Source organism: Coregonus clupeaformis, chromosome 30 (assembly GCF_020615455.1).
Source record: "Coregonus clupeaformis isolate EN_2021a chromosome 30, ASM2061545v1, whole genome shotgun sequence".
NCBI lineage: Eukaryota > Metazoa > Chordata > Actinopteri > Salmoniformes > Salmonidae > Coregonus > Coregonus clupeaformis.
The window spans coordinates 12,346,339-12,418,427 of NC_059221.1; the positions used below are offsets into that span (position 1 = coordinate 12,346,339).

The following is a 72,089-nucleotide window of genomic DNA, read 5'->3' on the forward strand; positions in this document are numbered from 1 at the left end:
CTACAGTACATTTTCCAGATGATTTTCTGTCAATATTTATAGATTTCGTGCACCTTGTTATTACTGAGGAAGAACTGAGAATGAATATGAATTATACAATACAAGTAAGTGATGATACAGTGCATACATCATGTAATTAATTGGCTAACCAAGTCATCAGTTCATTTTCTCTTCAGAATGAGATGTGAAAAGCTTGAGTGACTGACTATGATCCTGCAAAGCCCTTCTACTTGTAAAATAAATATGTCCTTCTACTAAATATGATATGTCATGCACATACATTTGATTAAATAACTGTGGTAGTAATTCATGTAATTCATATACAGTTTTGTAATGCTATAGCAATAATTATCAATTAATGGCATGTGAGTGTTTTTCTATAGTGAGATGCACCCTGCTCTGTGCTTTAAGGTCTTGTTTGCTCGGGAAAGCTTCAGGTATGCATTACTACAATGTGAAACATTTACATGTAGCTCCTGTAAGGGTTGGAAGCTTATAAAAATAGTTTTTGATCTACATATTGGTAACATATCATCATTATCCTTGTCCTCAAGCAGAGCGCTATCACTAGCGAATAGACCTCTTTTATTCAGATACATGAGTTGACATTTGGCGATGGTTTTACATTGGATGACATTCAGTAACATGTCACTTCAGGTGTCATGACACAAGCCCAACACTAGAGGTCCCTCGCTCCCAACAAAAGAAAAACAGGAAGTGTTATGGACAAGTTTTGATAACAGTGGAATAGGTGAATAGGTAGATTTACGTCATAATTCATGAGAACTGAATTATTGTGGAAGCATAGGCTTTATAGGCTAGTCATCATTGAAGCACTGGGACTTTAACTTAACTTTTTTTTATCAGAACTTAAACTGAACTTGTTATCAGAACATAAACGGAACTTGTTATCAGAAGTGCTAATCAACAATATATATATATATATAGAGTGTAATGTAGTGTCTGAGGAGACAGAGCAGGTTGGATCCTGACAAGTTGAACAGTGGGAGGAAAGGTACAGTAAAGTCCTATAATGTGGACTGTACAGTGATAAGGCATGCAATAATACATTCAGGAGAAACTGGAATTGGTTTTGGGGAGGGTTTTTCTGTGTTGACTAAATGTTTGGAATTTACAAATGGTTAATGTATCTCCTAATGTACTGATGATGTTTTTGGTCATAAAAATAAATAAAAATAACAAGCAAACCTGTGTGTGGTCTGACTCCTCCTATCTGGGTCCCTGTCTGCGATCTGATTGGTGGATTTAATGACAAGCTACTCTGACCTTCTGTTGATACATTCTGTTGAAACATGATAAAGATACACAAGAGTTGTAGATGGCAATGTGCAAGTCTGTGCTTTGATAATGTGCTTTGATGTGCTTTGATTCATGCATGCTTTATTCCTCTGTGTCACTATATAAGGCCTACAAATACCAGTCTGTTATGGGAACACAATACAAAACAGGCCAGGAAAAAAACACGCTATCAAGCAAGAGAAAGCAAGCAATAAAGAAGGAGAACGGTAAGATCATTACATACGGTACTGACCAGGTTCCTGAACACGACTGAACACAGTGGTGCACTCTGCTACTGCCCAGTGTGCCCTAATTACAGCAAATCATTTGGTCAAATCTTTAAATCGCGACTCACAGACATTTGCGGTGGCGGAAGACATACAGAAATGGTCTGTAATATGGGAGATATGTCAGTGTCTTTCATTGCCATGTTCCTCAGTACATCTTTAGAAAGCTTAAGAAACCTTAGAGCTTTAAAGAGAGTAGTTGTTGATTGTGGGGGGCTACTGTACTGTACTGTACTGTACGCACATTCATAAATTCAGATTGGACAGTGATTTTGGGAGAGACGTATGCCACGCTATGCAACAGTCTAAGCATTATTAAGCATTAGATTACACTTGTTGTTTCAGCATGTGAACTGTCTATGACCAGACCAGAGCTGGACCAACCCATCTGTGTCTGGAAAGGCCTGCCCTTAGCGGAAACACATGGGCTGGTTCAGTGGTAAAAGTTTGGGTTGTACATAACTGTTTGGGTTGTATCGCTAAGTTGTTTTGAGTGCTAATAGTGGGGAGGGTTAGGCTCGGGGCGAAGAGTGAGGTTTGGGGATGTAAGGGGTGAGAGGGTTTGGTCTGGGTTTGGTCTGGTCGCTGCGCTGGTTTGTGTTCCCGTTGCGTGCTGTTGCAGTGCGTGGCCCTGAGAAGCATCATGTGGCTGTGGGAGCAGTCAGGAGCCTCTGGGAGGACTCTCCAGCAGGGGGCAGCGTGGAGGTGGGGGTCCGTCTTTATCGGGGGGTGTTCTCCTCTTCTTCTTCCTCCTTGTCATGCTCCTCTTACTGCTCCTCAAACTCCTTCTCCGCTGTCTCTCTTAGATGCAAGCTGCCCTGTCCCCCTGTCATCATCCTCCTTCCACCTCTCCAGGATAGAGAGGGGCAGGCCTGTGGAGATGGTGCCTATCCAGAAGGAAGGAAAGCTGCCGACCCCTGGTCCCCCCGTGACACCCCGGTGACCTCGGACTTCTGACCCCTTACCTCTGAACCACAGCAGTGGCTGCTCCTTATAGAATAAAACAGAATAAAATAGAGTAGAATAGAATAAAGAAAAATTGTACACTCTTCGAAAAAAAGGTTCCAAAAGGGTTCTTCGGCTGTCTCCATAGGAGAACCCTTTTTGGTTCCAAGTATAACACTTTTTGGTTCCAGGTAGAACCCTTTTGGATTCCATGTAGAACCCTCTGTGGAAAGGGTTCTACATGGAACCCAAAAGAGTTCTACCTGGAACCAAAAAGGGTTATTCAAAGGGTTTTCCTATGGGGACAGCCGAAGAACCCTTTTAGGTTGAAGATAGCAGCTTTTTTTCGAAGAGTGTAGGGAGGGTTAGTGACTGGAGGGTCCTACTCACCCAGGTCCGTGTCTGTGGTAGCTAGGTAGTGATCATTCTATTAACTCTTGAGTCTCTGAGAACTGAAAACACAGAAAGACAAGGATGAATGAGAGAATAGCAAGCAGCAGAATGACCACAGATCCAGGGCCAGATTATTTGGTGGCATTCAAAGTCATATTGTTTTTACAGTCGCGCTGCACAATTGAGCATCTCAGGAACCGCATTAATAAGATGCACAGCACAATTGCAAAAAAGACATGCATGGAACCTATTGGTCATCACACACCATGCCGAGAGGAGCTCACCTGTTGGCTGGAGTTAGCAGAGGGCGGGGTGACCACGCTCTGGTCCAATAGGGGGTTGAGGGGGGTGGAGCAGGGCAGGTGAGTGGCACGCCAGTAGATGTCCAGGTACTCTGCCAGGTGTTCACATGCATCCTCCAGCTGGTTTTCATCCAGGATCACATCAAACATCTCCTAAGAGATGAGATAGATGGCAACTCAAATTAACACTATATCTAAACGGTAAACGTCAAGGGAATACTACTAACACCCCTAACTGGTGAGTGTACGTATTCCATTAGAGTGGATAGACAGAGTAACGTACACTTTGTGATTGTTGTACAATGGAAATAAATATATAAGTATTATTTTCATTACATACGGGTGGACACTGTGCTAGTTTGTCTCCTGCCATCATCTGTACATTGAGGTGTTTACTTTGAGATTTCCCTCGAGATTTGATGAGCCTCTGAAGAACCTGGGAGAAGGGAAAAAAAGATTAACTGACTGGCTGGCTGACTGGCTGGCAGACTGTCAGGCTATCTAGCTGGCTGGCTGACTAGCTGGCTGGCTGGCTAACTGGCTGACTGACTGTCTGGCAGACTGGTTGACTGACTAGCTGACTAGCTGGCTGGCTGGCTGGCTGGCTGGCTAACTGGCTGACTGACTGTCTGGCAGACTGGCTGACTGGCTAGCTGACTAGCTGGCTGGCTGGCAGACTGGCTGACTGGCTAGCTGACTAGCTGGCTGGCTGGCAGACTGGCTGACTGGCTGTCTTGCTGACTAACTGACTGACAGTGTGCTGGTAGTGGATCAGTCCTTACCTTTGGAGAGGACACCTTAACATAAACGATGATAGGAGCCAGGGATGTTTTGAGGAGCTGTGTTGGGTGGTTGATGGTGTCTGCATCCAGAACTACAAGCTGCAGGGTCTTAGCCAGCTCAAAGATCCTCTCAATCTCACTCTGGACCTCAGCTACCACCCCAACACACAGAGAGAATTACAGTCAGGTAGGACAGACCAACAGAACAACAGAAGGCACAGTAAGTACAGAGAAGAGAGAAGAGAAAGTGTAATATCGGTCCTGAGTGATGTCGGTCCAACCATCAACACAACTGTCTAAACGATGTACTCAGGACTGACTGAGGGTTATTCCAGACCCAAAATGAAGATGAACATTTGAAAGCTCCAGAATTTCACTAATTAAAGCTGATGAGGGATGCAGGACAAGTCCTCCTCTACTCACCTAGACTGGAGCGTGCATTGGACCTTTCCATGATGGCCTTCTTGTTCAGTACAGACCTTTTAGCCAATGACAGATCAGCAGTCACCCGCGTGATAGAGATTCTGAAAATATTGATACATGTAAATGGATAGATTCTATTTAATTTGACTATTTAAGAATACAATTCCAGCCACACAAGCAGATACACTGCATTCAAAATCACCAAGGATTTTCACAAAACAATTTGACAACTTATTCCGTAGTGGTTCTGGCTGTACCCACCTCCCATCAAACCTGTGTTTCAGGAAGTCAAACAGGGCCTTCTGCATCATGTCCGTTACCTGGGAGACAGAGGCGAGGATGATAATTGGTTAGGAACGTAGAGCGCACTGAACCCTGAATGGTCATGGCCAGAGTCATTGAGGTTTTAGAATGGACGTCCTGTTAGCGCCCTTATTCTTGACATTTTGGTGATATAACAATACAAGAGCGCCTCTGACAATTTAGCTAACATTCAAAATCAAATAGCTAAATGATCCATGCTATGACCATCTTAAAACAATTCCATATGTCAGCTTAGTACCCCCCCCCCACCCCTTTCCAAATTATCCTAACCTGCTACGTTAATTATCCTAACCTGCTGCGTAAGTTCTCCTAACCTGCCATGAAAAGTCAATTCTGGTCAATTCTGACATAAACTGTATACTATCTAGTCAAAACTACCAGTCGCCACAACACGCTCCATGGACAGAAGCTTCCTACACATAGTCTTCCAGAGCACGTTATCGGTGACATCACAGACACTGGTCTACAGGCCTTCAAATGCTGAGTGCATGGACACTTCCTGAACACATCACCCTCCTGACCACACCAACGCACTTACCACCCCCCACTGACTGCAGAGCTGCAGTGAACCATATGATTGGTCAACTGGATGTGTTTTTTATTAACCCATCCGCCACACATATTTAAATAAAACGTTTTAACAGCTTTTCTGCTACATACAGTATACATTCATTTTACATACATGGTACTTTTAAATACAGCAATCACATAACAATAATACATTACCGAACATAAACTCTTTAATCCCACCCCTCAGCCACTCTCAGCCCATCCCACCTATCACCATAGACCACCCTCGTTTGGTTTCCATGTGCCATATATTTGTCAATTGTGCTGTGATGTTTTACATTAATTTTGAACCTTTCTAATTGCATAGTATCCACAGATTGTGAGCTAAAGATGAAAACCTTTCCGACGAGTATTATTATATTATTGATATTTCTGTCCTTAATATTTTGTTTTTGTTTATTTTGTTCCCTTTTTTCTATTTTATTATTATTTTTGACCTTTATTTAACTAGGCAAGTCAGTTAAGAACAAATTCTTATTTACAATGACGGCCTACACCGGCCAAACCCGGACGACGCTGGGCCAATTGTGCGCCGCCCTATGGGACTCCCAATCACGGCCGTTTGTGATACAGCCTGGAATCGAACCAGGGGGTCTGTAGTGACGCCTCAAGCACTGAGATGCAGTGCCTTAGACCGCTGCGCCACTCGGGAGATTGATTGAATATGGCTTTCAAAATCACCTAAAACTGCTTTTTGTAAGGTTAATTTTATGTAAATGTTGTGTTTTTTTAACCATTCCTAAACCTGTGACCAGAAACAAGCTACATAGGGGCAATACCAGAATAAATGATCTAGTGAATATGTCTCTTCGCAGCAAAATCTACAGAGCTGAGATTGTTGTATGCCCCATATACACAGTACCAGTTAAAAGTTTGGACACACCTACTCATCCAATGGTTTTTCTTTATTTTGACTATTTTCTACATTGTAGAATAATAGTAAAGACATCAAAACTATGAAATAACACATATGGAATCATGTAGTAAAAAAAAACTGTTAAACAAATCAACATATATTTTATATTTGAGATTCTTAAAATAGCCACCCTTTGCCTTGATGACAGCTTTGCACACTCTTGGCATTCTCTCAACCAGCTTCACCTGGAATGCTTTTCCAACAGTCTTGAAGGAGTTCCCACATATGCTGAGCACTTGTTGGCAGCTTTTCCTTCACTCTGCGGTCTGACTCATCCCAAACCATCTCAATTTGGTTGAGATCGGGGGATTATGGAGGCCAGGTCATCTGATGCAGCACTCCATCACTCTCCTTCTTGGTCAAATAGCCCTTACACAGCCTGGAGGTGTGTTGGGTCATTGTCCTGTTGAAAAACAAATGATAGTCCCACCAAGCCCAAACCAGATGGGATGGCGTATCGCTGTAGAATGCCGTGGTAGCCATGCTGGTTCAGTGTGCCTTGAATTCTAAATAAATCACTGACAGTGTCACCAGCAAAGCACCCCCACACCATCACACCTGCTCCTCCATGCTTTACGGTGGGAAATACACATGCGGAGATCATCCGTTCACCCACACGTGTCTCACAAAGACACGGTGGTTGGAACCAAAAATCTCAAATTTGGACTCCAGACCAAAGGACACATTTCCACAGGTCTAATGTCCATTGCTCGTGTTTCTTGGCCCAAGCAAGTCTCTTCTTCTTATTTGTCCTTTAGTGGTGGTTTCTTTGCAGCAATTCGACCATGAAGGCCTGATTCACACAGTCTCCTCTGAACAGTTGATGTTGAGATGTGTCTGTTACTTGAACTCTGTGAAGCATTTATTTGGGCTGCAATTTCTGAGGCTGGTAACTCTAATGATCTTATCCTCTGCAGCAGAGGTAACTCTGGGTCTTCCATTCCTGTGGTGGTCCTCATGAGAGCCAGTTTCATCATAGCGCTTGATGGTTTTTGCGACTGCACTTGAAGAAACTTTCAAAGTTCTTGAAATTTTCCGTATTGACTGACCTTCATATCTTAAAGTATTTATGGACTGTCATTTGTCTTTTCTTATTTGAGCTGTTATTGCCATAATATGGACTTGGTATTTTACAAAAATAGGGCTATCTTCTGTTTACTCTCCCCTACAGTGCCTTGCAAAAGTATTCATCCCCTTTGGCATTTTTCCTATTATGTTGCATTACAACCTGTAATTGAAATGGATAAAAATAAATAACGGAAAAGTGGTGTGTGCATATGTATTCACCCCCTTTGCTATGAAGCCCCTGAATAAGATTTGGTGCAACCAATTACCTTCAGAAGTCACATAATTAGTTAAATAAAGTCCACCTGTGTGAAATCTAAGTGTCACATGATCTGTCACATGATCTCAGTATATATACACCTGTTCTGAAAGGCCCCATAGTCTGCAACACCACTAAGCAAGGGGCACCACCAAGCAAGCAGCACCATGAAGACCAAGGAGCTCTCCAAACAGGTCAGGGACAACGTTGTGGAGAAGTACAGACCAGGGTTGGAAACTTTGAACATCCCACGGAGCACCATTAAATCCATTATTCAAAAAATGGAAAGAATATGGCACCACAACAAACCTGCCATGAGAGGGCCGCCCACCAAAACTCACAGACCAGGCAAGGAGGGCATTAATCAGAGAGGCAACAAAGAGACCAAAGATAAGGAGCTGCAAAGCTCCACAGCGGAGATTGGAGTATCTGTCCATAGGACCACTTTAAGCCTTACACTCCACAGAGCTGGGCTTTACGGAAGAGTGGCCAGGAAATAGCCATTGCTTAAAGAAAAAAATAAGCAAACACGTTCGGTGTTTGCCAAAAGGCATGTGGGAGACTCCCAAAACATATGGAAGAAGGTACTCTGGCCAGATAAGTCAAAAATTGAGCTTTTTGGCCATCAAGGAAAACGCTATGTCTGGCACAAACCCAACACCTCTCATCACCCCGAGAACACCAGTGAAGCATGGTGAAGCATGGTGGTGGCAGCATCATGCTGTGGGGATGTTTTTCATCGGCAGGGACTGGGAAACTGGTCAGAATTGAAGGAATCATGGATGGCACTAAATACAGGGAAATTATTGAGGGAAAACTGTTTCAGTCTTCCAGAGATTTGAGACTGGGACGGAGGTTCACCTTCCAGCAGGACAATGACCCTAAGCATACTGCTAAAGCAACACTTGAGTGGTTTAAGGGGAAACATTTAAATGTCTTGGAATGGCCTAGTCAAAGCCCAGACCTCAATCCAATTGAGAATCTGTGGTATGACTTAAAGATTGCTGTATACCAGCGGAACCCATCCAACTTTAAAGAGCTGGAGCAGTTTTGCCTTGAAGAATGGGCAAAAATCCCAGTGGCTAGATGTGCCAACCTTATAGAGACATACCCCAAGAGACTTGCAGCTGTAATTGCTGCAAAAGGTGGCTCTACAAATTATTGACTTTGGGGGAGGTGAATAGTTATGCACGCTCAAGTTTTAGTTTTTTTGTCTTAGTCTTGTTTGTTTCACAACAAAATATATTTTGCATCTTCAGTGGTAGGCATGTTGTGTAAATCAAATGATACAAACCCCCCAAAAATCAATTTTAATTCCAGGTTCCTCTATTTCCATTATTAGTCTAATCTCTTTTGACCTAAACTGATTTTGTTTTAATGATGAGTATTGTATTTAATGGCCTCTAAAAGTACATGTAAAAGTGTCCCATACAATAAGGGGATCTGCTGTACCTATGTTGTGTAGAAAAAAAGTCAATTATTAATGATTTTGTCTTAGTTAAGAACAAATTGTCATCCAATAGGCTTTGTTTACATTTCCAATATCCCCGTCCATGTGGAAATTCTGTAAGCGTTTTATTAAGGCCAATTAAATGGTGGTCCGATTTTATTTTGATGTCCATAATAAATAACTATGGAGATGGTCAACTGGATGTCACTTTATATCTGATTCTCTCTCTCTCCTCTCTCTTCTCTCTCTCTCTCTCTCTCTCTCTCTCTCTCTCTCTCTCTCTCTCTCTCTCTCTCTCAAATAAGGACAGAACTATGTGTGTGGTCTGTTTGTGTAACTATAGGACGTAGACAACATGGGTCTGACTGTTCCTTTCTTTCCATCTCACTGAAGACGTGTTAGTCTGACTGTGGCAGTGGGGCTTAGAAAGTGATCATCTCTGCCCAGGAGCAGAGAGAGAAACCTTTGCCTAGCCCAGCCTGTGTGAGTGTGTGTGTGTGTGTGTGTGTGTGTGTGTGTGTGTGTGGCGAGGCAGTCTATAAAAATAAAATATATGTCTTCTGAAATAGGGGATAAAACCAAGAACTCATACTGCTGCAACTTCCCTGCTGTCTCGGAGAGGGAGAGAGTGAAAGAGAGGGAGAGAGAGAGGGGATAGAGAGAGAGTAGAGAGGGAGGGAGAGAAGGAAAGAGGGAGAGAGAGAGAGAGAGAGAGAGAGAGAGAGAGAGAGAGAGAGAGAGAGAGAGAGAGAGAGAGAGAGAGAGAGAGAGAGAGAGAGAGAGAGAGAGAGAGAGAGAGAGAGAGAGAGAGAGAGAGAGAGGGAGAGGGAGGGAGAGAGAAATGGCTGACGTATGCCTCCGGAGCATCCCCAAAGCACATCACAAGAGAAATGCATAAATATTTCACAGACACACAAAACAAACAGCTCTCAGCCGCCGCAGTCACACATGAGAGAGAGAGGGTGGCAGAGAGGCAGAGTGAAAATGTTAAAGCAGAGAGAGATTTAATCTAATGATATGCCTTATTGTTGAGCAGACTCGTTTGTTAGGCTCAAACTAAGTCAAGCTCATTACAGTCAAATAACATGCAGTATCATTACAGTCAAATAACATGCATTATATCCCTTACACAGCCTACACATCATATTTTATATTCTGTATTGGGCATGTACAGTATAAGTGTAGCGGGTGATTTGGACGGAGTCAGGCGCAGGAGGGGGTAATCACAGAATAAATGGTTTATTCGGCAAATACAGCGGTACGCAGCAAATGCGTAAAACACTACAGTGTGGTATAACGGCGCACTGGAGAAAACAAAGCACAGGTAAAATATCCCGGCAATACAAATATATAAAGCTCCACCGAGCTATCGTCACCTCCACAATAAACAATCACACACAAAGACAGCTTCTTCTTCTTCTTCGATGAGGTTTAACGGCGGTTGGCATCCAATTTGTTGCATTACCGCCACCTACTAAACTGGAGTACAACTGAAATGATGGGACATCACCACTTAACACTCCCTGTAACTCTTCTGATGTCAAGTCTCGCACACCCAAATACCTCTCTTCAGCTGCCACCACAACCTCAATTTTCTTCGACTTACGTTCCATCCCTGCAGTACAATGAATAACCATTGCTATAAATGCTAAAAATCCAATCTTACTGAAACATATATAACTTGTTGGCCTATCCCTCTGTACTCGTACATATCTACTACTCTCACCACTCCTCCCCCTTGACCCATCTTCCTCTACTTTCTTCACTGCCTCAGCATATGACAACTTCTTCACTACTCTTACCCTGGAAACCTCAACCTGCGTCTCTCGCACGGGACATTTCTGATCCCCAGCCCCATGGGCACCCCTACAATTAGCACATACCACTACTTTCCCCAATGCTACATATTCCTTTGTCTCATGCCCTTCTGCACACTTCTCACACCTTGGAACCTCCCTCCTACACACTGCTGCCACATGCCCATAAGTTTGACACCTGTAACATCGTAATGTATTCGGCACATAAGCTCGTACAGGATAACTTATATATCCTAACTTCACTTTGTCAGGCAAAGACTCAACTTCAAAACTCAAAAGAACAGACAATGACTCTTCTGTTTCCCCACTCTCGCCACCCTGTTTGCGTCGCACCAAATGACGAGCATCACAAACACCGGGAATCTTCCCCTTCAGTTGGTCAACTTTTACATTTACTGCTACCCCAGTAATCATTCCTTTCAATGGTGCCCTTTTCTTGAGAGCGAAACAATTCACAATTATTTCCCCCATTTGTTTAACTCTGAGCGCCTTCTCCCTCTGACCAACAGAAACACAAACAATTATCACTTGACCACTTCTGGTTACCCTCACCGATTCCACTATACCCAACGCTTTTTTCACCCATCCTGAAACCACAAATGGATCAGCCAAAAGGCAAGGGTCCACTTTTTCTAACAACTTCACTCCTACTGTTACAGACTCATCTTTATCTTGACCCTCTGTGCAAGCCTCGGGCTCCGATACTTCACCCTCATTCACTTCCATTTCTCCTCCTGTCTTCAGCTCACTTTGCTTACATTTTCTACCATTCTTCTTTAACAAACCTTGTCCCTTTTTTCCACCATTTTTTACTGACTCAAGCTCACCCTCTTCCTCCCTCTCTCTCTTAGACCTCCTCTGCCTCTCTTTTTCCCTCCATTCCTCCTCCGTCATCCAAGTATACGTCTCCTTATGATAATACTGCACTTCTCCTGATACACATCTGTTTCTTGCTTTCTCAAGGGACGCCATTTACGAGGCTCTCCCATTTGGCAGTTCCCCCTCAGCACCTTGCAAATTCTCCTCGCCGAGCAAATTATTTTTGACAACATGACGCAACTCCACAAGTTCACCCGAACCCTACCCACACAAAGACATGGGGGGCAGAGGGAATACTTATACAGGTACTGATGAGGGGATATGAACCAGGTGTGTGTAAAAACAAGACAAAACAAATGGAATGATGAGATGAGGAGCGGCAGTGGCTAGAAGGCCGGTGATGACGAACGCCGAAGCCTGCCCGAACAAGGAGGGGAGTCAGCTTCGGAGGAAGTCCTGACAATAACACATAGGCTACTTGGTGATTTTCTATGTGATTGTGAGTGGGCAGCACATGATTCATAATGTTACTATATCATAATGTAGTGTAATTTGATCATAATACGTTTATGGGGTTGGCCTAATGGGCTAATGGAAGGGAAGTTTGTGTGTGTGTGTGTGTGTGTGTGTGTGTGTATGTGCATGTGTGTCTCTGTCTGTGTGCGTGTGCATGCATACTTTTGCGTCTCTGTGCGGGTGTGTATGCGTGTGTGTGTGTGCGTGCATGCGTACTTGCGTGCGTGTGTATCGACCAGCTTCTCACCTCATAGCCTTTCAGGGAGGGCCCCACCAATACAACCGGCCTCATGGAGGGAACAACATCATAGGGTGGGAGATGTTCTGTCTAAACAGGAGACACATACACTGGGATTGGAACAACATATACTTTAAAGAGCATACTAGAGCCCTGAGTTTTAACCCCCCAGTCATTGAGACTAGCATCTACCAACGTGTAATCAAATAAGAACAAAAGACAGTGGAGTAGAGTATTTTACACATCAATCAAAAAAAAAAAATGGTCACGTGCCGAATACAACAATTGTCATGTGCCGAATATCGTGAACTGCTTACTAACTAGCCCTTAACCAACAATGCAGTTTTAAGAAAAATAAAGAGTTAAGAAAAGATTTACTAAATAAACTAAAGTACATTTTTTAAATAAAAGTAGCAAAAAAAAAGTGACACAATAGAATAACAATAAGGAGGCTATATAAAGGGGGTACCATTGTTATTACTAGATCTGACACACAGTAGAATAACCTGCATTACCAACATACCTGCTTTTGCTTCTGTTTGGCTTGTAAAAACAAGAGAAAACAGATTTAGCATGAAAGCTAATACGCATGTCTATTTATGGAGAGCAGATGGTATAGTGTCTGAAAATAGGATATCCTGCGGCTCCCTTTAAGCCCCATTCATCCAGTAAAAAGCAGCAACACTATCAGGGTTGGAATCTGAATTTCAGCATCCTTCCTAAATTGACTTAATTCAAATGGAGACGGCCTCAACTCTGGATACTGCACATGGTTGATTCTAACGAATAAACAGGCTTTGCTACAAAGAATAGTATAGGATTTTATTGTCCATCCATGATGGACATTTTTTTTGGCATCACTTTACATAAATCTGGTATGAGAAAGAAGCGGGAGGTCAATCACCCACAGCAGTCACTCACCTGCAGATGGTGGTGTTGACCTCCAGCCGGACGATGTGTTCGCTGCTTTCCTATAGGACAACAACATGGTGCATGAGAACAAGATGAGGATTCAAGGACTATACAAGCAGTGTTATCTTTCCTTGAATCCTCTCCTTGCTTAACATAATATAATAAATATATGCCATTTAGCAGACGCTTTTAGCCAAAGCGACTTACATCATGCGTGCATTCATTTTACCTAAGGGTAGTCCCATGAATTGAACCCACTGGCATTGCAATCACCATGCTCTACCAACTGAGCTACCAACTGTGCTTCCCGCTGACATTCAAGGACATTTGCTGATGTTTTGAGGAGGAGGCATGGAGAGGGTAGGAGAAGAGGATACAAGGAATCAAGGAAAGACTACTGAGAAAGAGACTTTGGATGTAGCAAGGGGATGCATTCGGAAGGTATTCAGACCCCTTCCCCTTTTCCACATTTTGTTACGTTACAGCCTTATTCTAAAATAGTTTTTTAAAATCCTCATCAATCTACACACAAACCCCATAATGACAAAGCGAAAACAGGTTTTTAGAACGTTTTGCAAATGTATTTAAAAAAACTGAAATACCTTATTTACATAAGTATTCAGACCGTTTGCTATGAGACTCGAAATTGAGCTCAGGTGCATCCTGTTTCCATTGATTGGAGTCCACCTGTGGTAAATTATATTGATTGGACATGATTTGGAAAGCCACACACCTGTCTATATAAGGTCCCACAGTTGACAGTGCATGTCAGAGCAAAATTGTGTCAAGGCACAGATCTGGGGAAGGGTACCAAAAAACATTCTGCAGCATTGAAGATCCTCAAGAACACAGTGACCTCCATCATTCTTAAATGGAAGACGTTTGGAACCACCAAGACTCTTCCTAGAGCTGGCCGCCCGGCCAAACTGAGCAATTGGGGAGAAGGGACTTGGTCAGGGAGGTGACCAAGAACCCGATGGTCACTCTGACAGAGCTCAAGAAGGACATCCATCTCTGCAGCACTCCACCAATCAGGTGGCCAGACGGAAGCCAGGCGGAAGCCACTCCTCAGTAAAATGTACATGACAGCCCGCTTGGAGTTTGCCAAAAGGCACCTAAAGGACTCTTAGACCATGAGAAACAAGATCCTCTGGTCTGATGAAACCAAGATTGAACTCTTTGGCCTGAATGCCAAGCGTCACGTCTGGAGGAAACCTGGCACCATCCCCATGGTGAAGCTTGGTGGTGGCAGCATCATGCTGTGGGGATGTTTTTCAGCTGCAGGGACTGGGAGACTAGTCAGGATCGAGGGAAAGATGAACAGAGCAAAGTACAGAGAGATCCTTGATGAAAACCTGCTCCAGAGTGCTCAGGACCTCAGACTGGGGCAAAGGTTCCCCTTCCAACAGGACAACGACCCTAAGCACACAGCCAAGACAACGCAGGAGTGGCTTCGGGACAAGTCTCTGAATGTCCTTGAGTGGGCCAGCCAGAGCCCAGACTTGAACCCGATCAAACATCTCTGGAGAGACCTGTAAATAGCTGTGCAGCGACGCTCCCCATCCAACCTGACAGAGCTTGAGAGGATCTGCAGAGAAGAATGGGAGAAACTCCCCAAATACAGGTGTGCCAAGCTTGTAGTGTCATACCCAAGAAGACTCGATGCTGTAATCGCTGCCAAAGGTTCTTCAACAAAGTACTGAGTAAAGGGTCTGAATACTTATGCAAATGTGATATTTCTGTTTTTTATATTTTTTGCTTTGTCATTATGGGGTATTGTTTCTAGGTTGATGAGGGGAAAAAACAATTTAATCTATTTTAGAATAAGGTTGTAATGTAACAAAATGTGGAAAAAGTCAAGGGGTCTGAATACTTTCCGAATGCACTGTATGAGAGAGGATGAACCCTGACCTCTGTGCCTGTTTTTGTTCCTGTTTGATCCGCATGGCCTCCAGTTTCACCGGGCTGGGGATGAATGTGATGTCCGCCCCCTCCTTCACCAGCCGACCGATCCACCAGTCATTGCTGTATTTCTGCAGACAAAGAGACAAAATGGACATCAGTCAAGTCAAAATGAAACGGCTGTCAATGCTGTTCCAACAATATGGCAGCAGGGGTTCATGTGGCTAATGTCTTAGTAACTGAAGAGAAAGAGATACCTGTCGTAGTTATGGTCTTACATGTTGTCAATGTGTAAGGACTAGGTTACAATAGCTACTGGTTAAGATAACTGTAACAACTATGAAAATAAATGTAATTAGAGTGGAGATAATGGATGGATGGCGTGATAGTGATATAGTGACAGGGATTGTTGAGGATGATGCATACGGAACTCCACTCACCTCTTTTATATGTAGAAAGTCTTTGGTTTCAAAGTTGATAGCAGCACCTTGGACTGGACAGTCCCCATCTAGAGCCCCACAGTAACTCACATTGGTCTTCACTGCAAATGCTACCGGTTTCGACTGGGGAGGACAGAGAGAGACACAAAAGTGTTTACGAAAGGATGCTGTGACCTGACAGTATTCCATCCTATGGGGATCTCTCCTTGGCTCTCTGGACCTGAATAACTGCTTAATTTTTTATATTTAACCCTTATTTTAAGTTGCTTGAGAACACATTGAGAACATATCAGAGGAATAGTTGCAGGGGAGAAGAGAGCTTGAAGAAGGGTAATTCACCTTAGCTCTCTCCATCTGCAGTTGGGCCTGACGTTTGGCTTCAAGCTAATTCACTAACTAAACTCCTGACTCTGCTTACTAACTCTGACTAGCGGGTGGAGGAGAGGTTGCCTACCTTGGCTCTATGACTAGCGGGTGGATGAGAGGTTGCCTACCTTGGCTCTCTGACTAGCGGGTGGAGGAGAGGTTGCCTACCTTGGCTCTATGACTAGCGGGTGGAGGAGAGGTTGCCTACCTTGGCTCTATGACTAGCGGGTGGAGGAGAGGTTGCCTACCTTGGCTCTATGACTAGCGGGTGGAGGAGAGGTTGCCTACCTTGGCTCTCTGACTAGCGGGTGGAGGAGAGGTTGCCTACCTTGGCTCTATGACTAGCGGGTGGAGGAGAGGTTGCCTACCTTGGCTCTCTCCAGCTGCAGTTGGGCCTGGCGCTCGGCTTCAAGCCGAGACGCCTCGGGGTCGTCCTCCAGGGACACGTCGGAATTCGAGGGTCTACTAGTGTAGGAATCGGCTGAACCCTAGAGGGAGAGAGAGAGAGAGAGAGAGAGAGAGAGAGAGAGAGAGAGAGAGAGAGAGAGAGAGAGAGAGAGAGAGAGAGAGAGAGAGAGAGAGAGAGAGAGAGAGAGAGAGAGAGAGAGAGAGATATTTTGTGAACAATGGCCGAATCAGATATAAAGTGACATCCAGTTGACCATCTCCATAGTTATATATTATGGACATCAAAATAAAATCGGACCACCATTTAATTGGCCTCCATATAACACTTACAGAAGAAGAACGAAAGAATCAGCCTACAGGGAGGTTAGAAACACCACACCACACAGGACCCATTTCCCGTAAATAGCCATTTTCAAATCATCGACCAAGAGAATATAAGTCAAAATAGCGTGATACTTGATCTAAAAACACTTACTTCGACTGTATGACTGACAACGTTTCTATCATTCAAATCCAAGCTCTCTGTGTCACCCATTAATTCACATCAGATGGCTTTATGTGGACTCCCTTCTCCAGTACCTGAGATGAGCGCGTTCTGTCTCTTTACCTACTGCAGGTACCTGTCTGGCCTAGCCCTGGCCCTGGCCCTGGACTCATGTGACCTGCCTAGCTGGGACTGGCAGTTCCAGTTCCTGTTCAGTTCCTGCTAGTGCTTTCCAAAGCAGTCCTCTCTGGGGAGCATGTGTGTGAGGCGAGCACTGCAACAACATGCAGTACATATGGTAGTGTTCCAATGTTTAGTTACTGAACTGAATCAAGGGAAACCTTGTAGCATGTACAGTAAGTCTACCGTAGATTGTGCTGCAACAGATGCTGCAACCACATTTTGCCGCAAAGGAGTACACACTATTCTGAACATACTGTATCTTCTAAACTAAACAGTATTATCAAGTTCATATCGCCCCCAAAAGTAAGTCACCACACAATCAAAGCCATAACTTTGAAGACATGAACAGCATAACCAGGGTATGTATCAAGTTATTAAAATATCTCAACACTTTCGGAAAGAAACCTGGTAAAAGGAAGAGCATCCCATCTACAGTAGAAGACACTAATTGCCTCATCGTATCAGCTCACTGTCAGACAATCCTGTCATGGGTAAAAATACTCCCCCTCCTCAGTCAGTCCTAAACCCAACATGTTGTATACTCACCGTCACCGGTTTCCAATCCCCGTCTCCTTTCAGTCCCAGCTGGCCCACACACACCAGAGGAAGACTCGTCACATGCCAGACTGATACACATACACACCCACACACCACTGCCAAATATAGCTCCAAATATAGCTCAATAACAATGGCACAGCAGCAGGCAGCCTTCTCTTTTATCACCTGTCTCTCTCTTTTTTCTCCACCCCTCCCTCTTCCTTCTTCCCTCCCTTTACCCTCTCCCAAATCATTTCTGCAGGCTCGATACAGAGAACAGCTTTTCTCTTTTTTCACCTGTCTCCTCCCTTCTCTCCCCATCCCCTCGTCCCAAAATCATTTGGGCACAAGGCTGGATTCAGCGATCCAGAGCACAGTGTGGATATCATTAAAATATCAAAGCGTGCCGAAGGGGCTGGCATCTAAAGATACTTAGACCACAGGAAGAAACAAAGCAGAATTAACAAGAAAGACTCTACTTCAGTTTGGTTAGTAATGCTGCGGATGAGACTAATACATAATACACTGAAAAATATATTGTTTTAACATATCATCTATACTAATGCTTTATAACTTGTTATAAGCATTTATGAGCCTTTATAATGCCTTATAATAATGATTAGTAGTGCTGTGGATGGGAGTGACTAATACAGTAAATGGTTGCATGTGTTTCACATTAGATGTCTTTCTGCATGCAGGTGTAATGCCCTCAGTCTATGCATCATACCATAGGCTTAGTTAATGAATTATGAATTCCCATTGAAGATACATGGATATGTATGAAGAAAACACAGCAAACACACGCTTGACTTCACACTATTCCAGTAACAGTATCCATTTTTGTGGAAAAGGAGCATACAGACAGAGCCGGACTACCACATCTGGTGCCCCAGGGCACCTACCTCCAGGGGGCCCCCCACCCCAAAAAAGGAAAACAGCTAACCTCCTGCAGTTTTATAGCTAATCTCATGTTATTTGACACATCTTGCCATGAGGCTGAGAGAAAAATGTGCTGATTTAGAGCTAATTTCCTGCAATTCTACACATTTTGCCATGAGGCTGTGAGAACATTTTGCAGTTTTAAAGCACATTTTTCTGCTATTCTATACATTTCGCCACGAGGCTGAGATACGTTTTTGCAGTTCTAAAGCAAATTTTCTGCAATTCTACATATTTTTCCATGGCTTATGATGTGTGTATATGCTACCTGGGAGGGCCCGACCTCTAGGGGGACCCCAACCGACATGTTCATATGCTATCTGGGGGGCCCGACCTCCAGGGGGCCCCCAACCCCCCAAAAATATAAAAATATAAATATTTTATACATATTTTGGTTGGGGGCCCTGTGTGTAATCGGTAATCCGGCCCTACACACAGAGCCCTAGATAGAGATATGGCTCTGGGAGCAAAGAAGAATGTAATCAATATAATACTACACAGTACTTTGAGATCAGCTCTACTTCTACACAATCAATCACCACTCATGTATCAATTATTTTTTGACTGTAGACTACTGTCTCTCTCTTTCAGTAGCGGTGTGTGGGTAAAATCACTGGGGAAGGGCCAATTTTTGCTAGCTGACTAGCTAGCCACCCGAGGACAACAACACAACGAGATTCAAGTTTTTCTGTCAATGATGTATCCTATCAATGGGATTTGATAGGAGTGAAGCCAAATCCAAGCTGGCTTCCCTGGACACTTTTTTTTGGTGCGCCAGAACCATTCACAGTTGAGCTCGCTCAGTTTAGCTCAACGTTGATTGGCTACGGGCGGCAACAATTTCATACTCATTTGGATCAGACAGAATCAGATAGATGGCCTACACATTGAGAGACAGAGGGGCGCTGTTTCACTCGCTCTGATGATTTCTTCTGTGAGATACATTCAGCCTCTTGCGAATTGAAGGAAAATTATAAAAACACAGAGAGACTAATTAATTCATTATTTTATTTTTTTACATTTTATTTTTTGTAAATTTTTGGGGGAGGCCTGGCTTCCCTTGGCATCCATGAATACACGCCACTGCTCTCTTTACAGTAGCAGAAAGTTGGAACACCAGACAGATTCTGTCAAGTTCCACCCAGTGCTTCCTCAGAGTAGAGTGAGTGTGAGTGTGAGAGAGGGGAGGAGAGAGGAGTAGAGAGGAAAGAGGATCGGAGAGGAGGGAAAGGAGGGGAGAGGGGTAGAGCGAGAGAGGGATAGACTATGGATATGAAGGCCCTCTCTCTCTGACACTGTCCTGGTCTCACAGTCCGACATCATAGCTAGAGTATAGAATATTACAATCTCAGAATATGTCTGTCTTAGAATATTCCAATTTCCACTTCTCTGGTCTGTGAATCTGAGCAGTACAAAACCTGTTGTTCACTTTTGCCAAGAACTCCTTATTGTCAGACACTAGTTGAATGAGATCATTTCCAAAACTTGAGCCAGCGTGTTGTTCTGAAGACTACTGTACCTCTAGTGCAGACACATTGTTGTAAGCAAGAGACAACACCTTTAACTCCTCTTCTTCTCCTCCTCCGAAGAAACATGAGCCTATAACAACAATCACTGCAACATCCACCATATCTCATACCAGGGCTTTAAAAGATCACCCTAAGACCTCACTGCCAACCACACAACAATGAGATCAGATCAATACAGTCATGTGATACTAGGAGAGACACAGGATCCTAGAAGGGGATGACATTCAGTTGGTGTGGCTGTAACACACAGTCTCTATGTGGTGTTGTAGAGAGAGCGAAAGTGAGAGAAAGAGAGAGAGAGAGAGAGAGAGAGAGAGAGAGAGAGAGAGAGAGAGAGAGAGAGAGAGAGAGAGAGAGAGAGAGAGAGAGAGAGAGAGAGAGAGAGAGAGAGAGAGAGAGAGAGAGAGAGAGAGAGAGAGAGAGAGAGAGAGAGCGCGTGCTCTACCATAACAGCCCAGGCGTTGGGTAGTAGCAGTAAAACACTCACATAAATCAAATCAAATCAAATTTGTCACATGCTTCGTAAACAACAGGTTTAGCTTATCAGTGAAGTTCTAACTTACTGGCCCTTCCCAATAATGCAGAGAGAAAAAAAGAGAAATAATAGAAAAATAATAACACAAGAAAAAAAGACACAATAAGTAACAATAACTTGGCTATATACAAGAGGTACCAGTACCGAGTCAATGTGCAGGGGTAGACTGTGCTACAGTGTTTTCAGAACCTTGGTGTCTCAACATCAAGCCGACAGTAGTTACCACCCTCACACAGACACACACATTTAACTTATTCTTCTCTGACAGCAACAACTCTTTTGGCCAAAGCGAATAATACATGAGGTAGCAACATGCAGTAGCAATAACATAGTCTGTCCAGGAGGTGGCACCCCACACATAGCAGTCAGTCAGTCAGTGAGTTGAGCCAGCCTCTCTCAGTATAGATTATAACACCACTTTCCCCCCAATAACAGTTCAGACATACTCATGGCCTATTTCCATTCAGTCACTCAGATTCTGTTTTTCTAAACCCACGTTTTTGTTGATTGAGATAACACGTTTTAGTTTGAAAATGTATATATCAAATATCTTATGACATGCCATACTTGTACTATTCTATATCTTTTAACTGAACTGATACCCTTTTATAGTTTCCAAACTCAGTATTTAGCAAAAATATCTCAAACAAGATAGCAACAGCAGCATGCAAAGTATAAAGTGGAGCAGGCAAAGTCCAGAGAGGTGAGATGGAAAGACAAAATGTTCCTGTATGTCCAAGAAGGAAGGGGAAAAGGAGAGGAAGAGAGGGGGTTATGCTGACGGAGTGAGTGAACAAGAACAGGCTTTCTGCTGAGGTAGGTAGAGCACGTTGAAAACATGAGGCGGGGTAGAGCACGGAAGAGAGGAGAGAGGGAGCGGTACCAGAGGAGAGGAGAGATAGGAGGAGAGTGATGAGGAGAAGAGCATTAGAGCATTAGATTAGAAGAGAGGTACCAGATTGTGGAAACGGAGAGCAGACAGAAAGACAGACAGAGAGAGAGAGAGCGAGAGAGAGAGAGAGAGAGAGAAAGAGAGAAAGCAACAGAGAGCAACACAATACCTTATTACCGATGAGTCCTGTAGCGCTCGAGTCGGACATGCTTCTACTGCTGCCTGCTCTCTCTTCCTCTCCATCTCACACATGCAGACCCCTCCCCTCCTTTTCTCCCCAGCCCCTCACCACCCTCCCCCCTCCTCAGCCCCCTCCCCCTCTCTCTCCCCCAGCCCCCCAGCCTCCAAGCCCGTCGTTAGTTACAGGCAGAGAGAGAGGCTCGGCCTAAGTGCTCCATTCTGACATTAGTGCACTGCCTGCCTGCCTGCCTTGGCTGGGCTGAATTCCTCAACAGCCATTTCCTATACAAAATGTATGCCCTAACTGCAGTACTTGTGCTTTGTGTGCCGCATACGCCCTCTCACTGGTCGGGTCGGTTCTGCTCTAGTCTCTCTCTCGGGTCGGTTCCTTCTTTGTTGCTCCTTAATGCAAGAAGACCTTGTTTCTTTCTTTCCTCTTTTCTCAATTCTTCTTCTTCTACACCCCCCTCCAGTTACCATGACCCTGCTTATCCACTGTACTGTAGTGTACCCCTTCTCAACTTCTCTCTAGTCTGTAGAACACACAGACCTAATTTCTCCTGCCAGGTAAGATACATCCCTGTCCTCTGCAGGAAGGAGACTATATTTCTCTTCTCCTGCTTGTAACTGTATTTAGAACCCCTCCCTTTACATTACACGTATTCCCACTGTTTACAACACATCCCCCTCTATATGATCTATGTGATAACTCTCTATGATAACCTCTCTATATGATATCTCTCTATGATAACCTCTCTATATGATATATCTATGATAACCTCTCTATTTGATATATCTATGATAACCTCTCCATGTGATAACTCTCTATGATAACCTCTCTGTGCGATAACTCTCTATGATAACCTCTCTATGTGATAACCTCTCTATGTGATAACTCTCTATGATAACCTCTTTACGTGATAACTCTGTGATCATGAAGGATATATTTACAAACTAACCAACACCATGGGCCAGTAGCAGAGAGTGGTTGGTATTCATGGAGAATGTGACTGACATGGCACCCTATTCCTCATGAAAAGGAACTGTAGTGTACTATATGAAATAAGGTGCACTATCTAGGGAATAGGGTGTCATTTCCAATTGGCCGATCATCGCTGTAATCATCAGCCACCTCCATAAATAAAATAAACAAAGAGAGCTAGCTGTTATGTAACTGAACTCAGCAATAATGATGGCCCTATAGTTCCAACCAATAGAGGGAGGGTTATGAAGACTATAAAGTCCATAACATAATACATCTGCCTTATAACTTGGCCAATTAGCTGTGTAGTTTACCATCCTGCATCGGCAAAGTGCTGTATTTACAATTCTAGTCCTGCGACTGCCTGGTCCTACCTCTATAGCTTCCATAGTTCACTAGCAGTGCTGAGACAATAGCTCTTTCTCAATTAGTATTTTCCTCGATTCCTTGCGTCCTCTCCCTTCGCTTCCTTCTCCTTGGACCTTCTCCTCCGATGCCTTTTGAGAAAGAAGCGAGGAGCGATGACATGAGAAATCGAGGAAAGACAAATTGAGAAAGAGACAGAGAGAAGGGCAGGGTTATGTCAGACTGGCTAGCTAGCAGAGACAGAGAGAGCAGACCAGGGTTGGCTAACTAAGACAGAGACAGGGCATGGTAGGGTTGTGTCTGTCAGAGTGACTAACAAGCATTCCTAAGACAGAGAGAGGCAGAGAGAGAGAGGAGGGGCTGCCATAGCAGTCCTAAGATGGAGACAGAGACAGAGAAAGGAGGGTAGAACGGGCTTGTGTAGCAGTTCTACAACAGAGACAGAGAGCAGAGCAGGGCAGGGCAGGGTGTGGCCGCTCAGTGCTTCTCAGTGCTGTTGACAGAGAGGTGATGCATGGAGCTATAGAGATGCATGGAGCTATAGAGATGCAGGGGGTGAGTCAGCATCAAGGAGACATCTCCACTCCATCTCCATCATATGTCTCTATACATGCTAGTAGAGAGCGATATCCTATAGTGGGAGATGTACACACACACACACACTAACAAATGCATACAAGCACGCACACACATAGCAAGCAATAATTGTGTTTCTTTTTCGGCATCAGAACTACCTTATTCTAACTTTAAACATAGTTTGTGTGTTTAGTTAGCTAAATTCAACATTTTGTTAACATCTGACTCCAGAATGATCCGTTCTTGTAATTTGTAGTCTATGATATTTCAGATTTAGATATGATTATTTATCATGAAGTAGTTTGGATGTAGTGAACTACTTTTTCAAAGTAACTTTAGTTAAGTAAACTATATTTTTGTTAAGGGTAGCTTTAGTGAAGCTTAACTTCTTCCAGTGTGAAGTAATTATCACTTATCCAGAACGCTGCAGCCCGTCTGGTGTTCAACCTTCCCAAGTTCTCTCATGTCACCCCGCTCCTCCGCACACTCCACTGACTTCCAGTTGAAGCTCGCATCTGCTACAAGACCATGGTGCTTGCCTATGGAGCTGTGAGGGGAACGGCACCTCCTTACCTTCAGGCTCTGATCAGTCCCTACACCCAAACGAGGACGTTGCGTTCTTCCACCTCTGGCCTGCTGGTCCCCCTACCTCTGCGGAAGCACAGTTCCCGCTCAGCCCAGTCAAAACTGTTCGCTGCTCTGGCACCCCAATGGTGGAACAAGCTCCGTCACGATGCCAGGACAGCGGAGTCACTGACCACCTTCCGGAGACACTTGGAACCCTACCTCTTTAAGGAATACCTGGGATAGGATAAAAGTAATCCTTCTACCCCCCCCACACACACACACAAAATATATAAAATAATAATAATAATAATAAATAAAAACAATTTAAAAAGTGGTTGTCCCACTGGCTATCATGCACCAATTTGTAAGTCGCTCTGGATAAGAGCGTCTGCTAAATGACTAAAATGTAAATGTAAAATAATTGACAGCTTGGTAAACCATATTTTTAGAAGTAGCTTCCCCAACACTGCACACACACACACACACACACACACACACACACACACACACACACACACACACACACACACACACACACACACACACACCAGCCCTATTGTTCCTGACCCAGGGTCTAATAAGACTGGGCCCTGCCTGCATGCTCTCCCACTCAGGCTGCCCCAGGCACTAAGGACCCTACTTAAGATGGGCCATTAACCTGGTAGTATACACTCTCCCCACTCTCCCTCTCATTCAACTTTGGCTGCTAAAGAATAAAGTGCACCAACTGCTTTCAGCTGAAATGTCTCAGGGCTATGTGTTTATGTATGTGTTGCCTTTTTTATTTCATTCAAGGCATTACATACAAACACACGCACGCACGCGCACACACACACACACACACACACACGCACACACACACACACACACACACACACACACACACACACACACACACACACACTTCAACAGCCTTGGTCTTAGAACCGAGAAGATGGGATGACTATTTGCATCATTAGTGTTGTGCTGGAACAGCTACTAAGTCGCAGAGGAGTTCTAACTCACTCAGAGGGAGGGGAATGCAGATAGAGAGCGAAATTACAAAGAAAGAGTGAGGCGAAAACAGAGTGAAAAAGGAAGGAGGGAGGTAGCAGTGAGAGTGGTGGGATAGCGAGAGAGAGAGAGAGAGAGAGAGAGAGAGAGAGAGAGAGAGAGAGAGAGAGAGAGAGAGAGAAAAGAGAATGTCAGTATCTCAGCAGACCAAGGACTGGAGATTGAAAACGGAATGTTTTTTGCTGTGAGTTGGTCGTTCTAATTATAGCCTCCCTCCATTCTCCTCTCTCTCCTACTTTCCTCCCAGCCCTGGTACCGCACATCTATGAACACCCGTGACAATCCTTGGAGGCTAGGTGGCTAGGTGGGGGTGGAGGGATTCTAGGAGGATGGCTGCATGGGACTGGGGGTTGTCAAAGTTCACTGCGTATTGTTGAATTCCCTTGAGAGAGACTAAATCGAATTAGACAACTGCACACAGCTATACTCAAATCCACTGAAGCCAGATATTCGATCAGACAGTGGACACTATAGCTACTGCATATAGAGATCAGATCCTGCACAGTCATTAGGGCAGTTGCTCCAGTCCACAGCCCTGCCCTGGGTGTGATTTGATCTGTTCCTCTTCTATGAGCTCATGCCTTTGACCATTTAAATCCACTGAAGCCAGATATACCATCACTTAACACTATACTGTATAGGGATTAGTCATCAGGCCAGTTGCCTCCACTCCAAAGACCTGAATGTGATTTGACATGTTCCTTCCATCTTCTATGAGCTCATTACACTACTTCACACTACTGAGTCGAGCCAATCCAAGCCAAGCTTCCCTGTGCTGACCTGGTTACGCATCCACCATACTTGCTAAAAGCTTTCTCGAAAGGAAGAAAATATCTGAGCCAGTACAGAAACCCGTCCCTCCGTACAAGAGCAGGGGCAGTCCTGGCACCCATTTCCCAGTCGGTCATGTAGGGTTTCCACACAACTAACAGCAGACCAGAACATGTGATCTGGGATAGCATCATTAGGTAGGTTTCCTTCCAATTGGCGACAGATTTTCATGCAAATATTCTAAAATATGCATTAAAGAATATGCACATTTTCCCACCAGAGGTGTTTCCATCAAACTGACTAAAATGCTGGGTATGATGACTTAGTGCACATAAAAAGCACTTTTGCGCTGAAGTTTCCATGTACCGAATAAAAAGCTGAAGTTCAATGTGTTTCCATCGACTTTTCAACTCTAGAGATGGTTTTGTCACTAAAATGGTTGTGATAAATAGCAAACTTGCCCAATCTGGTTTTGGAGCATGCTTGCTAGACCACAGTTTGCTGATAAAGTGGACAGAGTAGGTTATATGATGAGATATGGATAAGAGCAATATCATTTTTATTTGATAATTGGCAGCGAAGCATCGATCATTATGTCACCAGCATTCAAATAATACCCTCAATATTTATTGGAAATTTGTAAAGCTCCATCACTTAACACTAACATGAAGTTCATCATAACTAATTTCATCTGCCTAAAAACTCTTAATGCTATCCCACATCGTAGTGGTAGTACAATGTAGCATATACATTTACATTTACATTTTAGTCATTTAGCAGACGCTCTTATCCAGAGCGACTTACAGGAGCAATTAGGGTTAAGTGCCTTGCTCAAGGGCACATTTACGTCATTTAGCAGACGCTCTAGTCCAGAGCGACTCACAAATTGATGCATTCACCCTATAGCCAGTGGGATAACCACTTTACAATTATTATTATTTTTTTTTGGGGGGGTAGAAGGATTACTTTATCCTATCCCAGGTATTCCTTAAAGAGGTGGGGTTTCAAATGTCTCCGGAAGGTGGTGAGCGACTCCGCTGTGTGTGTGGGGGGGGTAGAAGGATTGCTTTATCCTATCCCAGGTATTCCTTAAAGAGGTGGGGTTTCAAATGTCTCCGGAAGGTGGTGAGTGACTCCGCTGTCCTGGCGTCGTGAGGGAGCTTGTTCCACCATTGGGGTGCCAGAGCAGCGAACAGTTTTGACTGGGCTGAGCGGGAACTATGCTTCCACAGAGGAAGGGAGCCAGCAGGCCAGAGGTGGATGAACGCAATGCCCTCGTTTGGGTGTAGGGACTGATCAGAGCCCGAAGGTACAGAGGTGCCGTTCCCCTCGCTGCTCCAAAGGCAAGCACCATGGTCTTGTAACGGATGCGAGCTTCAACTGGAAGCCAGTGGAGTGTGCGGAGGAGGGGGGTGACGTGAGAGAACTTGGGAAGGTTGAACACCAGACGGGCTGCGGCATTCTGGATGAGTTGTAGGGGTTTAATGGCACATGCAGGGAGAACATGATGGTTTATTATTTCAATATTTGTGCATGAAGGAGATTTTACCTTAGTTGTTCCATAATTAATTTCACAGACACAAAATGATCCCACCAACAAACAAACAAATTCTCTGTCGACATTTATGAAATTGTACCGACACTTCTTGTTTCTATCATATCTGTAATAAAAACCTTTTTATATGCCTCCCAAGTGGTGCAGCAGTCTAAGGCACTGCATCGCAGTGTTGCGGCATCACTACAGCCTGGGGTTCGATCCCAGGCTGTGTCATTACCGGCCGTGACCGGGAGTCCCATAGGGCGGCGCACAATTGGCCCAGTGTCGTCCGGATTAGGGCAGGGTTTGGCGGGGGGTTTACTTGACTCATCGCACTCTAGCGACTCCTTGTGGCAGGCCGGGCACCTGCAGGCTGACCTTGGTCGTCAGTTGAACGGTGTTTCCTCCGACACATTGGTGCTGCTGGCTTCCGGGTTAAGCGAGCGGATGTTAAGAAGTGTGGTTTGGCGGATCATGTTTCGGAGGACGCATGACTCGACCTTCGCCTCTCCTGCGCCCGTTGGGGAGTTGCAGCGATGAGACAAGATAGTAATCACGAAATTGGGATGATAAAGGGGGTGAAAAAAAAAATATATATATATACAGTGGGGAGAACAAGTATTTGATACACTGCCGATTTTGCAGGTTTTCCTACTTACAAAGCATGTAGAGGTCTGTAATTTTTATCATAGGTACACTTCAACTGTGAGAGACTAAAAACAAAAATCCAGAAAATCACATTGTATGAATTTTAAAAAAGTAATTAATTTGCATTTTATTGCATGACATTAGTATTTGATACATCAGAAAAGCAGAACTTAATATTTGGTACAGAAACCTTTGTTTGCAATTACAGAGATCATACGTTTCCTGTAGGTCTTGACCAGGTTTTCACACACTGCAGCAGGGATTTTGGCCCACTCCTCCATACAGACCTTCTACAGATCCTTCAGGTTTCGGGGCTGTCGCTGGGCAATACGGACTTTCAGCTCCCTCCAAAGATTTTCTATTGGGTTCAGGTCTGGAGACTGGCTAGGCCACTCCAGGACCTTGAGATGCTTCTTACGGAGCAACTCCTTAGTTGCCCTGGCTGTGTGTTTCGGGTCGTTGTCATGCTGGAAGACCCAGCCATGACCCATCTTCAATGCTCTTACTGGGGGAAGGAGGTTGTTGATCTCGCGATACATGGCCCCATCCAATACGGTGCAGTCGTCCTGTCCCCTTTGCAGAAAAGCATCCCCAAAGAATGATGTTTCCACCTCCATGCTTCACGGTTGGGATGGTGTTCTTGGGGTTGTACTCATCCTTCTTCTTCCTCCAAACACGGCGAGTAGAGTTTAGACCAAAAAGCTCTATTTTTGTCTCATCAGACCACATGACCTTCTCCCATTCCTCCTCTGGATCATCCAGATGGTCATTGGCAAACTTCAGACGGGCCTGGACATGCGCTGGCTTGAGCAGGGGGACCTTGCGTGCGCTGCAGGATTTTAATCCATGACGGCGTAATGTGTTACTAATGGTTTTCTTTGAGACTGTGGTCCCAGCTCTCTTCAGGTCATTGACCAGGTCCTGCCATGTAGTTCTGGGCTGATCCCTCACCTTCCTCATGATCATTAATGCCCCACGAGGTGAGATCTTGCATGGAGCCCCAGACCGAGGGTGATTTACCGTCATCTTGAACTTCTTCCATTTTCTAATAATTGCGCCAACAGTTGTTGCCTTCTCACCAAGCTGCTTGCCTATTGTCCTGTAGCCCATCCCAGCCTTGTGCAGGTCTACAATTTTATCCCTGATGTCCTTACACAGCTCTCTGGTCTTGGCCATTGTGGAGAGGTTGGAGTCTGTTTGATTGAGTGTGTGGACAGGTGTCTTTTATACAGGTAACGAGTTCAAACAGGTGCAGTTAATACAGGTAATGAGTGGAGAACAGGAGGGCTTCTTAAAGAAAAACTAACAGGTCTGTGAGAGTAATTCTTACTGGTTGGTAGGTGATCAAATACTTACGTCATGCAATAAAATGCAAATTAATTACTTAAAAATCATACAATGTGATTTTTTGGATTTTTGTTTTAGATTCCGTCTCTCACAGTTGAAGTGTACCTATGATAAAAATTACAGACCTCTACATGCTTTGTAAGTAGGAAAACCTGCAAAATCGGCAGTGTATCAAATACTTGTTCTCCCCACTGTATATACAGTACAAGTCAAAAGTTTAGACACACCTACTCATTCAAGGGTTTTTCTTTATTTTTACTATTTTCTACATTGTAGAATAATAGTGAAGACATCAAAACTATGAAATAACACATGGAATCATGTAGTAACCAAAAAAGTGTTAAACAAATCAAAATATATTTGAGATTCTTCAAATAGCCACCCTTTGCCTTGATGACAGCTTTGCACACTCGTTGCATTCTCTCAACCAGCTTTATGAGGTAGTCACCTGGAATGCATTTCAATTAACAGGTGTGCCTTGTTAAAAGTTAATTTGTGGAATTTATTTCCTTCTTAATGCCAATCAGTTGTGTTGTGACAATGTAGGGGTGGTATACAGAAGATAGCCCTATTTGGTAACAGACCAAGTCCATATAATAGCAAGAACAGCTCAAATAAGCAAAGAGAAACGACAATCCATCATTACTTTAAGACATGAAGGTCAGTCAATCTGGAACATTTCAAGAACTTTGAAAGTTTCTTCAAATGCAGTCGCAAAAACCATCAAGCGCTATGATGAAACTGGCTCTCATGAGGACCGCAACAGGAAAGGAAGACCCAGAGTTACCTCTGCTGCAGAGGATAAGTTCATTAGAGTTAACTGCACCTCAGATTGCTGCCCAAATAAATGCTTCACAGAGTTCAAGTAACAGACACATCTCCACATCAACTGTTCAGAGGAGACTGCGTGAATCAGGCCTTCATGGTCAAATTGCTGCAAAGAAACCACTACTAAAGGACACCAATAAGAAGAAGATACTTGCTTGGGCCAAGAAACACGAGCAATGGACATTAGATCAGTTGAAATCTGTCCTTTGGTCTGATGAGTCCAAATTTGAGATTTTTGGTTCCAACCGCCGTGTCTTTGTGAGACGCAGAGTAGGTGAACGGATGATCTCCGCATGTGTGGTTCCCACCGTGAAGCATGGAGGAGCAGGTGTGATGGTGCTTTGCTGGTGACACTGTCAGTGATTTACTTCGAATTCAAGGCATACTTAACCAGCATGGCTATCACAGCATTCTGCAGCGATACGCCATCCCATCTGGTTTGCGCTTAGTGGGACTATCATTTGTTTTTCAACAGGACAATGACCCAACACACCTCCAGGCTGTGTAAGGGCTATTTCACCAAGAAGGAGAGTGATGGAGTGCTGCATCAGATGACCTGGCCTCCACAATCACCTGACCTCAACCCAATTGAGATGGTTTGGAATGAGTTGGACCACAGAGTGAAGGAAAAGCAGCCAACAAGTGCTCAGCATATGTGGGAACTGAGAGAATGCCAAGAGTGTGCAAAGCTGTCATCAAGGCAAAGGGTGGCTACTTTGAAGAATCTCAAATTTAAAATATATTTTGATTTGTTTAACACTTTTTGGGTTACTACATGATTCCATGTGTTATTTCATAATTTTGATGTCTTCACTATTATTCAACAATGTAGAAAATAGTAAAAATACACTTTTGACTGGTACTGTATATATTTACATTTTTATACGGCATTACATTAATTGCATAACAACTGTGGATGGAAACGTAGTTAAAGACAGAAGATTGTTAACTTGATTGCCTAGCCTGCAGCTAAAGCCCTAGGCATCATCTCGGGGAGCTAACGCAAGTCTTCTGGTCTCAGGCAAGGTGAAAAGTGTGGTTCACTGAACAACCTTCATTACAGGAGAGCAACGTCAGTACTTGTCACCCAGGTACCCAATGAGATGTATGTTTTTGACACACCCACCAGAGGACCAGAGCATGTGAGCTAACAGTCATATCATTACAACTCGGCCCAGACAGTCCCCTGACAACGCAACAAGAGCAAGACATTGAGAGCAAGACCCGAGTCAATCAATATGAGAGACACACAGATTGATACTTTATCCTGTTCTAAGTGACCAGCACCAGGCCAGCGAGCCGATCTTATTTTTTAAATGATTTTATTTCACCTTTATTTAACCAGGTAAGCCAGTTGAGAACAAGTTCTCATTTACAACTGCGACCTGGCCAAGATAAAGCAAAGCAGTGCGATAAAAAACAACACAGAGTTACATATGGGGTAAACAAAACAAAGTCAAAAATACAACAGAAAATATATATACAGTGTGTGCAAATGTAGCAAGTTATGGAGGTAAGGCAATAAATAGGCCATAGTGCAAAATAATTACAATTTAGTATTAACACTGGAATGATAGATGTGCAAGAGATGATGTGCAAATTGAGATACTGGGGTGCAAATGAGAAAAATAAATAACAATATGGGGATGAGGTAGTTGGGTGCAGTGATTGGTAAGGTGCTCTGACAACTGATGCTTAAAGTTAGTGAGGGAGATAAGAGTCTCCAGCTTCAGAGATGATCTGTTTGTTAACTTAGCTTTCAAAAACTTTCGAAAGGCAGGGCAGGATGGATATAGGTCTGTAACAGTTTGGATCTAGAGTGTCACGCCCTTTGAAGAGGGGGATGACCGCGGCAGCTTTCCAATCTTTGGGGATCTCAGACGTTACGAAAGAGAGGTTGAACAGGCTAGTAATAGGGGTTGCGACAATTTCGGCTGCTAATTTTAGAAAGAAAGGGTCCAGATTGTCTAGCCCAGATGATTTGTAGGGGTCCAGATTTTGCAGCTCTTTCAGAACATCAGCTGTCTGAATTTGTGTGAAGGAGAAGCGGGGGGGGCATGGGCAAGTTGCAGCGGAGGGTGCATAGCTGGTGACCGGGGTAGTGGTAGCCAGGTGGAAAGCATGGCCAGCCGTAGAAAAATGCTTGTTGAAATTCTCGATTATTGTAGATTTATTAGTGGTGATAGTGTTTCCTAGCCTCAGTTCAGTGGGCAGCTGGGAGGAGGTGCTCTTATTCTCCATGGACTTTACAGTGTCCCAAAACTTTTTGGAGTTAGTGCTACAGGATGCAAATTTCTGTTTGAAAAAGCTAGCCTTTGCTTTCCTAACTGCTTGTGTATATTGGTTCCTAACTTCCCTGAAAAGTTGCATATCGCGGGGGCTATTCGATGCTAATGCAGTACGCCACAGGATGTTTTTGTGATGGTCAAGGGCAGTCAAGTCTGAGGAGAACCAGGGGCTATATCTGTTCTTAGTTCTGAATTTCTTGAATGGGGCATGCTTATTGAAGATTGAGAGGAAAGCACTTTTAAAGAACAACCAGGCATCCTCTCATCATCATCATCATCATCATCATCTCCTCTCCATGACCTCCCCTGATCTCGTTACCACACACTGCTTTCTTACTGTACTCCTGCCTATGTGTCTGTGTGTCTGTGTTTGCGTGTCTTTCAATCAACTACCACCACCATTGTTACACATCATTACAACAACAATGCATATCTGCATCTTTCATCTCTCTCCAGTAGCCTAGCTTCTCTGCTTCCACACCAAGGACACTCAGTTCTCACAGACAAGTGTTCTTCCCTCCTTCCCACCGCACACACACACACACACAGACACACACACACACACCTGCCTGTATGCCCCCTGTTAAAAATAGGAGGCGTCTCATCTCCAGTTGCCGCTAGAAACACTGCTGATGCAATGAGGACACTGTAATGATATGAATCATCAGGAAGGAACAAACACTGACACAGGCATAGACAGAGGCATACGGTACGGCAGGAAGAACAAAAGATGGAGGCAGGGCTGGGGTGGCAAGGTATGCCCAGGCCAGGGAGTGATCTCTATGGTTGCCGCCGAAATGGCCTTCCCTATACACTGTGTGTACAAAACATTAGGAATACCTTCCTAATACTGAGTTGCATGGACGGGGCAAGGACACTACAAGGTGTCGAAAGTGTTCCACAGGGATGCTGACCCATGTTGACTCCAATGCTTCCCACAGTTGTGTCAAGTTGGCTGGATGTCCTTTGGGTGGTGGACCATTCTTGATTCACACGGGAAACTGTTGAGCGTGAAAAACCCAGCAGCGTTGCAGTTCTTGATACTGTACAAACTGGTGAGCCTGGCACCTACAACCATACCACGTTCAAAGGCACTTCAATCTTTCACCCTCTGAATGGCACACATACACAATCCATGTCTCAATTGTCTCAAGGCTTGAAAATCCTTATTTAACCTGTCTCCTCCCCTTCATCTACACTGATTGAAGTGGATTTAATACGTTTTGTATACTCCGTGCCTTCGGAAAGTATTCAGGTTACTTGTGTTAATCCTTCTTTAACCTGTCTCCTCCCCTTCATATACACTGATTGAAGTGGATTTAACAAGTGACATCAATAAGGGATCATAGCTTTCACCTGGATTCACCTGGTCAGTCTATGTCATGGAAAGAGCAGGTGTTCTTAATGTTTTGTACACTCAGTGTATAGTGCTGCAGTAAGTACACTACTTTTACCACGGTTTCCCTATGTAGTGCACTTCTTATGACCAGAGCCTGTGGCCCCAGTCGAAAGTTGTGCACTATTATGGGGAATAAGGTGCAATTTCTTTCATCCACTAGGCTGCCTGGCTGGCTGTGGGCTTGGCCTTGCATCGCTGTGCTGTTGCTGTGAATACTTAGTCTTTTATCCCCACAGGGACTCCTCAACCTGACTCCACCGAGCTGCTGCTTCAAAGTACCTCTACTGAGAATCTACTGGAGCTAACCCATATACAGCCATCATGTGTACCTACAGTACTGTGCTGCCTGCACCCTTCATATTATAATGACATCTTCATTAGACCCATAGAAGCCATGTACTGTACCTAGACCTACAGTACTGTGCTGCCTGTATCCTTTAATGGCTGCATCCTGCAGGTTAGTGCATCTTATTTAGAATTTGGCCTAATTAGGCTGTGCCAGGATCCAGCATTGTACAATTGGTGCATCTTGATTATTGAATTGATGAAAGGGATTTGGGAATGTCATATTCATAAATGTATGAATATGTATATTGTTCCCCCTTTAAAATCTGAAAAGAATACTGCTATTTATCTAAGACGTTCTATTGTTATGGATAAGGTTTATATTGAATGCATGGTACTCAGCTACTGTAGCCTATTTCAAATTCAACAATTAGTGAAAAGATGGCAGCTGTCAGTGCATGGAGGTTTTAGCCATAGAGAGAGACAGAGTACTCATCTTTGTCTCTGTCAAGAGTCCTATATGGTTCTAGTACTGGGGAACCTGGTTTTGTCATTCAGCTGGGTGAATTGGTGTAAATATGGGGTTGTGAGGTGTCCTAGATAGGACTTGCCTTGCAAACCAACAGGGTAACACAGGGTGACACAGGGTACACACAGGGTAACACAGGGTAACAATTTACTTAAAGCCTGCACATATCATGCTTTTTAACTTGTAATAAGCATGTATGAGCCTTTATAATGTTTTAAAATGAGGCATATACTGAGGCATTTATAAACATTTATAAGCATTTATAATGGTTTATTCATTCAATTCTAAAGTGTAACCAGCTGTATAAAGGGCACACATTTCCATTATATTTCCACTTGTATTCCAATAGAAAACGACCCGTAGAGTGACTAAAGAGTATTCTTCTTCAGACAGGAAGGAAGCAGAGAGAGACAGGAACTGAGTCTTCACCTCTTTAGACTGAGCTGGTTCATCAAATGTAATCAAAGCATTGCAATCTGACACGCCCGTACAAACACACAAACGCACACACACACCAACACACGCACACGCGGATACGCAAACATGAATGCACACACACATGCACACACACACAAAAATGCACACACACAGAAAGCACACCTCTCCTCACAGGACAGGCTTTTAGTGCTCTGTCTCATGCAGTATTTAATTGACTCCACACAGGAAGCCTAGCGGTCCCAAATGCACTCCTTCCCTCCACTCATATACAGCACACACACACACTGAACATACACACACACACTGAGAGCACAACCACACACTGAGCGCATGCACACACACACGCACACACACACACACACACACACACACACACACACAAACACGGCACAGCACAACACAGAGAAGACAGGAGAAAGCATGAATGCCTGCCAGTATATGCCCCTCAGCACAGCTTCTTCCCCACCCCTGCCTCTCCTCAGCAACTGAACATAACCAGCTAGGTCACCCTTGATACAAGTCAGTATTCGACGTCCATCCATGTCTGAGGACGTCGGGAGATGACGTGGAAACTGGCCACTAGGGGCAACAGTGAGCGCTGTTACCTCAAATTAGATTTCGGGTTTACTAGGGCGTTGTGGACGGGGATGGTGGATTGGCGTAAGCATCTACCTCTGATTCCAAAGGTGGCAAGTTCGAATACAGTGATTTTTGTTTTAAGCCTATCCCAAACCTTAACTTAACCATTCGGAGTTAATGCCTAAACTTAACCCTAACTTTAAAAAACGTGAGTTAATGCCTAAACTTAACCTTAAACACTTAAACACGAATTTTGACGTTTGGAACAACTTTGAAATTTGACGTTTGAGAAATATGGATGAACGTCTAATTCTGACGTGAGACTTTGAGAGCTGGTTGAACATAACAGCAGTTCTGCAACTAATCACCTAGAATACACCAGAACCATTCACCAGCAGTATCATCAATGGAGCAAGAGTCATGTCACCGGACATCAAGTTTATTGGACATAAGACTGATAATACTGTAAGCTTGAGTGAAGGAACAATGAAAGATTAAATCAGATGTCATATTCCTTAACATGCACAGTTGCCTGACGACTCAAACTTAATTCTTTCCACTGCTCTATCATTCGCTACATACTACAAGTCTGAGACTGCCATCATTGAAGTAGTTTGTGGTGAAGTCAAAATGAGGGGCGTTATACAAAACAAAGTAGTCAGCGATTGGATCATCTCTAACCAATCAGAGTATCAAAGCCAATGACGAAGTTACAAACCGCCGCTTTACCCATGTGTGTTCTGGCTCTGGACCAACCCATCTGTTTCTGGGACCAATCAGACGGCCCGAGTGTGTTTGCATTCGGTGTAGAGTCAGGGAAGCACTCAGATCCAGACTCAATGGGAGAAGAAACTAACGTCCGTGGGTGTGGCGTAGCGTTTGGCAGGAGCAAAGAGTCTGGGTAGCCAGGCAAAAAGCTGAGCGTTGTCCCAGAGTGCTAAACATTTTAACAGAAGCAGTAGCTGTTGTACGAACATCATAAGACTCTATTTTCAGCTCAAGGTACTAGTAGATCAACTCTTTTTAGGTTTTGATTTATCTAATTTTGATAAAAGAACATTCTCCAAGTTTAAATCTAAAAACACATCAAGAAAAAAATACAATATAAATGTTCTGTTCTCTGCAGAATGCCCATGCAGGCAGAGAGAATAGAATAGAACAGAAGCAGCTGAATAGTCTTGAGAAAGATAGAGATGTATGGTGGGTACTTACTCAGTTGGAGGTAGGAAGAGAAAGCTCTCTCCCCCTCTCTCTCTCTATCTCGCTCGTTCTCTTGCTCTGCTACTCAGTCATGGTGTTCTCTCTCTCCAGGGTAGCGGTGAAGTGAACTGTAGCGTGCTTGTAAGCAGTCGATCCCTCTCTGTTTCACTCTACCCCCTCCTCCCTCTCCAATACACAACCCTTTGCCACGTCATTAGGGCTCCTTTCTTTCTTTCTTTCTTTCTTTCCTTCACCCCCCTTTCTCTTCCTCTTCATTGTCATTATTTTACCTCTATCACTACCTCTACTGTTCCTCTTAGTTACTCTCAGAAAATTCCTCTGCAGGTTCTCAACATGAAACATGTAAAGAGGAATGGGACAGCTCAGTATATGCTACATTTAACTTTCTTACAGTCATAACATATTGTGTGGGACTGATAGAAAGGAATTTTCTGTCTGATTCTGATTCGATCATTTGGTTAATCAAAAGATGTATCTATATTTAGATAATTGTTACTGTAAGATAATCAGAGTTCATTACAGTGTTAATGCTCTAAATGGCTGTAAATGGAAGGGACATATCTGTCGTTGACTTCAGTTCCTTTGAACATCATGCTGCATTGTTAAAATGTCAACCATCTGTGCTTGCCGTAACCCTCTATAGACCACCAAAGCCATCTCCCATTTTCTTAGCTGATTTCTCTGAATTTCTGTCCATCATTCATACAAATTATGACAACATTTTGATTTTACTTGATTTCAATTTACGTAAACACTCAGTGGCTAGTTTATTAGGTACACCACCCCATTCACGAAAATGGTTTGCTCATACAGACAGTGAGTTACGTGGACGTGGCCGTATCTGTACTTTACTACAGTGGGGAGAACAAGTATTTGATACACTGCCGATTTTGCAGGTTTTCCTACTTACAAAGCATGTAGAGGTCTGTAATTTTTAGCATAGGTACACTTCAACTGTGAGAGACGGAATCTAAAACAAAAATCCAGAAAATCACATTGTATGATTTTAAAGTAATTAATTAGCATTTTATTGCATGACATAAGTATTTGATCACCTACCAACCAGTAAGAATTCCGACTCTCACAGACCTGTTAGTTTTTCTTTAAGAAGCCCTCCTGTTCTCCACTCATTACCTGTATTAACTGCACCTGTTTGAACTAGTTACCTGTATAAAAAACACCTGTCCACACACTCAATCAAACAGATTCCAACCTCTCCACAATGGCCAAGACCAGAGAGCTGTGTAAGGACATCAGGGATAAAATTGTAGAACTGCACAAGGCTGGGATGGGCTACAGGACAATAGGCAAGCAGCTTGGTGAGAAGGCAACAACTGTTGGCGCAATTATTAGAAAATGGAAGAAGTTCAAGATGACGGTCAATCACCCTCGGTCTGGGGCTCCATGCAAGATCTCACCTCGTGGGGCATCAATGATCATGAGGAAGGTGAGGGATCAGCCCAGAACTACATGGCAGGACCTGGTCAATGACCTGAAGAGAGCTGGGACCACAGTCTCAAAGAAAACCATTAGTAACACACTACGACGTCATGGATTAAAATCCTGCAGCGCACGCAAGGTCCCCCTGCTCAAGCCAGCGCATGTCCAGGCCCGTCTGAAGTTTGCCAATGACCATCTGGATGATCCAGAGGAGGAATGGGAGAAGGTCATGTGGTCTGATGAGACAAAAATAGAGCTTTTTGGTCTAAACTCCACTCGCCGTGTTTGGAGGAAGAAGAAGGATGAGTACAACCCCAAGAACACCATCCCAACCGTGAAGCATGGAGGTGGAAACATCATTCTTTGGGGATGCTTTTCTGCAAAGGGGACAGGACGACTGCACCGTATTGAGGGGAGGATGGATGGGGCCATGTATCGCGAGATCTTGGCCAACAACCTCCTTCCCTCAGTAAGAGCATTGAAGATGGGTCCTGGCTGGCTCTTCCAGCAAGACAACGACCCGAAACACACAGCCAGGGCAACTAAGGAGTGGCTCCGTAAGAAGCATCTCAAGGTCCTGGAGTGGCCTAGCCAGCCTCCAGACCTGAACCCAATAGAAAATCTTTGGAGGGAGCTGAAAGTCTGTATTGCCCAGCGACAGTGTCAGGTTCGATGTGTATGCGGCGAGTGAAGTCAAGCGCAGGACACAGAGATACTAGCAGACTTACTTTACTAATAGTAAAGAACAAAACAAAACCTCCGAACCAGGAGGGAAAAACACCATACACGTAATATGAAATACAGCAATGCCGATACTGCCTAGACACAAAACAATAACACACAAATACCAAACGCGAGACAAGGGTAATTATAGAATATACAATCAAACATAATAGACAACAGGTGTAACTACTCAAGACAAAACAAGACAAACACCGAAACATCGATCGGCAGTAGCTAGTACTCCGGGGACGACGAACGCCGAAGCCTGCCCGAGCAAGGAGGAGGAGCAGCCTCGGCAGAATCCGTGACAGACAACCCTGAAACCTGAAGGATCTGGAGAAGGTCTGTATGGAGGAGTGGGCCAAAATCCCTGCTGCAGTGTGTGCAAACCTGGTCAAGACCTACAGGAAACGTATGATCTCTGTAATTGCAAACAAAGGTTTCTGTACCAAATATTAAGTTCTGCTTTTCTGATGTATCAAATACTTATGTCATGCAATAAAATGCAAATTAATTACTTAAAAATCATAGAATGTGATTTTTGTTTTAGATTCCGTCTCTCACAGTTGAAGTGTACCTATGATAAAAATTACAGACCTCTACATGCTTTGTAAGTAGGAAAACCTGCAAAATCGGCAGTGTATCAAATACTTGTTCTCCCCACTGTATATATATTTTTGACAACTTTTACTTTTACTTCACTACATTCCTAAAGAAAATAATGTACTTTTTACTGAAAACATTTTCCCTGACACCCAAAAGTACTCATTACATTTTGAATGCTTAGCAGGACAGGACATACTGCCTCTGATCTGGCAGACTAACTAAACACAAATGCTTCATTTTTAAATATTGTCTGCGTGTTGTAGTGTGCCCCTGGATATCCGTAAAAAAGAAAATTGTGCCGTCTGGTTTGCTTAATATAAGCAATTTGAAATGATTTATACTTTTACTTTTGATACTTAAGTATATTTTTGCAATTACATTTACTTTTGATACTTATGTATATTTAAAACTTTTATTCAAGTAGTATTTTACTGGGTGATTTTCACTTTTACTTGAGTCATTTTCTATTAAGGTATCTTTACTTTTACGCAAGTATGACAATTGGGTACTTTTTCCACCAGTCAGGACATGGTGTAAGCAGCATGAGTCCATGGCCCCATCCTGCCTGGTGTCAATGGTACAGGCTGGTGGCGGTGGTGCAATGGTGTGGGGAATGTTTTCCTGGCACACGTTAGGTCCCTTGATACCAACTGAGAAATGTTTCCATGCCCTGAAGAATTCAGGCTGCTCTGGAGGCAAAGGGGCTCCGACCCAATGGGTGTACTTAATAAACTGGTGTAGATAATTAGGCTATGGAGTTTTTGAATCTATTAAATTCAATAGACTTTATTCAACAACCGTGGCCATACATTGGACCTAGTGATTACACGGGGGCTCAACATTGAAATATCCTCTATTGTTGATGTAGGTTTGTCAGACCATTAATTTGTCTTTTTCACTGTATTGACTTCCACAAAGCAATATGTTACAAAGTGTATCGCTAAATATCTATCTATTGTTTAGAGGAAACTCATTTAACAATTTTAGATGAAGTTGTGTGGATAAAGCACTGGGGTGGGGGTGAGGGTTGCAAAATATACTTCTCTCATGGGCAAAGAAACTCAAATGGGGTGATGATATTAATTAACAATAATTTTGATCCAAATGTGAAAATTGTTCAAACAGATCCGCAAGGTAGATGGATTCTTTTAAATGTGTTTTTGGACCATAAACAGATTTGGCTCATTAATCTATACGGTCCAAATATTGATGATCCACGCTTCTTTGAAAATATATATAATAATTGATTTAGCCTACAAGCAATACAAGGCTCTATTATTATGGTGGGAGATTATAATACAGTTTTAAATACCTCAATGGACCATAAAGAAAAATCACACTACAAACTATCACCCCTACGCACTTAAGGAAATCACAAATATCATGGATATATTGGAACTAGTGGATATATAAAGGCTTAAATATTCTGACCTAGTCTGATATACATGGCAGAGGTTCAATCAAGCTAGTCGTCTTGACTACTTTCTTATGTCATTCTCATTGGCACCAAAAGTTTCAAAAGTGTTGATAGGGGACAGAATGCTGTCGAACCATCAAATAATTGGCATACACAGTGCCTTCGGAAAGTATTCAAAACCCTTGACTTTTTCCACATTTTGTTAGGTTACAGCCTTATTCAAAAATTGATTAAATTGCTTTTTTTCCCTGATCAATCTACACACAAAACGGCATAATGATAATTTTTTGTAATTTATTGAAAATAAAAAACGGAAATATCACATTTACATGAGTATTCAGACCCTTTACTCAGTACTTTGTTGAAGCATCTTTGGCAGCGATTACAGCTTGAGTTTTCTTGGGTATGACACTACAAGCTTGGCACACCTGTATTTGGGGAGTTTCTCCCATTCTTCTCGGAGATCCTCTCAAGCTCTGTCAGGTTGGATGGGGAGCGTTGCTGCACAGCTATTTTCAGGTCTCTGCAGAGATGTTCGATCTGGTTCAAGTCCGGGCTCTGGCTGGGTCACTCAAGGACATTCAGAGACTTGTCCTGAAGCCACTCCTGCGTTGTCTTGGCTGTGTGCTTAGTGTCGTTGTCCTGTTGGAAGGTGAACCTTCGCCCCAGTCTGTCACACCCTGGCTCTGGGACTCTGTTATGTTGAGCCAGTGTGTGTTGTTTCTATGTGTTTTGTGTTCTAGGTTTATTATCTAGCTCTTGTGTTTCTGTGTTGGCCGGGGTGGTTCTCAATCAGAGGCAACGAGTATCAGCTGTTGCTTGTTGTCTCTGATTGGGAACCATACTTAGGCAGCCTGTTTGCCACAGTGTTTTGTGGGATCTTGTTCCGTTTATGGTTAGTGTCTGTTACCAAGGACGTCACGTATCGTTTTGTTGTTTTGTTGGTGTGGTACTCTAATAAAATAAGTATGTCCGCAAATCATGCTGCGCATTGGTCCACTGTGTTCGACGATCGTGACACAGTCTGAGGTCCTGAGCGCTATGGAGCAGGTTTTCATCAAGGATCTCTCTGTACTTTGCTCCGTTCATCTTTGGTATTTGGTATTTTATTAGGATCTCCATTAGCTGTTGCAAAAGCAGCAGCTACTCTTCCTGGGGTCCACACAAAACATGAAACATGACATAATACAGAACATTAATAGACAAGAACAGCTCAAGGACAGAACTACATTTTTTTTTTTTAAAGGCACACGTAGCCTATACAGTGAGGGAAAAAATTATTTGATCCCCTGCTGATTTTGTACGTTTGCCCACTGACAAAGAAATGATAATTCTATAATTTTAATGGTAGGTTTATTTGAACAGTGAGAGACAGAATAACAACAAAAAGTCCATCCTTTCCCTACTTGGAGTAAATTAGTGAACAACAACGCCCAGGCAGCATTCCTCCTCCTCCACATCTACAGTTAATTTTACAATAATTATATATATATATATATATATATATATATATTATTATTATTATTTTTTTGCTCCTGAACTTCTTCTACTCTCAACCTCTCCGATCATTTTCATGATGTCCATCCGGTTTGCTTCTAAATGCCATATCTTTCTAACTGTGCTCTTTCCCAAAAGCTCCCAACATACAACCTATATACTTATTATGGACACAGTATGCTTACATTATTAGCTATCTTTGTTATTATTTGTTGTTATTTGTTATTAGTCCCATCCTTCAACTCTATTCAATACCTCCCATCTATCTCTTAACACCATCCATATAGGATTTCTATTTGCCATATATATTTCAACCGTACTGTGATGTTTTACAAAAGTTCTGAACCTTTCTATTCTCATTGCTTCTACAGATTGTGAATTAAAAATAAACATTTTTGCTAAAAGTATTATTATATTATTGATTGATTGACTATGACTTTTCAGATCACCCAGTAATGTTATCTGCAAGGTTAGTTCCAGGTAAATATTGCAATCCTTTAGCCATTCCTGGACCTGTGTCCAAAAACAAGCTACAAATGGACAGAACCAAAACAAATGATCTAATGATTCTGTCTCTTCACAGCAAAATCTGCAGAGCTGGGAAGATTGTATCCCCCATATAAATAACATTCTATTGGTAGCAAGAATTTTATATAATAATTTAAATTGAAAGATTCTAATTTTTGAATCCGGTGTCGTTTTTGCGTGTCAGTTCATAAACACTATGCCATGGGATCGGTACGTCAAAGATCTCTTCCCAACTATTTTGCAATCTATATGGGACGGCTGTCAATCCTTTGGTCCTTAAGTGAAACTGTTATACTTTTTTATTTATCACAGTTTTCCTTAACCAATTATGTTCTTTAATGCAAGGCCGACAGACAAGTTCCTTACTTTCTCCCCCTTCAACTTTCCTCTTCCACTTTTGCGGTAAGGCTGCAATTATTTGGTTGTAATTTTGGGTAGAGCAGACATTTCCATATGTTTTTGTTAGCTGCATGTGCGACATAACTCCACCAGTCCTACCGATGATATCATTTACGAAGATTATACCTTTTTAAACATTCTGTCAAAAAATAAAGTTTTTTTGTCAATTAGTATATTTGAATTTAACCACAATATTTGTTGCATTATTTGTTCTGTCGTTTCTGGAGGATTAAATTGAAATTGCAACCAACTTTCTATGGCTTGTTTTAGAAATAGTGACATTTGGGAGATTATTTCCTTTTCAAATAACTGAAAGTGAGAGGTTGTAATCTGAATAAAGGGAAAAAGGCCTTTCTTGAACAGTGGGTGAGACAATCTTACTAATTTGCTTGAGAACCAGTTCGGATTTAAGTATAACTTTTGGATGACTGAAGATTTTAGTGATAGGTCTAATGCTTTAATATTTATTAATTTCTGTCCTCCGAATTCATATTCATTATATAAATATGCTCTTTTAATTTTGTCTGGCTTGCCGTTCCAAATAAAATTGAATATTTTTTTCTCATATAATTTAAAAAACTGTTTGCTAGGCGTAGGCAAGACCATAAGCAAATAGGTAAACTGGGATAATACTGAAGAGTTAATCAGGGTGATTTTTCCACAAATTGACAGGTATTTTCCTTTCCATGGTAGTAAGATCTTATCTATTTTTGCTAACTTTCTATTAAAATTTATTGAAGTGAGATAATTTATTTCCTTTGGGATATGTATTCCGAGTATATCCACATCACCATCAGACCATTTTATTCTTAAACTACATGGTAATGTAAAAATTGTATTTTTTAGTGATCCAATACGTAATATAGTACATTTGTCATAATTTGGTTTTAATCCAGAGAGGTTAGAAAATGTATCTAGATCCTCTATGAGGCTGTGGAGGGATTCTAGTTGTGGATCTAAAAGAAAACATGAATCATCTGCGTACAATGACACCTTTGTTTTTAAGCCCTGTATTTCTAATCCTCTGATATTATTATTGGATCTGATTTTAATAGCTAACATCTCGATGGCCACAATAAATAGATATGCCAATATTGGACAACCTTGTTTCACTCCTCTTGACAGTTTAAAACTTTCTGAGAAATAGCCATTATTTACTATTTTACACCTAGGGTTACTATACATGATTTTGACCCATTTTATAAGAGATTCTCCAAAATTGAAATGCTCCAGGCATTTATATATAAACCCCAGTCGAACTTTATCAAATGCCTTTTCGAAGTCTGCTATGAATAACAGGCCTGGTTTCCCATATTTTCCATAGTGTTCTATTGTTTCCAATACTTGCCTTATATTATCTCCAATGTATCTTCCATGTAAAAAAACCTGTCTGATTAGAATGAATAATATCCGACAATACCTTTTTAATTCTATGCGCTATACATTTTGCTAGGATTTTTGCATCACAACACTGAAGTGTAAGGGGCCTTCAATTTTGTAAATGGACTGGATCTTTATATTTTCCACTTGTATCCTGTTTCAGTAATAATGAGATCAGACCTTCTTCTTGAGTGTCAGATAATCTACCATTTACATAAGAGTGGTTAAAACATGCTAATAACGGTCCTCTTAGTATATCAAAAAAGGTTTGGTATACCTCGATTGGTATGCCATCCAACCCTGGAGTTTTCCCGGACTTAAAGTCTTTAATTGCATCCAGAAGTTCCTCCTCTGTAATTTCACCTTCACATGAGTCTTTCTGTGTGGCTGTTAATTTGACATTATCAATAGAAAAAAAATATCTACAATTAGCTTCAGTTAGAGAGATGGAGGCGACTGAAAAGAAAACATATGCTTAAAGTACTTTGTTTCTTCCTTCAAAATATCATTTGGTGAATTATGGGTGACTCCGTCAATTGTAACCAGTTTCATTAAGTTCTTTTTGGTAGCATTCCTATGTTGAAGATTAAAAAAGAATTTTGTGCATTTTCCCCCATATTCCATCCAGTTTGCTTTATTTTTATAATATATTACACTTGATCTTTCTTGAATAAGTTTTTCCATTTCTTTTTGTTTTTCCTCTAATTTATTCTGAGCCTCTATGTTAAAGTTTTTATTGCCATCTATCTGTTCTGTTAGACTTTCTATTTCCTTTCTTAGTATAAACTCTTTTGACCTAAATTGCTTTTGTTTTCGAGATGAGTACTGAATTGCATGGCCTCTAAAGGCACATTTAAAGGTGTCCCATACAATAAGGGGATTCGCTGTACCTATGTTATGTTGGAAAAAGTCAGTTATAAATTCCTTTGTTATAAATAAATTATCATCCAATAGGCTTTGATTAAATTTCCAATATCCTCGCCCACGTGGAAATTCAGTCAGAGTAATGTATATGCCTATTATTTGATGGTCCGACCGCATTTGGTCCCTATCAACACTTTTTTTACTTTTGGTGCCAACGAGAATGAGATAAGAAAGAAGTCAAGACGACTAGCTTGATTCAGTCTCCGCCATGTATATCTCACTAGATCAGCATATTTAAGCCTCCATATATCTACTAGTTCTAATGTATCCATGACATTCACAATTTCCTTAAGAGCATGTGGGTGATTGTTTGTGGTGTGATTTCCTTTTCGGTCCATTGAGCTATTTAAAACAGTATTATAATCCCCCACCATAATAATATTGTCTTGAGTTGCTTGCAGGCTTGATAATTTATTATATATATTGTCAAAGAATTGTGGATCATCATTATTTGGTCCGTAAAGGTTAATGAGCCATATCTGTTTATGGTCCAATACCATATTTAAAATAATCCATCTACTTTGCGTATCTATTTAGACAATTTGCACATTCGGATCGAAATTACTATTAATTAATATCATCACCCCTTTTAAATTTCTTTGCCCATGGGAGAAGTATATTTCCCCCCATTCTTTTTTCCACGCTACTTCATCTCGAATTGTTGAATGAGTTTCCTGTATACAATAGATATTATATTCCTTCTCTTTGAGCCATGTAAATATTGTTCTTCTTTTGTTATTATCAGCTAAGCCATTACAATTATAACTGGCTATACTTATTTCACCATACACCATAATGAGATACAAGTTTCAAGTCTATTTATCATTATATATGTTTGTAAATTTACCAATAAAAAAATAGCGTAATGATTGAGTGTCCATATAGCTGTACCGTGATATTTGCATTGCTACGGAGTAACCCTTCAATTGTTCTCCACTAATTCCCCCGCTAAAGACCCTCCCCATCCCAAGTTGAGCCGTCATCCCAGTGATCAGCATCCCACCCACGTCCCTCCGTATCCCTAAGGCCCCGAGAGGCCAGGACCCATCCATCGAAAAACAGCACACAGTGCCACCCACAAAACAGAAGCAGATTAACCGCCAAAAGCATTTCCAATGCTTTCACCTCTATATATATATATCTATATAACTATTTTTTTTATTTTTATTATGCATATCCTATTTTCCATCATTATCAATTAATATGCGTAATAATGTCGGCAGTTCACGCATAGGATTCTAACATATAACCCGGATTGCCATTGTATTACATTTAATTCATTGACAAGCAATTATTATCCTAGCAAATAATTCCTGCGGTCCATCCCATACCCCCCCCAACATCCCCACCCCCCCACAACAGATGCCAGACAAGCACACACGCACATACTCACATACTCCAACACACTCAACCCCCCTCCTCCACAATCCACCATAAAATCCGATACTCAACGGCTGTTATATCCCAGAGCCCAACTCGAGAAATAACTTGATCTACGAGTGCACATACAGTTAAAGCTGATTGAGAAAGCATGCAGATTGAGCAGAAATTGATAACAATGTGAGATTTGATTAATCTACTTAATCTATGTCAAGTCCTAGGTGATGGAGATCAGATCCACCCTCTTCACCTGAGACACAAACACTCTGATCCCCTGTTGTAACCACTTTCCCAAGCATCTCCATGCGGTCAGACCTTTGATTATTTTGTGCCACCTGGGCCACAATGATAAACCCCCTCTCTGATTGTCCGAGTGTGACCCCCTCCCCATGGGTTACTGCAGCCAGTGTTGCCAGCACTGCCACTACCTGGGTGGGCGTACCCCACCGGAATCCCCACCGGCTAGGTAAAAGGTCGTCAAGGTTCTCATTAGCAGCTTTGAGAATTTCCTTGTATATTATGCTCTCCCATCAGGGGGCTCTGGCTTTGTAGGACCAACCCTGCCAGGCAGGCTCAGAATCTTGAGGGCGGTGCTGCTCAAGTAGGTCTCTGACTGCATTTATTTCTCTGTTTAGGCTGCATATTCACAGCAGGTCCATAAAATAGATGGGAACTTCTCTTTGGTGTATGGGTCGCTCAGGTGGGTGTCCAGGTTATAGGGTTAGGGATCTTTCCATCATGATAGGACAATGAATAATTAGATTAGATGTGTACTATATTTAAAAATGTATATCCCTCATCTACACAAAATTGAAAGCTCTCTCTCTCACTACCCCTGCTCATAGACCCCCGGTCGGCTCTGGGATATGCAACCATTTCCCCTCTCACTCACTTAACGTCGCACCTTTTCAAACACAAAAATGCACACCACATGGTTGACTGCGGAAGAAATGGGCCGAGCATGCAAACGCACCCGCATCCACATCTGCCGCAAGGGGGAAAGGACGCCAGAGAGAACACAGGACCAACCACAACAACCATCCGCCAAAACAACAACCTCCCGCCAAAAAAGCCATGTTCTAATTATTTGTATTTAAAGATGTATTATTCTGGTTGTTATATCGTTTTATCCATTTATAAAATACTATACTTACTATAAATGTTATTTAATATTACAATCCCTATCATTGCTAGTATCAGGTGCTCCAATATTTGACTCCTCTATTACAACTTTTAGAATAGCCATGGAGTAGTCTTTGTGTCTCTGAACATTTGGTTGTCAATATATAATTTATCCACCACTAGTGCAACACGTTTCCCTTTTAATCTGTTTTCCTTGAAGATTGGATACAGAACTTTGCGCCTTTCTACAATCTCCTTCGGGAACTGATCATTCATGCCTATTTTCGTGCCAGCAAGTCTTTTTCCCAGGCTTTTCACCATAGCTTTATCCTTAAAAAAAAGCAAATTTGGCAACGATTGGGCGCTCATATTTCTGTCCTCTTTTTCCGAAACGATGTACACGTTCGAGTTGGATTTTATCGACAGCCTCGAGTCGGATTTGTAGCGCTGTATGCAGGAAGTCCTTCATAATATTCTCTGTTATTTCTCCCTCCTTTTCCTGAATACCCGTAAGTACTAGGGGTGTGAATACTTTCTGAAGGCACTCTATCCCCAAGGAATAATAAAAGTCAAGTAAGAACATGGTGCCATAGTGTATGGCTGCCGTTTTGTGAGCTCTGACCCAACTTTGCTATTTTGTGATTCTTTTTGCGTTTATCTTCACTTTTTTTCCACGAAATGTATACGCTATCATTTCTTATAACCGACAATAACTTTTGAACAACAGATCGGCAATTACAATTCCGTCTTCAACTTCGACCCATCTGCGCCTCTTTCTGAAATTCTTACCCAATTTTCGGGCTATGCAAGAGGAAACGCCAGCATTACAGAGGCAGTAGAGGGGGAGTCCTGGCGAGGTTATGGCGAAGGGAGAACCGGACACCTCTTCCCTCCATTGATAATAAGATGGATGACCTCCGATCGTGGATTTGCTACCAACGGGACTCTCGTAACTGCAATATTCTCTGCTTTTCTGAAACATGGCTTTCAGACAAGATAACCCCCATGGCTATCCAACTCGATGGATTCTCCATTCACCCAGCGGACAGGACAGTAGAGTCAGGGAAATCTAGAGGGAGAGGGGTCTGCGTTTTTATCAGCAACAAATGGTGTGCTGACTCGAGCGCAGTGGTAGTCTCGACCCATTGTTCACCCGTCTTGGTATACCTGATGGTCAAATGCTGACCCTTCTATTTTACCTCCCGAAGGAGTTTTCAGCTGTTATCGTGACTGTGGTATACATTCCACCTCAGGACAAGAAATATAACAAGCTGGCACTTAACGAACTGTACGAGGCTATAAACAAGCAGTAAAACGTACATCCGTAGGGTGCCTTTCTTGTCGCAGGCGATTTTAATTCCGCGTCATTAAGACACGTGATGCGAAACTTCCATCAACACGTCTCCTTCGCCACTAGGGGTGATAAAGTCCTAGACCACTGTTACTCTACCCACAAGCAAGCATACAAGGCCCTCCCTCGTCCGCCATTCGTCAAATCAGATATTTCCTGTTTACAAGCGGAAGCTAAAACAGGAAGTACCCGTGACTCACTCTGTTGAGAAATGCTACAGGACTGCTTTGCCAGCGCTGATTGGAATATGTTCTAAGACTCCGCCGATAACATCGACGAGCTAACCACCTCCGTCACTGGCTTCATAAGGAAACGCATCGGCAACGTTGCCCCCACAGTGAAGGTTCGCTGCTTCCCCAATCAAAATCCCTGGGTTAATACAGAGGTTAAGCTAAAGGACAGGGCTACCGCACACAGAGCTATCGCAGACAACTCTGAGGCTATGGCTGAGGACAGGAACAAGTACAGGAAGTCCCGCTACGACCTCCACAGTGTCATCAAACGAGCAAAAGGACAATATAGGAATACGTTGGAATCATACTACACAGGCTTCGCCACCCGCTGCATACGGCATTGGCTATAGTCCATCACCGATTACAAAGGAAGACCCAGCCGTGATCTGCCCAACGATGCCTCTCTTCCAGACGAACTCAATGCACATTTTATGCACACTTCGACAATAACAACACCATACCATGTGTGAGGGCCCCCACCGACCCAGAGGACTGGGTGATCTCGCTCTCCGAGGCCGACGTAAGTAAGGTCTTTAATCAGGTCAACACTCGCAAGGCCGTGGGGCCGGACAGTATTCCAGGGTGGGTACTCAGAGCATGCGTAGATCAGCTGGCAGGCATATTTACAGTCATTTTCAACCTCTCCTTGTCCCGGTCTGTAATCCCCACATCTTAATATAACGACCATCATTCCTGTTCCCAAGAACTCTAAGGCTTCATGCTACAATAACTATATTAATACAATCTCAATTGCACTCCACACTGCCCTCACCTACCTAGATAAGAGGAATACCTATGTGAGAATGCTGTTAATTGACTACAGCTCAGCGTTCAACACCATTGTCCCCTCCAAGCTATTGACTACAGCTCAGCGTTCAACGCCATTGTCCCCTCCAAGCTCATCACCAAGCTTAAGACCCTGGGACTGGCACCTCCCTCTGCAACAGGATCCTGGATTTCCTGATGGGCCGACCCCAGGTGGTGAGGGTAGGCAACATCACCTCCACCCTCAACACGGGGGCCCCACAAGGGTGTTCTTAGTCCCTTCCTATTACTGTCTGTTCACCCACAACTGCGTGGCCACGCACGACTCCAACACCATAATCAAGTTTGCTGACGACACGATGTTGGTAGGCCTGATTACCGATGCTGATGAGACAGCCTACAGGGAGGAGGTCAGTGACCTGGCAGTGTGGTGCCGGGACAACAACCTCTCCCTCAACGTCAGTAAGACCAAGGAGCTGATCATGGACTACAGGAAACGGGGGGCGAGCACGCCCCCATCCACATCGACGGGGCTGCAGTGGAGTGTGTTGAGAGCTTCAAGTTCCTCGGTGTCCAAATCACTAAGGACTTTAAATGGTCCACTCACACGCGCACCAGAGGAGGATGATGGGAGGAGCTATAGGAGGATGGGCTCATTGTAATGACTGGAATGGAATAAATGGAAAGGTATCAAACACATCAAACATATGGAAACCAAAGGTTTGACTCTGTTCCATTAATTCCATTCCAGCCATTACAATGAACCTGTCCTCCTATAGCTCCTCCGACCAGCCTCCACTGACACGCGCAGTCATGAAGAAGACGCAACAGCACCTCTTTCCCCTCAGGAAGTGAAAAGGTATTGCTTGGGCCCTAAAATCCTCAAAACATTATACAGCTGCACCATTGAGAGAATCTTGACTGGCTGCATTACCGCTTGGTATGGCAACAGCACCGCCCTTGATCGCGTGGTGCTACAGAGGGTGGTGCGGACAGCCCAGTTGTTCACTGGAGCCGAGCTCCCTGCCATCCAGGACCTCTATATCAGGCGGTGTGAGAGGAAGTCCTGGATAATTGTTAAAGACTCCAGCCACCCAAGCCATAGACTATTCTCTCTGCTCCCGCACGGCAACCAGTACCAGTACATCAAGTCTGACATCAACAGGCTCCTGAACAGCTTCTATCCCCAAGCCATAAGACTGCTAAATAGCTAACAGAATGGCTACACGGACTGAGTTGACCCTTGTATTTTATTTTTGCACTGTCTCTATGCACATTCACAGGACTCTACACACTCACGCACACTGACAACATGCACACACATTTATACTGACTGTACACACACACACACACACACACTCATATACAATCATAATTTACGCTATTGCATATCCTGATGCCTAGTCACCTTATCCCTGTACATATCTACCTCTATCACTCCATATTGTAAATATGGTACTGGAACTGACCCTGTATATAGCTTACTTACTTTCTCGTGTTCTAGTTATTTCTTATTTCTTATTTCTTGTGTGTTTTGTTCTACCTTATGTTATTTTTAGTGCTACATTGATATTGATTACTGCATTGTTGGGTTTGGAGCTTGCAAGAAAGGCATTTCACTGCACTTGTGCACGTGACATTAAAATTGAAACTTGAAGTATGTAAACTCGCACCAGCCCAACAATACCAGTTTCACTGGGCCAGCCCTACCCTTCCAACACACTATGCATAAGTCCCAGACACAAGAACTAAAGACACAAGTTACCAACAAACCACCACCACCCTCTCCTAACCACCATGGAGTTGAACATATCAGAACAGCCAAACCTTGAAGAAAATAACAGGAGACAGTGTGGTGGTGGTAGGGTGATATGGAGTCAGACATGTAGAAGGCTCCACAGTGGGTGTGTGGGTGTGTGTGTGTGTGTGTGTCTGTGTGCTGTTCTTTGGATGTCATGGCTGGCTGTACACTGACAGGCCCTCCACTGCGCTACCATGTCAGGGGCCCTTGTGTGTGTGTTCTAGGGAACACTTCAACCGAGAACAGTCAATCCCTCAACTCAACTCTTCCACTGAGCCTGCTGGTACTGGCACACTGCGATGCATCACACACACACACACACACACACACGTGCGCACGCACACACACACACTTGATTTGAAAGTTTACCCGATTCCATATAGTGTAAAATCCACAACAAAGATCATAGTGATGTATGCATCAAGACTGCACCATTTGACGTCATAGCCTAAAATTAAGACTGAAGAAGTCTATGAGAAATTTCCAGTGAAGTTAAGATTCATAATTTATAGTGCAGGTTGCGGGAAACAGTCAGCCTAAGGAGGAGTGAGGAGAGGGACATCAATTCAGTATGAGCAGTATGAAGTGAATAAAACATGAAGAAAGGGCTTGAAAGCTAAACTCCATCCACAATGTTTTGTAGTCAGAGAGAGAGAGAGAGGAGAGAATAAAGAGAGAGAGAGAGAGAGAGCTATAGATGACTCCCTGTCTTGGGGTTGGCAGTGAAGTCCTGTCCTGTCCTGTGAGCTGCACCCAAGCATTTCAGTGCAGATATCTGTCAGCAGACCTGGGTTCAAATAGTATTTGAAATCATCTCAAATACTTAAGCTGGGCTTAAGCTGCCTGGTGCAGCGGAACCAATAGAATAGTCAGAAAACTACAAACCCTACTCATCTGGCACTCCAGACAGGCGAAAGCAAACACTAAGTATTTGAAAGATTTCAAATAGTATTTGAACACAGATCTATTAGTCCCTTTGTGTCTGTCCCTGTTTGTCTGTCTGTCTGTCGGTCTGTCTCTCCCATGAACCATGTGTGTGTGCGCGCACACGCGTACTCGTACATGCTTGCATGTGTGTCAGTCCATCAGTCTGTCTGTCCCATGAACCACATCTGCAGAACTGGTACTAGTGCATTATGGATGAGACATCTATTTCAAGGCACAGAGTCTAGGGTGGAGGGTTGAGGGTGCTGCGTTCTGACTTTTGAGGGGAGGGAGACGACACCAACCCGCCTGCTGGCTGACTGCCAAGCTCCCTTCAGGATCAGGAGGACGTCTAGCACAGTAGATTAGACTGAGACGTTATAGCAGGTACAGCTGTTGTGTCCCAAATGGCACCCTATTCCCTATATAGTGCAGTACTTTTGACTAGAGCCCTATGGGATTTGGTAAAAAGTAGTGAACTACATTGGGAATAGGGTGCCATTTGGGATGCAGACGAGATGTTACAAGATAGGTACAGCTTGTGTTGGTGACTGTAAAAATGTAGCCTACAGTCAGTCAGAGAGGAGTGGCGTGGCATTAAGTGGCAGGAGGAGAGCAACTGGGTGAGTGAGTGGATGATGGGAGAGGGAGGGAGGAAGAGGGGAATGGAGTGAGTGAGTGACAGAGAGCAGCCAGCTTTAGTAGGTGTGTTAAATTATATTAGATTGTGTTCAGGTTAGATTAGACTAAAAAAGATTATGAGATACCAGTGTAAACGTGAGTCAGCCAGCCGGCATCATAGGTCTGCATGGATTGAGCTTGATGGAGAAAATAATAAACTAATGGAGCAATATGTCACTGTAAACACACACCTCTTATTAGATAGAATATAGAATAGAATAGAATATAATCTGTCAATCAAAGGATATAAATTTGCCTTTGGCAAAAGCAACACTTGTGACCTCAGGGCAATACATTGCAACTTCTCATGTTTATTACCTAGATCTGTGCAGGAACGACAACCAATCATGAACCAGGAAGACACTGCTGTTTGTAAACATTGACTGATAAAAAGCATGAGCTGGCCCACACCCAGACAACATCACTTAGTGTAGAGGTGCTGACTAACGGTGAAGTTATTTGTTTGTTTACTGTCCAGTCAATGTTTACAACAACAAATAAAGAGAGTCGCACACTCTATGTATAAACTCCCAGTAATTTATTGGATAAGAAACCACCAACGTTTCAGCATTACTGTGACCCTGAAGAAGGCACAGTGATGCCGAAACGTTGGTGGTTTCTTATCCAATAAATTACAGAACATTATTCCTCATCCACCAAACTTTACAGCTAGCACTATGAATTCGGGAAGGTAGCGTTCTGCTGGCATCCACCAAACCCAGATTCGTCCGTCGGACTGCCAGATGGTGAAGCGGCCATGGAAACCCATTTCATGAAGCTCCCGACTAACAGTTATTGTGCTGACGTTGCTTCCAGAGGCAGTTTGGAACTCGGTAGTGGATGTTGCAACCAAGGACAGACAATTTTTACTCGCTACGCGCTTAAGCATTCGACAGTCCCGTTCTGTAAGCTTGTGTGGCCTACCACTTTGCGGCTGAGCCGTTGTTGCTCCTAGATGTTTCCACTTCACAATAACAGCACTTACAGTTTACAGGGGTAGCTCTAGCAGGGCAGAAATTTGACGAACTGACTTGTTGGAAAGGTGGCATCCTATGATGGTGCCACGTTGAAAGTCACTGAGCTCTTCCGTAAGTTCATTCTACTGTCAATGCTTGTCTATGGAAATTGCGTGGCAGTGTGCTCGATTTTATACACCTGTCAGCAACGGGTGTGGCTGAAATAGCCGAATCCACTAATTTGAAGGGGTGTCCACATACTTTTGTATATATAGTGCATATAAACTGAACAGTACCAGACCCAAAATTGAACCTTGTGGAATGCCACATGTGATATCTATTTTCTCTGAGTTATGTTCACCAAGGGTGATAAAAAACTCTTGACCGGTTAAATACGTCCTAAACCAATTTAGAACTGGTCAACAGTGTCGAATGCAGCACTTAAAGATAATTGATAACTTTAACTAAGGCTTGTCGCTGTTATATAGTATGAAGCTGCGGCTTTGAGTATTCTTTATTCATACTATGTAATGTATTCTTAGTGAATTTGGTGATGTTTTTTCCCCTATTCAGATAAATGTTTTCTGTAAGTACATGGACTAGCCAGACATATAGAAAAAGTAGCCAACAAGGGAGTTCCAGTCTGGGGTGGGTCCGGGGGGGCATGGCCCCCATACATTTATTTTGCAGAATGAGCTCTATTTTGGTGGCCTCTGGTACATTATAATGCCTTTATTCCATCTGAAATACACAGCTAAATTCTTTAATTCTTTAATGACTTTACCTCCCAGATTGGGAAGGGAAGGGAAGGGAAAGGGGATCGCTAGTCAGTTGCACAACTAAATGCATTTAACCGAAATGTGTCTTCTGCATTTAACCCAACTAGGGCTGTGGCGGTCATTAAAGTTATTGTCACGCAAAAGACGGCAGGTCTCACGGTAATTGACCGTTTATTAACATTAACACATTTAGCATCTCCTGGCCTCCACGCATACAAGCCACTGATTCACGCCTTTGGAACATCTATATTTAAAAATTATAATAAATCAATAAAAAAATCAATGATTTGTTTTAGGCAGGTCTAAAGAAACATTATGATATGAAGAAAATGTATTTCAGAAGAACAAAACATGAGTTGGCCTACTGTATGTTATCTGTACCATTATTTTATATTATATGATTTTATAGTAAGAAGAATATAATTGAACTTACAGTAGATGAATAAAATAGAAAGGATATTTTTACCATTCCAGAGCAAGTGTGCACGCATATGAAGTGGCTATGTTGAGCGTAAAAGTGATCATTTGAAACAGGTCCTATACACTAGATTTAGAGTTATTTGGCAACTTTAGTTGTGAATGATACAAACCTGTATCACCTGTAAATGTCTTAGAAATCAAAACATATATGGCCTGCATGATGCGACTATAGGCTATTGATGAACTATAAAGTATTTTCACCCACCAGACTATTCTCAATTTAATCGTGTCTTTAGTAATATGTAATATTAGTTTCGATTTAAAATGGCCCATTATCAAATGGGCAGGAACAGGGGCCGGGGGAAAAAATACATGTCATCATATGCACTCGAATAGCTGATGGAGGCCACTTTCCCGCAGGGACAACAGGATGATTTTGTGGAACAGTATAGCCTACATGAATATGCATTTAGATCTTCTTGCAGTTGAATAACTGTTTCGTGAGCAAATTAGAGGAGATGGTGTTAAGAAACTATATAGCCTTCCTGTCTTTTGTTTCAATCAAAGCACCTTCTGCCTAGTAGCCTACATTCGTGCGCTGTTGAGTTTTGGCTGCATGACATTGTTTGTTGTTTGACTATTCATCTAACCATCCTAAATATCATAAGAAATAAGGTGATGTTTTTGGTGTAACAGTAACTATATTATTATATTTGTTTCTGTTATATAGAATACTAATTAATTATTATGTGATCTTCCAAGACATTGATTCAGCTTTGATCTAACTTTACTAAATGAGCACCACTGTCGCGGAGTGACGCCCCGGTACGCTCTGGCAGCTCCTAGCCTATTCTTTTTCCTCACACAACATTTGGTGATGCAGAAAGGAGAGACCACAAGTGTGGCTGTTTTCTGAAAATCTCGTAATATGTGGCCAAGGAAACATTTCTGGTTGGTCTCAGAGAATATAAAACAGTTTGGATGTGAGACATTTAAAATGGGATAGAGTAAAGTAGCAGCAAATACAGTATGTTGAATGAGCAGCTAATGAGCATGGAGACTGGAGAGCCTCACAAGTTTGACGAAATTACCGCTATATTTCAGTCTAATATCGCTATTTACTTACTTTTGTAGCTTTTGGAGTATAGGCTAGACCAATTATGTACCAAATAAATCTTAAATCCGTTTTTTAAAAATGTTTTTCTGCCATGGGTAATATGCGGTAGGCTATGTATTGTATAACAGCACAATCATTATTTTAATTCGGTTTTGGGGGGGCTTGGGCTCATATATAAACCTATGGGCAGGATGTTTGTGAGTCACAGAGTTGGTAGAGTTTCAGACTTGTCAATCAATCACTGTGGGTGGGACTTTGAGAGAAGGGGATAGATTAGTAATCTAGTCAGAAAAACTAGTCTAGTCTACTCTTTCAATTTAGTTTATTGTGGCAAAAACCTAAGAAAAGGGGTTGTGTTCTGTCAAGTAAACATGGATTCCCTGTTGAGAAAACAATATACAATTGCAGGAAATGGTTAAAAAATTTTTTACATTTTCAGTGTGAGGACCTGCAGACGCCAGCCAGATTTTGCACCCCCACATTTATACAGTCAGGCACCCTGAATAGACCTACAGGTTTGATTGAAGCATGAAACAGTTGTTAAACATGGGCTTTGCTACACAGAAAGCAGCAGTTGACTACTCCATTATCGACACTTTAATCAAATCAGAAGGCCTATATCAATATCTTTAATAATACCATATATGTATCATGATATTAGATTTTATCAACTTCAATCTGTTTTCTTTTATCATATTTTGGACCAGAATGAGGCTCTCGCTCCACTACCTATTGTACCTGCAGTGAGGATCTTCATCGAATGTTTTCATAATTTATCTGCAGATAATCTCCAAAATGCAGTAGTAGCCTACCAGTATGCAAATTAGGGAGCCAAATTAATCTCACCATGGGATTTGGTTCCATTCATCTAACTTTGCAGCCTGGTCTCATAGACTAGACATAACATAGTAAACGTAGATCCAAGACACTTAATACAATCCAGTATGTTACGTTTGGTATGGTTACATAAGACAGATGGTTACTTCAGGCAAAAATGAAAGTAGGGTGGTTGGTTGGGGTGGATGGGTAGGCGTAAAACGTGAATGTCTAGCAACCACAAGGTTGCGAGTTCAAAACTCAATATGGACAACTTTAGCATTTTAGCTAATTAGCAACTTTTCCACTACTTACTACTTTTTAGCTACTTTGCAACTACTTACCCTGTTAGCTAGACGTGAATGTCTAGCAACCACAAGGTTGTGAGTTCAAATCTCAATATGGACAACTTTAGCATTTTAGCTAATTAGCAACTTTTCCACTACTTACTACTTTTTAGCTACTTTGCAACTACTTAGCCTGTTAGCTAACGCTTCCCCTAACCTTAACCCTTTTAGCTAACCCTACCCCTAACTCTAACCCTAACCTTAACCCTTTAACCTAACTCCTAAACATAACCCTAGCCTTAACCCTAACCCCTAGCCTAGCTAACATTAGCCAGCTAACTAACATTAGCCACCTAGCTGGAATTCGTAACATATCATACATTTTGCAAATTCTTAACATATTGTACGCTTTGCAAAGTCGTAGCATATAATACGCATTGTATCGTAACATATCATACGAAATGGGTGATGGACATCCACAAATTAATACCATACGAAACGTAACATATCATACTAGATGGAGAGTCTCGCATTTACGTACAGAATAGTATGAAATGCTCTGAGACCAGGTTGACCAGCCCAGCCATCACAGATCAGTTCTCGAACAACCCATCACTAGGCTACACTGAAGAGCCACTTTAGTGGCCACTGGCAAGTCTCGACATGGGCTTCGAATCATTCCAAATAAAAAAAAACTGTTCGCTAGGCGTAGGCAAGACCATAAGCAAATAGGTAAACTGGGATAATACTAAAGTGTAAATCAGGGTGATTTTTACACAAATTGACAGGTATTTACCTTTCCATGGTAGCAAGATCTTATCTATTTTTGCTAACTTTCTATTAAAATGTATTGGAGTGAGATCATTTATTGGTAAACTACATGGTAATGTAAAAATTGTATTTTTTAGTGATCCAATACGTAATATAGTACATTTATCATAATTTGGTTGTAATCCAGAAAGGTTAGAAAATGTATCTAGATAATCTATGAGTCTGTGGAGGGATTCAAGTTGTGGATTTAAAAGAAAACATGAATCCTCAGCATACAATGACACCTTTGTTTTTAAGCCCTGGATTTCTAATCCCTTGATATTATTGTTGGATCTGATTTTGATGGCCATAATAAATAGATATGCCGATAGTGGACAACCTTGTTTCACTCCTCTTGACAGTTTAAAACTTTCTGAGAAATAGCCATTATTTACAATTTTACACCTAGGGTTACTATACATGATTTTAACCCATTTTATAAGAGATTCTCCAAAATTGAAATGCTCCAGGCATTTATATGTAAACCCCAGTCGTACTTTATCAAATGCCTTTTCAAAGTCTGCTATGAATAGCAGGCCTGGTTTCCCAGATTTTTCATAGTGTTCTATTGTTTCCAGTATTTGCCTTATATTATCTCCAATGTATTGTCCATGTAAAAAACCTGTCTGATTAGAATGAATAATGTCCGACAATGCCTTTTTAATTCTATGCGCTATACATTTTGCTAGAATTTTTGCATCACAACACTGAAGTGTAAGGGGCCTCCAATTTTTTAAATGGACTGGATCTTTATATTTTCCACTTGTATCCTGTTTCATTAATAATGAAATTAGACCTTCTTCTTGAGTGTCTGATAATCTACCATTTACAAAGGAGTGGTTAAAACATGCTAATAACGGTCCTCTGAATATATCAAAAAAGGTTTGGTATACCTCGACTGGAATGCCATCCAAGCCTGGAGTTTTCCCGGATTTAAAGTCTTTAATTGCATCCAGAAGTTCGTCCTCTGTAATTTCACCTTCACATGAGTCTTGTATGGCTGTTAATTTTACATTATCAATAGAAAAAAAATCCCTACAATTAGCTTCAGTTAGAGGAGATGGAGGCGACTGAAACATAAACATATGCTTAAAGTACTTTGCTTCCTCCTTCAAAATATCATTTGGTGATACATGGGTGACTCCGTCATTTGTAAACAGTTTCAGTAAATTCTTTTTGGTAACATTTCTATGTTGAAGATTACAAAATAATTTGGTGCATTTTCCCCCATATTCCATCCAGTTTGCTTTATTTGTATAATATATTACACTTGATCTTTCTTGAATAAGTTTCTCCATTTATTTTTGTTTTTCCTCTAATTTATTCTGAGCCTCTATGTTACAGTTTTTATTGCTATCTATCTGTTCTGTAAGACCTTCTATTTCCTTTGTTAGTATGGACTCTTTTGACCTAAATTGCTTTTGTTTTCGAGATGAGTACTGAATTGCATGGCCTCTAAAGGCACATTTAAAAGTGTCCCATACAATAAGGGGATTTGCTGTACCTACAGTGGGGAGAACAAGTATTTGATACACTGCCGATTTTGCAGGTTTTCCTACTTACAAAGCATGTAGAGGTCTGTAATTTTTATCATAGGTACACTTCAACTGCGAGAGACGGAATCTAAAACAAAAATCTAGAAAATCACATTGTATGATTTTTAAGTAATTAATTTGCATTTTATTGCATGACATAAGTATTTGATCACCTACCAATCAGTAAGAATTCCGGCTCTCACAGACCTGTTAGTTTTTCTTTAAGAAGCCCTCCTGTTCTCCACTCATTACCTGTATTAACTGCACCTGTTTGAACTCGTTACCTGTATAAAAGACACCTGACCACACACTCAATCAAACAGACTCCAACCTCTCCACAATGGCCAAGACCAGAGAGCTGTGTAAGGACATCAGGGATAAAATTGTAGACCTGCACAAGGCTGGGATGGGCTACAGGACAATAGGCAAGCAGCTTGGTGAGAAGGCAACAACTGTTGGCGCAATTATTAGAAAATGGAAGAAGTTCAAGATGACGGTCAATCACCCTCGGTCTGGGGCTCCATGCAAGATCTCACCTTGTGGGGCATCAATGATCATGAGGAAGGTGAGGGATCAGCCCAGAACTACACGGCAGGACCTGGTCAATGGCCTGAAGAGAGCTGAGACCACAGTCTCAAAGAAAACCATTAGTAACACACTACGCCGTCATGGATTAAAATTCTGCAGCGCACGCAAGGTCCCCCTGCTCAACCAGCGCATGTCCAGGCCCATCTGAAGTTTGCCAATGACCATCTGGATGATCCAGAGGAGGAATGGGAGAAGGTCATGTGGTCTGATTGACAAAAATAGAGCTTTTTGGTCTAAACTCCACTCGCCGTGTTTGGAGGAAGAAGAAGGATGAGTACAACCCCAAGAACACCATCCCAACCGTGAAGCATGGAGGTGGAAACATCATTCTTTGGGGATGCTTTTCTGCAAAGGGGACAGGACGACTGCACCGTATTGAGGGGAGGATGGATGGGGCCATGTATCGCGAGATCTTGGCCAACAACCTCCTTCCCTCAGTAAGAGCATTGAAGATGGGTCATGGCTGGGTCTTCCAGCATGACAACGACCCGAAACACACAGCCAGGGAAACTAAGGAGTGGCTCCGTAAGAAGCATCTCAAGGTCCTGGAGTGGCCTAGCCAGTCTCCAGACCTGAACCCAATAGAAAATCTTTGGAGGGAGCTGAAAGTCCGTATTGCCCAGCAACAGCCCCGAAACCTGAAGGATCTGGAGAAGGTCTGTATGGAGGAGTGGGCCAAAATCCCTTCTGCAGTGTGTGGAAACCTGGTCAAGACCTACAGGAAACGTATGATCTCTGTAATTGCAAACAAAGGTTTCTGTACCAAATATTAAGTTCTGCTTTTCTGATGTATCAAATACTTACAGTGGGGGAAAAAAGTATTTAGTCAGCCACCAATTGTGCAAGTTCTCCCACTTAAAAAGATGAGAGAGGCCTGTAATTTTCATCATAGGTACACGTCAACTATGACAGACAAATTGAGGAAAAAAATTCCAGAAAATCACATTGCAGGATTTTTAATGAATTTATTTGCAAATTATGGTGGAAAATAAGTATTTGGTCACCTACAAACAAGCAAGATTTCTGGCTCTCACAGACCTGTAACTTCTTCTTTAAGAGGCTCCTCTGTCCTCCACTCGTTACCTGTATTAATGGCACCTGTTTGAACTTGTTATCAGTATAAAAGACACCTGTCCACAACCTCAAACAGTCACACTCCAAACTCCACTATGGCCAAGACCAAAGAGCTGTCAAAGGACACCAGAAACAAAATTGTAGACCTGCACCAGGCTGGGAAGACTGAATCTGCAATAGGTAAGCAGCTTGGTTTGAAGAAATCAACTGTGGGAGCAATTATTAGGAAATGGAAGACATACAAGACCACTGATAATCTCCCTCGATCTGGGGCTCCACGCAAGATCTCACCCCGTGGGGTCAAAATGATCACAAGAACGGTGAGCAAAAATCCCGAACCACACAGGGGGACCTAGTGAATGACCTGCAGAGAGCTGGGACCAAAGTAACAAAGCCTACCATCAGTAACACACTACGCCGCCAGGGACTAAAATCCTGCAGTGCCAGACGTGTCCCCCTGCTTAAGCCAGTACATGTCCAGGCCCGTCTGAAGTTTGCTAGAGTGCATTTGGATGATCCAGAAGAGGATTGGGAGAATGTCATATGAAACCAAAATAGAACTTGTGTTTGGAGGACAAAGAATGCTGAGTTGCATCCAAAGAACACCATACCTACTGTGAAGCATGGGGGTGGAAACATCATGCTTTGGGGCTGTTTTTCTGCAAATGGACCAGGACGACTGATCCGTGTAAAGGAAAGAATGAATGGGGCCATGTATCGTGAGATTTTGAGTGAAAACCTCCTTCCATCAGCAAGGGCATTGAAGATGAAACGTGGCTGGGTCTTTCAGCATGACAATGATCCCAAACACACCGCCCGGGCAACGAAGGAGTGGCTTCGTAAGAAGCATTTCAAGGTCCTGGAGTGGCCTAGCCAGTCTCCAGATCTCAACCCCATAGAAAATCTTTGGAGGGAGTTGAAAGTCCGTGTTGCCCAGTGACAGCCCCAAAACATCACTGCTCTAGAGGAGATCTGCATGGAGGAATGGGCCAAAATACCAGCAACAGTGTGTGAAAACCTTGTGAAGACTTACAGAAAACGTTTGACCTGTGTCATTGCCAACAAAGGGTATATAACAAAGTATTGAGAAACTTTTGTTATTGATCAAATACTTATTTTCCACCATAATTTGCAAATAAATTCATAAAAAATCCTACAATGTGATTTTCTGGAAATTTTTTCTCATTTTGTCTGTCATAGTTGACGTGTACCAATGATGAAAATTACAGGCCTCTCTCATCTTTTTAAGTGGGAGAACTTGCACAATTGGTGGCTGACTAAATACTTTTTTTCCCCACTGTATGTCATGCAATAAAATGCAAATTAATTACTTAAAAATCATACAATGTGATTTTCTGGATTTTTGTTTTAGATTCCGTCTCTCACAGTTGAAGTGTACATATGATAAAAATTACAGACCTCTACATGCTATGTAACTAGGAAAACCTGCAAAATTGGCAGTGTATCAAATACTTGTTCTCCCCTCTGTATGTTATGTCGGAAAAATTCAGTTATAAATTCCTCTGTCCTGGTTAAAAACAAGTTATCATCCAATAGGCTTTGATTACATTTCCAATATCCTCGCCCACGTGGAAATTCAGTAAGAGTAATGTATATGCCAATTATATCCATTCTGTCCCCTATCAACACTTTTTAAACTTTTGGTGCCAACGAGAATGACATAAGAAAGAAGTCAAGACGACTAGCTTGATTGAGTCTCCGCCATGTATATCTCACTAGATCAGGATATTTAAGGCTCCATATATCTACTATTTCTAACGTATCCATGACATTCACGATTTCCTTAAGAGCATGAGGGTGATAGTTTGTAGTGTGATTCCCTTTACGGTCCATTGAGCTATTTAAAACAGTATTATAATTTCCCACCATAATAATAGAGTCTTGTATTGCTTGCAGGGTTAAACATTTATTATATATATTGTCAAAGAAGTGTGGATCATAATTATTTGGTCCGTAAAGGTTAATGAGCCATATCTGTTTATGGTCCAATAACATATTTAAAATAATCCATCTACCTTGCGGATCTGTTTGGACAATTTGCACATTCGGATAAAAAAATAAATAATCATCATCATTTTTTTCCCACCTTTATTTAACCAGGTAAGCCAGTTGAGAACAAGTTCTCATTTACAACTGCGACCTGGCCAAGATAAAGCAAAGCAGTGCGATAAAAACAACAACACAGAGTTACATATGGGGTAAAAATACATAAAGTCAAAAAATAAGTGTGCAAATGTAGCAAGTTATGGAGATAAGGCAATAAATAGGCTATAGTGCAAAATAATTACAATTAGTATTAACACTGGAATGCTAGATGTGCAAGAGATTATGTGCAAATAGAGATACTGGGGTGCAAAAGAGCAAAATAAATAACAATATAGGGATGAGGTAGTTGGGTGGGCTAATTTCAGATGGGCTGTGTACAGGTGCAGTGATCGGTAAGGTGCTCTGACAACTGATGCTTAAAGTTAGTGAGGGAGATAAGAGTCTCCAGCTTCAGAGATTTTTGCAATTCGTTGCAGTCATTGGCAGCAGAGAACTGGAAGGAATGGCGGCCAAAGGAGGTGTTGGCTTTGGGAATGACCAGTGAGATATACCTGCTGGAGCGCAGACTACGGGTGGGTGCTGCTATGGTGACCAATGAGCTAAGATAAGGCGGGGATTTGCCTAGCAGTGATTTATAGATGGCCTGGAGCCAGTGGGTTTGACGACGAACATGTAGTGAGGACCAGCCAACAAGAGCGTACAGGTCACAGTGGTGGGTAGTGTATGGGGCTTTGGAGACAAAACGGATGGCACTGTTAATTAATATCATCACCCCTTTTGAGTTTCTTTGCCCATGGGAGAAGTATATTTCGCCCCCCCCATTAATTTTTCCACGCAACTTCATCTAGAATTGTTGAATGAGTTTCCTGTAAACAATAGATATTATATTCCTTCTCTTTGAACCATGTAAATATTGTTCTTCTTTTGTTATTTTCTGCTAAGCCATTACAGTTATAACTGGCTATACTTATTTCACCACATACCATAATGAGATACAAGTTTCAAATCTATTTATCATTATATATGTTTGTAAATTTACCAATACAAAATACCATAGTGGTTGAGTGTCCATATAGCTGTCCTATGATATTTGCATTGCTACTAAGTAACCCTCCAATTGTTCTCCACTATTCCCCCTGCTAAAGCCCCTCCCCATCCCAAGTTGGGCCGTCATCCCAGTGATCGGAATACCACCCCCGTCCCCCGGATCCCTAGGCCCCTGAGAGGCCAGGACCCATCCATCGAAAACAGCACACAGTGCCACCCACAAAACAGAAGCAGGTCAACCGCCAAAAGCATTTCCAATGATCTCACCTCAATATATGTATAGCTATTTAAAAATATATATCTATTCAAATATCTTGCATATCTTAATTTCCATCATTATCAATTAATATGCGTAATAATGTTGGCAGTGCAAGCCTAGGATTGTTACCTATAACCCGGATTGCCATTGTATTACATTACATTTTTGTCAAGCAATTATTATTTTAGCAAACGAATATTGTGGTTCATCCTATATTCTCCCTAACATCCTTACCCCCTTGCAACAGATGTGGGATACACACACACATGCACATACTCTAACACACTCAACCGCTTTCCTCCACAGTCAACGGTTGTTACATCCCAGAGCCCAACTCAAGAAAGGACCTGATTTACGAATGCACATACAGTTACTGCTGTTTGAGAAAGCATGCAAGATTGAGCAAAAATTGACAACAATGTGAAATTTGATTAATCTATGTCAAGTCCTAGGTGATGGAGGTCAGATCCACCCTCTTCCCCTGAAACAAAAACACTCTGGTCCCCCGTTGTAACCATTTTTCCAAGGCATCTCCGTGCAGTCAGACCTTTGATTATTTTGTGCCACAATAATTTTACATTTACATTTTAGTCATTTAGCAGACGCTCTTATCCAGAGCGACTTACAGGAGCAATTAGGGTTAAGTGCCTTGCTTAAGGGCACATCGACAGATTTTTCACCTAGTCGGCTCGGGGATTAGAACCAGCGACCTTTCGGTTACTGGCACAACGCTCTTACCCACTAAGCTACCTGCCGCCCTCTCTGATTGTCCGAGTGTGACCCCCTCCCCATGGGTTACTGCAGCCAGTGTTGCCAGCACTGCCACTACCTGGGTGGGGGTACCCCACCGGAATCCCCACCGGCTAGGTACAAGGTCATCAAGGTTCTCATTAGCAGCTTTGAGAATTTCCTTGTATATTATGCTCTCCCATCAGGGGGCTCTGGCTTTGTAGGACCAACCCTGCCAGGCAGGCTCAGAATCTTGAGGGGGCGTTGCTGCTCAAGTAGGTCTTTGACCGCATTTATTTTTCTGTTTTGGCTGCATATAGGCAACTCACAGCAGGGCCATAAAACAAATGCTCAGGTGGGTGTCTAGGATATAGGGTTGGGGATTGTTCCATCATTATAGGACAATAAAAAAATAGATTAGATGTATACTTAATTTTAAAATGTATATCCCTCATCTGCACAAAATTGAAAGCTCTCTCTCACAACCGCTGCTCACAGGTTCTGGGATATGCAACCATTTCCTTTCTCACTCACTTAACGCCACACTTTTCCAAACACAAAAACGCACACCACACCTTCCATCACAATACATCCACACATACCCACATACTATGTCTTCTGTTTGCTATGTTTTTATCTCCACTATGTTGATTGAGTACTTGTGTTCTAATTAGTTGTTTTTGAAGATGTATTATTTTTCTTGTTATCTTTTCTTGTAATACCGTCTTATCCCTTTATAAAATACAATAAATACTATAAATGTGCTTTATTATTACAATCCCTACCATGGCTAGTATTGAGTGTTCCATTATTCGATTACTCTATTAGAACTTTCAGAATAGCCATGGAGTAGTCTTTGTGTCGTGGAACATTTGGTTGGCAACATACAGAAGGCACACCAGTTAATTGAAATGCATTCCAGGTGACTACCTCATGAAGCTGCTTGAGATAATGCCAAGAGTGTGCAAAGCTGTCATCAAGGCAAAGGGTGGCTATTTGAAGAATCTAAAATATAAAATACACTGCTCAAAAAAATAAAGGGAACACTAAAATAACACATCCTAGATCTGAATGAATGAAATAATCTTATTAAATACTTTTTTCTTTACATAGTTGAATGTGCTGACAACAAAATCACACAAAAAGTATCAATGGAAATCAAATTTATCAACCCATGGAGGTCTGGATTTGGAGTCACACTCAAAATTAAAGTGGAAAACCACACTACAGGCTGATCCAACTTTGATGTAATGTCCTTAAAACAAGTCAAAATTAGGCTCAGTAGTGTGTGTGGCCTCCACCTGCCTGTATGACCTCCCTACAACGCCTGGGCATGCTCCTGATGAGGTGGCGGATGGTCTCCTGAGGGATCTCCTCCCAGACCTGGACTAAAGCATCCGCCAACTCCTGGACAGTCTGTGGTGCAACGTGGCGTTGGTGGATGGAGTGAGACATGATGTCCCAGATGTGCTCAATTGGATTCAGGTCTGGGGAACGGGCGGGCCAGTCCATAGCATCAATGCCTTCCTCTTGCAGGAACTGCTGACACACTCCAGCCACATGAGGTCTAGCATTGTCTTGCATTAGGAGGAACCCAGGGCCAACCGCACCAGCATATGGTCTCACAAGGGGTCTGAGGATCTCATCTCGGTACCTAATGGCAGTCAGGCTACCTCTGGCGAGCACATGGAGGGCTGTGCGGCCCCCCAAAGAAATGCCACCCCACACCATGACTGACCCACCGCCAAACCGGTCATGCTGGAGGATGTTGCAGGCAGCAGAACGTTCTCCACGGCGTCTCCAGACTCTGTCACGTCTGTCACATGTGCTCAGTGTGAACCTGCTTTCATCTGTGAAGAGCACAGGGCGCCAGTGGCGAATTTGCCAATCTTGGTGTTCTCTGGCAAATGCCAAACGTCCTGCACGGTGGAGTCTGTTTCTGACCGTTTGAGCAGACACATGCACATTTGTGGCCTGCTGGAGGTCATTTTGCAGGGCTCTGGCAGTGCTCCTCCTGCTCCTCCTTGCACAAAGGTGGAGGTAGCGGTCCTGCTGCTGGGTTGTTGCCCTCATACGGCCTCCTCCACGTCTCCTGATGTACTGGCCTGTCTCCTGGTAGCGCCTCCATGCTCTGGACACTACGCTGACAGACACAGCAAACCTTCTTGCCACAGCTCGCATTGATGGGCCATCCTGGATGAGCTGCACTACCTGAGCCACTTGTATGGGTTGTAGACTCCGTCTCATGCTACCACTAGAGTGAAAGCACCGCCAGCATTCAAAAGTGACCAAAACATCAGCCAGGAAGCATAGGAACTGATAAGTGGTCTGTGGTCACCACCTGCAGAACCACTCCTTTATTGGGGGTGTCTTGCTAATTGCCTATAATTTCCACCTGTTGTCTATTCCATTTGCACAACAGCATGTGAAATGTATTGTCAATCAGTGTTGCTTCCTAAGTGGACAGTTTGATTTCACAGAAGTGTGATTGACTTGGAGTTACATTGTGTTGTTTAAGTGTTCCCTTTATTTTTTTGAGCAGTGTATATTTTGATTTGTTTAACACTTTTTTGGTTACTACATGATTCCATATGTGTTATTACATAGTTTTGATGTCTTCACTATTATTCTACAATGTAGAAAATAGTAAAAATAAAGAAAAACCCTTGAATGAGTAGGTGTGTCCAATCTTTTGACTGGTAGTGTATGTAGTACAATAGAGAAATCATGCACAATGTAGCCTACACAATCGCAAAGCACGTGAAATATATTCAGATGCGCGCCTATTTTCAGCGGAATATGCGCTTAATTTCAGCGGAATATGCACCTAATTTCAGCGGAATATGCGCCTTGTTTCAGCTGAATATAATCTGCAGGCAGCAAGAGTGTGCAGCTCTGAACTGGTTTTGGCATGGAGCAGTTCACAGAAGAATGACATCGATAGCCGGTAGGGTAGGAAAGACATTTCAACTTATATCTACCAGTAAATGCTAACTAACGCAACAATGGGTATACAAACCAGGTATTGAAAACGTTTAGTCCGAAGTGTTGGTGAGTAGGCTATTTGTGATGTGCAATTGATATCATGCACTGTTTGCATCAGGGGCGTAGAAATGGATGGGCCTGGGTGGACACAGGCCCACCCACTGGGGGGCCCTGACAGGCCCACCCAGTCAGATTGATGTGGTTTAAGCATTGTTGTGGACTTAGACCATCACATTTTTGAATTTTTTCTATATAAAAAGGTATGATTTTGAGAGTGAAAATTATTTTTAAAAACATAGGAAAACATAGGATTTTTCATGCACGGTGCCTTTCCTTCACTGGGCGGGCTGTTTGGGAACTTTTTGGCAAAATTATTGAGTATACCCACTTCTCCAGGCAACACTACACCACTGCATAGGGCCGATGGAAAGACAGCAGTCACACACAACATGATGTTAAAGGATAAGCAGTCCATAAACTCAGACATAATAAGCCAGTAGGTCCCAATCATAAGAATACAAAAACACAACCATTAAGCATTTCCCAATCGAAATGTACAACTATTATTTCCCATTGCAAAAAACATTTCACGTTTAGCACACAAAGTTTAGCACACAAAGTAACCGGTGACCTAAAGTTTAAAGTGGCACTGACAACGTTTTAACTACTTTGCAGATATGAAAACAAACAGACAATCATAATATCAGGCAAAAATATCAAATTCCCAGTTTATGCTACAAAACCAACTTCATAAGAGGTTTTAAAAATAGGTTATATTTGACTCAACGTTCCATGACGTACACGAAGGCATTGTTGGCAGAATAGATGGATGCAGTTCAATGGATGATTAATATAATTCACCAATACATTTCTTGGTAGTCCAACAATATTGCTATCAGGTTGTAAATCACAGCTGGCCTGGTACATTGTTTTCTGCCTCCATTCGGGATGCACTGTTTCAGTTTCAATGACTCAATATTCTGGACAAAAAGGGACGAATGTAACTAAGGCTGGGAATGTCAATATAATCAAACTAGCAAGGGCAATGATCACAAGTCAACCAAAACGTGGCTAATAGGCTAGCGTATCTATTTATGTAGCAAGCTAAAAACACAGAGCCTAACGTTAGCTAGCTAGCTGCAAGAAGGATGTCGTGCCATTGGAGGAGTGGGTGAGTGACTGACATTTTCCCCTCATATTGTTTTTTGGTGGATATACACTGCTAGAGAGGCAGGTGTCATTTGGTTAGCTAGCAAGAACTTGAACGACTGTTATCCAGTTAGCATATCTCTTGCGTTGGTAAATTCACTCTGGCTATCTACTCCGATTTCAGAGCACTCTCGTCTGAGTGTGCCAGAGCGCAGAACAACTGATGAATTTACGAACGCGCAACACCTGCTGAATATGACCGGTGTCTGTAAATAGTTAGTCAAGAACACTCTAGATAACATGTAAACAGCCTAACCAGCTCTGCTATGGCGAGTAAAATGGTCAGAGTGAGGTGTTCTCTCATTTGTGTCTGGAAGTAGCTAGCTATCAAGCCAGTTAGCTTGGGTGCTTGGTTGGGACAAGCATGCATTGGCAGGCAAGCTGCAGAAGGACGGGGAAGCTACAATTCCCCATCGTTTATTAGTGCAATTTTTAGGGTTTATCTAATGTTCCTTCGTTAGATTTTAGTTCATCTTGCTCTTGCTAGCATTAGTTGTTGATCTTGTTGTTGTTGATGTGCAAAACTGAGGGAGAGAGAGCCTACCTTTTCATGGTTGTTTGAGCAATAGGACTGTAAAGTTCCCAAATGTAAGAGGACTCCCGTGGTGTTTACATATTTGCAGAAATCCATTCAGGTGTATTTTGTGGCTTTTGGCAAATGCGTTCCAATGATCTAAAGTCACACTGTTGCAACTGCCTGTCCAGTTCAAAGTGAATGTGGCAAATGGCTTGTTTTATAAAGGCCTACTGTAGCTCTGATTGGCTATAGCGCATCGGTCTCTGTAGACTCCGGTCCTGGACAATACAGATGTTTTTATTATATTTTATTTCCTGCAGTGTCTATTAATTGTCCAAACGCACGGCCCCTTTTGTAACGACGAAGCAGGGAGTCAGGAAGCAGGTGCAGATGGTGAGTTTAATAATAATGTACATAGAGTGTTACAAAACAAGAGAAGCGTCTGGACATGAAAACAGAACCAATACTGCCTGATGACGGAGGTTGGTGAGGGCTATATGAAGGGAGAGTAATCAGGGTGGTGATAAAGTCCAGGTGTACTTACCGATGGGGATCAGGTGTGCGCAATGATGGTTGCCAGGTGTGCGCAATGTGGGT

The 72,089-nt window shown here is 42.6% G+C and overlaps 1 protein-coding gene across 2 annotated transcripts; it reads right to left on the reverse strand.

The window, feature by feature from the left end:
• Nucleotides 1-549: 549 nt before the first annotated feature.
• LOC121545890 (voltage-dependent L-type calcium channel subunit beta-4) lies at nucleotides 550-21,768 on the reverse strand. 2 transcript variants are annotated; one of them, XM_041856786.2, is made up of 14 exons: nucleotides 21,702-21,768; nucleotides 16,394-16,513; nucleotides 15,660-15,782; nucleotides 15,229-15,350; nucleotides 13,327-13,376; nucleotides 12,929-12,948; nucleotides 12,415-12,495; nucleotides 4,693-4,751; nucleotides 4,432-4,532; nucleotides 4,009-4,160; nucleotides 3,567-3,662; nucleotides 3,209-3,379; nucleotides 2,922-2,983; nucleotides 550-2,570 (listed from the first exon to the last, which is right to left on the reverse strand). In XM_041856786.2, the coding sequence occupies exons 1-13, from the start codon at nucleotides 21,738-21,740 to the stop codon at nucleotides 2,954-2,956; spliced, it is 1,164 nt and encodes a 387-aa protein (XP_041712720.1). In that variant the 5' UTR covers nucleotides 21,741-21,768; the 3' UTR covers nucleotides 550-2,570; nucleotides 2,922-2,953. The 2 variants fall into 2 exon arrangements, with proteins under 2 accessions (XP_041712720.1, XP_041712719.1); XM_041856785.2 differs by having other exon boundaries at nucleotides 550-2,576.
• Nucleotides 21,769-72,089: the final 50,321 nt, after the last annotated feature.

Excerpts from the sequence above, each read along its gene's own strand:
- LOC121545890 (XM_041856786.2), bottom strand. The coding sequence starts at position 21,740 with ATGTCCGACTCGAGCGCTACAGGACTCATCGGTAATAAG. Across the intron at positions 4,161-4,431 it reads CAATGCACGCTCCAGTCTAG|CTGAGGTCCAGAGTGAGATT; the intron begins GTGAGTAGAGGA and ends TTGGGGTGGTAG. Across the intron at positions 3,380-3,566 it reads AACTAGCACAGTGTCCACCC|GAGATGTTTGATGTGATCCT; the intron begins GTATGTAATGAA and ends CTCATCTCTTAG.